General features: G+C 49.7%; 1 protein-coding gene and 2 pseudogenes across 1 annotated transcript; 1 reads left to right on the top strand and 2 right to left on the bottom strand.

The window, feature by feature from the left end:
* Positions 1–31,021: 31,021 nt before the first annotated feature.
* LOC149336580 (uncharacterized) lies at positions 31,022–57,653 on the top strand. The gene is made up of 3 exons (XM_089554178.1): positions 31,022–32,963; positions 44,055–44,118; positions 57,575–57,653. Exons 1-3 carry the CDS (start codon positions 31,022–31,024, stop codon positions 57,651–57,653), a joined length of 2,085 nt encoding a protein of 694 aa, XP_089410304.1.
* Positions 57,654–61,534: 3,881 nt separating this feature from the next.
* LOC149336579 (uncharacterized) lies at positions 61,535–64,037 on the bottom strand (annotated as a pseudogene).
* A 666-nt stretch (positions 64,038–64,703) lies between these two features.
* Positions 64,704–66,534, bottom strand: LOC149336578 (uncharacterized; annotated as a pseudogene).
* Between the last annotated feature and the right edge of the window lie 4,930 nt (positions 66,535–71,464).

Genomic DNA, 71,464 nt, shown 5'->3' with positions numbered 1-71,464 from the left:
ATATCCTGTAACTAATCCGGTTCTTTGCTAGCTGGGGCCACCTTATCCGCGCAAGCTATCTTATCTCAGCCGCCAACGTGATGCTCTGCCACCCCCTGCTACGTTTGCCTTCTCTAAGAATCCAGTCCGTTACACTTAACGACAATCGCTTATCCTTTTTTCGCGTTGCGGATTCAACCTATGATAATTACTTCTTGATTTCGACTAGGATGTCATCACCTGGCATTTGTTCCCTGGCCGAATTTGCTCTCTTTCAATCTGTTAACGTTAGACATGTAATTTTCTATTTATAGCTTGCTGCGCTGTTCTCAATTTTGGCTGAACCCTTCTAGTTAGCTTCCACGTTTCTTGCTCCCCATGTGACCAGCGATGGAATAAGACTGCGGTAGACATTTCTTTTCAGGGCTACATATGAACTGTAATCCATATCCTTAGAGTACCTTAGAAATGTGTTTTCTGCCATTCTAATTCTAGGTATTTCAGACTCGTGGTTCAGATCTGCGGTCGCTACCTGTCAAGTTTTTGCATTATTTTTGGCACTTCCTCGATATATACTGTAAACTTATTTCCTTCCGAGACTGTTGAACATTGCTTTAGTTTTCCGCATATTAATTTTTATATCCATTGTTCTGTTTTTCCTTCCTAGGTCACTTATACGTTCTAATTCGTTCCCTGGGTTACTCAGCCCACAGATTACCAAGGTATTCTTCATCAAAGTTCTCTTATTTACAGGCGTTTCCAATCAAGATTTCCGAACAGCTCCTGTAAACAAGCGACGGAAAGCACAGGGTAAATAGTGTCTCCCTGCCTACCACCTTTCCTTATTTAGGTTTTAATACTTTCTTTAAGGAGGACTATGGTGGTTGTGCAGCCGCAGTAAATTTTATTTTTTACGTTGGGCCCTTATTTACGTTTAGTATTTTAATATGTAACTTTTTCTTACGTTGGGCTCTTCTTCATCGTGATACCGCAATGCTTGAGGACTAATGATGTTTCGACTAAGTAAGGCATTTTATCGTAACCTGCGAAGACTATATATATATTCATTTTTCTATCATTTTGTTGGTAGCGGGAACATTCTCTCTTGTTGAGAACCCTACACGAAAGCCTGCTTAGTCCTTTGGTTGATTGAAGTCTAAGGTTGTACTGGTTCTATTAGCGATTGCCTTCGCAATCACCTCGCAGGACACGGACAGTGAGCTATTCAGTTTGTAATTTTTCCTGTCCTTGACGTCCTCTTTCTCATGGGCTTAAGGCAGTGTTAGCGTTCTTCCGAGATTTCGGTACGGTCGAAGTCATCAGGCATTCGGTATACAGGGTGGCAGTTTTTCTAGCACAATCTCCCCACAGTTGTGTTAGTGAGGCGCTAATCAGACCTAATGGGCAATATTACAACTTTGTTATGCCTAATTTGATATCATCTGTATAGAAACTAATAAAATTCCCACGAACACTCTAAGGTTTGAAAATCATCATATTGTGCTATTTTTCAGCTCTTAAGTCTGAAAAATCATTCACTTACTTGAAATACGTGCAGGTACCTTTGCAGGTCACCGGGTAACGGAAATTACAGCATGATAAAAAGAGAACTCGTGTAACGACTTCACTTTTACCTATATGTTTCAATCACGCCTTAATCGTTTGCTTGAATTTGTGGTGCTATAATCCTTATTCAGAGAATTTCGCTATACAATAGAAGGCATTCTTGCTGTTTGATGTACTAAATTAAGAAATTTGAAACTGGACCTGCGCCGGAAGCTTCTTTTCAATATAGCCTCTTTAACCCGGAAGTCATAAGCCAGCATTTTTGCAATCTTCGCTGTCGATTTTTTTTTGAGAGTTTAATGTCCTGAAGCTATTCGCCAATGGCGAATTGAAGTGGGGAGACTCGACAGCCGGCTCATGAAAACAGGTTTATCCCACGGTTCCTTCTTCCTTTTAATACTCTAATTTTAGAAACCTCACAGTTAAGAGGTAATAGGTTAGCAATAGGAGCGGCACAGTGAAGCGAAAAAAAATTCAGGGGGCACTCTGACGATCTAAAATGCGCGAGGCGAAAGCCTTTCCGCATCCGGCTGCTGCAAGGCATCTGGCGAGAGAGGAGTGAGGCGGCGCCACCTTAGCGCATGACTAACTAATCATGATTGGTTAATGACTAACTAGTCATTGCTGGTTAATTAGTAACTACTCATGATAAATTAGTTGATGACTGGTTAACGCCCAGTTAGTTACGACTAATTAATTGATGACTAACTAGCCACCATTCGTTAATGACTCACCAGTCATGACTGGTTAATGACTAGTTTGTTATGACTAATTAGTTGATGACTTACTAGTCATGGTTAGTTAATGACTAACCAGTCACGACTAATTAGTTGACGACTCGTTAATGACTGGTTAGTCATGACTTGTGACTAGTTATGACTCACTTCAGATGTAACGCACGGACGGACAGAGTGATGGCCGCGACTATGAGCCATTAAATGTTTTCCCCTTAATATACGGCATCGTCCAGCGGCGCAGTGCTGTGCACACTTGGCACCTGGCATTGTTGGTGGACGGAAGAGCCAACTGTCACCTGCCATGACATGCCATGACTGGCAGGTGGGTAAACGTACAAAGAGGAGCACCCTCTTCACTTGTTCGGGATAGCCCGGAAGGTTGCTGACACCAGAACAAAAAGTCTCTAACATTGATAAGACGTAATAACGATATCGAATGACACTACAAATAAAAGTGTGTAAAAATGACGCAGCAAAATTGATAGTGACCGAGCATGACTCAGCAGGGAGGGCAGCAAACCTTTAATGAGCAAAGAAATACGTGACAAAGTATATAAGAAATTTTCACGCTAGGCACGCGAAGTTTGAGGTTGCTTTGCCACATAAAGACCTCAAGAAAGGTGGAGCACGCTTAACAGGAGCTGCAAAACAGGAATTATTTGTTAATCGGACACAGCTGAAGAAGCATTGCAAGCGGTTTTTGAGGCGAAAGTCTTTAATGCCTCATACTGACGTGACCAAGGAAGGTTAGCAAATCTGTCCGCATTTCAGCGTCACTACCTACAGAGAAAAACCTGTGCCGAGGCTGGGAATCGAACCAGGGCCTTTGGCATTGGAAGTGGGGACGCTACCACTCCGCCACGGCGGCTCAGGGTTTGAGCATGAATAAAGGCGCATCTAGTGAATGGATGGACGGGTTTCACAAATAAAATGAAAAATGAAAGTAAGAAAAGAAACAAAAATGAAAAAGAATAAAACAAACACAGAAATAAGAAAAGGAACAAAAATAAAAATTGGAAAAATTAAAAAAGACGTGAAAAAAACATTGCGCCAGGAAACGCTTCCGCCTTGCAGCATTTTAGAGAACCAAAGTGCCCCCTGAATTTTCATTTTTTGCTAGAGGCTAGAAACAGATATTAAAATCACGTAGCCGAAAGAAAGGTAAATTGAATACAAAAATGCGGCAGAAATACCGACATAATGAACGATGACACCATCTAAAACGCATCACGCATGGGCTCGTCCGAATCCGACTGCACTATAATGCTCGTCTTTCCTAGCGTTTTGAAAGAAATGCGTCAATTCTGGTGCCCGTTTTTGATTTGAAGTAGCAGAATGCTCACTGCTCTCCCCGTAGTCACCCTCGCGAGGATTATGTAGTAATAGGGTCACTATAAGTCACCTTCCTAGTTAATTGTTTTGCCTAAATCAGCCCCCGCTGCTACCCACGAATTAACCCAAAATCTTCTAGTGCTCCACCAACATATTAATTCTGACTTTTGAGGAAATATAAGATTTGGCGCCTACACATTTAACTAAATATGCGTCATAAGGCATTGCTGCATGTTTCTAAATGCATAGAAACACGCAGAGCGCAGCATGAAGGAGTGGTCATCGACAGGAAGCTATTCCACCTACGGTAGGGAAAATGTTTTTGTGGTTGCGCATATGAACACCCCGAGCTGAGAAATGTCATTTTTTATTTGTACTCATCAACCGATCGTGTTATCAGCTCTCAAGAGGTAGACAAAAGTGCAAAGAATTTTTCCATTAATTTTATTATTGTGCGCGCATAAAGTCTGCAAGAGCAAGTACTAAAAGTGCTTAGATGTGAGAGAGGCGCGAAATTCCACTTGAGAAAACTCTTAACACACCATGGGCAAAATAATAGAGGTTTCAAGGCCTATACTGTAGCTGCTGTTTGATGTCCATATTTTCGTTATTCCTGTCGTGAAGCTGCTGAAATTTGACACCTCACTGCACCGGAAAAACAAGCAAGGTTACACAATGTTGAGTTCTGAAAAAAAAAAAATAGTGATACTGTATAGTGAAAATATTCAGCATACATAATATCATAACCATAAAAACGACACCGGGTTCAAACTTGGTTATAAAGATTTTAAAACGCTTTTTATAACCATTGTATTCTGTTCACACTTGCCTTGTTGCTACCATAGCTGGCACCACGTTTTAAGTTTGAATTCCATTATTTAGTGAGAAAGTTCACTTTATTTATTCACTCAGGGATATGTCGTTCTGTAACATGAAGTGGCACCTCTCCGTCTTTTTTCGTTTAAAGAAGTTCAATCACTGGATTTCCAATATCCCTCTTTCAATTTGAGAGTTATAAATCCATGAAATAATTATTTCTTGCTCCAAAAGTTACGGCTGCGAAAGTGTGCTAAAATTCAGAAATAAGCACGGCGTGGTTACAACCATGAACGGTGCGTTGCTTTGGTTCAAGATTTTTCTTCTTAGTCCGCAGCGTAGAATAACCAGCCACGATAAGTCTGACACATTAACTGGAAAAACATGCAGAGAAGAAACGGAAGAACGAAAGCGATTACTTCAATCGCGCTGTGTCTCCCATCAAGGCGGTTTTGTTTTCATCTTTCGTGCCTGAAACTCTATGCCAGAGATGGGGAAATTTCTCGCACTCATCGGTGTTCATACTCCTGCACGGCGTGTGGAGGTCGGGAATTTAGAATTTAAAACTCACGCGCGAAGAGTAAAAACAATGTGAGTGCTGCTGCAATTCGCAGCAAGCTATTTGCACCAAAAGTTTAATTGTCATCAAACTGACTGCTCTATAGTAAAGAAAAAAATGTCTCAACATGTTTGACTACTACCTTCAGCCCCATTTTGCTCGAAACGCAGCAGCTCAAAACAATCCAGAATTCTAAACAGAAAGAAATAAAATAGGAGTAAAGCTGTCCTCCAGTGCACAACCTTTTATAGAAAGGTTTGCGCTAGAGAACAGCCTACTGTCTTTTTACTCTTGTATATGCGTATTCCTGTTTGGGCGCGCGCGTCAGAACAACCACCACGCAGTCAGGTAAAGTAGGAAAAGAAGAAAAACAAACGAAAAAATCCATACTTAGAGTACAATCTAAAATTTTTTTGTTGCTGTTGTATCTCTTCGATAAAATCGTTGATGGAAAGCATGCTTCGGAAGTGAGAACTTCGATAACTCAAGCGCCGATTCTAAACAAGGCGACATCCTTTGACCGAGTGAGAAGAATAATTAAATTAATAAAAAAAAACTCGTCGATGAACAACAGAAAAGGGGCGTACTCGGAATGCTTCAAAATGCGCCTCTTTCCGCGCTTCTCACTTTCATCCCTCGAACCGCTCTATTTCGGAATAAAAAGTGAAAGGCGCCTGCTTTAGAGCATTCCCAGCATCAGTAAATTGCGCTTAGCGCCCCCGAGCGGTATATACCGGCACACGACGTGACGGGCGACACCAGTATTTATTAGCTGGGACGTGGTGCCGCTCTCCCCGAAGCTGCGCTTAAATATTTAATCCGACATTCTCCGTGCATCATGCGCGGTGTTCCGTGGCGCCTTGCTTACAAGCCGGGGGAGGAGCGCGAATCAGCAGTTAATCCTGCTACGAGTGGTGAAAAGGAAAAATTATCATCAGTGCGTCGAGCATAACCTGACGTCAAAAGGAGGTTGGCTCATGCGATTAGGCGGTTCGCATTTGCTTCATAAATTCTAGAGCAAGCGCTCAAATGTGAGTCTGGTTTTTCTTTCCTCGCTTACCAGCATCAGAGGGTCAAGGCTGCTTTTTCTTCGCCGAGTAATATGATGCATGAATTCCAAAAGCGAAAAACACTAAGTATCCCACTAACTCAAATGATACTCTTGTTGGGCGAGTTGGTTCATCTTTGAATGGGTAGTTGGTGATCTATGAACTTGCGCCAAGAAGACGGGAAACAACAAAGAAACACACGACATGTACAGTCTGTGTCAAAAGTAACCAGGCTGCATGGGTTGCTTCTCATTTGTATATTAGAGCCCTCCTGGCTTCCCTAAAGATCAAGAAGTTCTTCAAAGGTGAGAACAGGGGTACTCCTTACCATACAGAGATTTAAAGCTTGAGGGCTGGCATAATAGCTTTACTATACGACTGAGAAGCAAACCATGCAGCCTGGCTATTTTTGACAAAGACTGTACATTAACCCGCCTCTAAACCTTCTACGTTTGTGAACGCGGCTCACTTACACGGCAGCTGTACTTGAGACGAAGCCGGAGTTTCACAAAAGGGCCAAGTTTCGAGCATATGCGCTGAGAACGATTTCTCCAATCTTAGGGAAACCTGTGAGAAATGAGGCAAACCTATGATTAAAAAAAGAAACCAGCAGCCCCGGTAGTCAGCGCACAGCAAAGAAGGAGACAGCTAACGAGAAAGCGGAAAAAAATTGTAGAGCTAAGCTTGCCGGCTTAGTGCATCAGTCGTGCATAGCTGTTATAGCTTTGTTTTAATCATTTCACTAAATCCCACGCCCAGTTCTCAGTCCTCCCCACCAACCCTCTTTCTCCCTTGAACGGGGAGAAAGTTATTTCCCTCTCTTCGCTCTGCCACCTGTCAACAGTGGCTGGTAGAGGCCATTGAATGGGCTTCAATGCAATTAAATGGCATTATAATACATTAAGATACATTAATATATAATGTTGAACTAAATTGTTTCACTAAGTGATTAGGTGTTACGTCCACTGCTGTAGATCTTTATAGAAGTACTTCTGGCTGGGCGTGCCGGTTCTTGGGTGAGCTGGTCCGTGGTCCATGGTTCAGTCTAGCTAAACCTCGTGAAGTCCAATGCAGCCACGTTCGTAGCAATTCCCACTCCACAATCTTTGCAAGTGTAAGCGGGATTTCGCAGTTTCGAAATTCTCCCATACAACGAAAAACGACCGAAGCGAACAGCGCACAATCCAGGGTGTCTCAGCTGCTGTGGCATTCAGGTCCATAGCCCGAAGGTGCAGGGTGGAGTCCCTGCTTTGGCAGCCACATTTGGATGCAAGTGAAACGAACATAAAAGCCAGCGTATTGATACCCAGAAATTCTGGACAAACTTTTGAACCGAAAGAATTTATGAACGCAATTTTTTCGTACATTATAAGGTTTCACTAAAACAATCAATACATCGGCAGATCTCTCTCAGCAAGCCTGCATTTTTTTTTACTATTAACGTATTTGCTATCGTCAAAAGCGTTCCCCCATTGGTTTTCTATGGCAGTTTTAACTGCTTGATGAGGGCAATTGAAACACTACAAAAGAATGATTTTGCTAGATATCAGAACAAATCAAAACAAATTTTTTACACCATTTTAATTCTCAAAATTTTTGTTTGGGAATGTCAGACCTATGTGCGATGTCACAGGATGTTAAAGAAGCCCACGAGTGGTAAAAAAATAATCCCGAGCACGTTACTACGCCGTCCTCCATAAGCCACCTAGGGCTCCTTGAAGTTCACTGCTTCCAGTAACGAATAACACTGTAAAACGTTTAAAACTTCCTTCAAGCTTTGTCGCTGTTAAATGCCGAAACGTAGCCATAAATATATGGCGCCCTAAACACATGTCCTGACCATAGGCACCTGATACAGGGTTCGTCAAAAGTTCCCAGGCCACAGGTTCTGCTTTCGAGCGGCGTATACTGCCACTTACGATAGCATCAAAGACATCAAGGTTCTCAGAGGTGAGAATAGTACTTCTACTATCTTCTACAGAGATTTTTGGCTCCAGGGGTGTCGTAGCTGCCCAACTATAGCGCTCTAAAGGAGACCCTGTGGCCTGGGAACTTTTGGACGACCCTGTACATTAAAATGCTCAAATGCAAGCTAAAGTGTTCCAAAGCACGTCAGCGATTCCTATCAACGGCACACTCGCAATGCATATAGCTTATAAGCCTCTGGTTATCAAGAAAAAATAACTTGTTTTTCGCCTTCGGGAAAGCAAATATAAGCGTAACTTAATGCGATAACAACTGCCTTCTACTTCAGAAAATGGTATTCGTAAGTGAAGATAACATACGCAAATAACCCCGGTAAAAAAATTATATAAATTAAAAGGATTCAGTTGGCTACCTTGAAAATCTCGCTGGCACCTCAACTAATGATAAACGCAAACTAGGTTATATGTCAACGCAATAGGTGCCGTTTCGGATCGTCGCTACTTGTTCATTCTTTCCTTTTGTTTTGTTTCTATTCTGCTGGAGGATTCTTCCCGCGGCATGCCCAAGAACGGCTCCCGCCGCAATCAGGAAAATGGGTGACCGCAATTTATCTTATATACATGTACAGAAGCGAGCGCCCCTTCCATATACCGCCGACATGAGCACCATCGGTCTTTGGCCAGGGCACCGAGGAGGTGAAATAGCTTCACATTGTGACTCAAGCGCTAAGTCGAGTAACAGTGTGTTTATCGGTAGCATCTGCGGTAGCTGCAGCACCCTGACAAGAGGACAAAAAAGACTAGCATTCGCCAGCTTTTGTACTTTCCGTTAAAAAAAAAAAGTATTTTCTAAGTAACCATTCGTACTTTCATGTAGAGCACACGCTCGAACTGAGGGGTGTCTGCACATCTCACGGAGACTAAAAGAATATCTGTGAGTTCTCGGGCTGCACTGTGGTTGGAGCCCTCAACGCTGCGATTTTCTTTAACACAATGAGCTCGCATTCTTTTCCTTGGTACGAAAGAAAAGAAGCACCTCAGGTACATTTATTTATTAATTTTGCTATCAGTAAATGGTGAGCGCTTCGCAGGAAAAACAGCTTGTTAAATGCGAGGCAGAGGCAATATTTCATGTTACAAGCAGTAGCTAGATATCTAATATTATAATAAGGTGAGCACTTTCCGCCTATTTGCTGCAGACGCTTCACTAGAGGTAACGCGGACTTATTAATAGACCGCGCCTAGAGTTTTTCGCCGTAGATAAAATCTTGGCTCAAAATCCGCGCTTTTCTCGCAAGATGCCGTAGTGTCAAAATGCTCTAAAGATAGCATGCCATTCAGTTTATGTTATCTCTACCTTAAAAGAGGTTTTATTGACTGCGTTACAACTATGTGCCTGTGTCTCAGCAGAAAGACATTGTCCTTGAATCAACTTTGTATGAAAATAAAGTTTGCTCGAGCTGAAATCGACGCTTGAAATCCGACGCAGTCTCTGTGACGTCACTGCAGCTTGAATTACAGGAGTAGATATTTTGCGTGTTTAGTTTCTTGAGCTCAGGAAAAAGAGCAAAAATTACGATAAAAGCTTTTCATAGTTGCGTCACAATTAATGCGTGAGTGGCGATAAAAAATATTGTCACAGCTTCGATAGAAATTTTAAAACAAACGGGAGAGCAACGCATCAATGAAAACGCAAATGAAAAAGAATGATTGGCCATTCGTTTTATCAGCACATCGGCAGTGCAGCGATTGATCAATTACTTCTCGTTCTATGTTACGCGTCCAGAGGAACTGAATGGTCGATAATTGCCCCGGGAACGACTTGGCCGGCAATTAGCTTAATGATATTGCCAGTGGCGCTAAAGGAAAGAGATCTCGCTTCCCTAAAAGCAGTCTGTATACTAACAATGACCCTCACATCTAACTGCTAATTGCGTTTTACGTCCACTGCGGCAATAAGCGAAAGAGGCAATAAAGGTACCGTCAGTCAATAGGTTACCTGTATTCAATGCTGCAGGCGTAAGAACGGCTAATTGCGAGTAAAACAAGAAAAGAAAAGGCAAGCGATTCCAGTTTCGATCTGGCGCTTTTTCATTTCGTATTTATTAGCTGGTGAAAAATGTGTGCTTTCGTCTAAGCATGTTTTCGTGGCTCCAATCACTGCTGGCCCCTGCGGGCTCTGTCATGATTCGTATACGACTGGGAGCTTCTCGCCGGAGACATGTCTTATTGCAGACACTGCGAATTTCTTTTGGAGATTTATCCGCATTGGCCCTGAGTTTGTGTGGGCTAGAGAGCGTTAGTGTCCATGAAGTGATTAAAAGTCAGTGGAAAATTGAGTGTCAGTAGCGCTGTTAAGTGTCACTCCACAATCTTTTGCTTTTGTTTAAACTCTGTCGCGTCGCCATTGTCGCCTCTGTTGCGTTGTACTCTGTCTCAGTTTTGCTCAGTTTAGGTTACTTTGAGAGAAGTTAGCTACTTTATGGCGTTCGGTTCGCAGGGGCTCGTAAGTGGAAGAAAATGAAACATGGCGCTTGGCAAGTAATGGTATTGGCTTCATTATAATTTGCAAGCGGCATCGAAGACTTGGCTTTGCAGACGTAGTTAGGTCACTCTTAATTGCACCTGGGCGATTACATCGCACCTCTCCGGGTTGACAGATATAAAAAATACATAAACTTCGTATGATATATGCTCAAATAAATTATGGCCTCTACGAGATTCCCCAAGAGGAATTCTAAATAATAGTACATTATTCTTAACTCTGTGCAGCACCGACTCCATTTAGCTCGCAATTAATTACGTACGGTACGTCCCGCTATTGATGAGGAAGTACAAAGCTTTTCGAATTTAATTACAGGACAGTTCTTTTATCTGTGGTTAGGAATGTGCAAATAGTATTACTCAGCATAACACACACATACACAAAAAAAAATGTATCTTGCAGCTGAATATACATTTCTAACTTTACATATACATTTTTACTTTCATCGCCATTAAAAAAACAGCATGAAATTCAAGGTTCGACGAAATCTCGACTCGCCGGGTAGTAAGTTTATTTCAACAAAAAAAAAAGTGAACGCCGATTAAGAACACCTATGCGCCCTCTTTTCAAGCAAATTTAATCTCGACCCACAACCTGTTTCTTCTCACTGGGAACAAGGCCTATATACGGGAACCAAAACTTCGTTTTTTGTTTGTTGTTTTTCTTTCGGTTTGGGACAATTTTTGTTTTATTACGCGTTCAAAGCAGAGGGACCAACGCTTCCATAGGGATGCCGGAACGTGTTTCTTTCTTTAAAACAAAAAACGTTGTTCGGCGTTGCCTTATTCTGTTTAATGACAAAACAACATATTGTAATCTTAAAAAGCTCCTTTGACAAAAGCTGATCTGTTTTTGTTTTGCTTTACATTGTAGCTCCAAAAGATTTTTTTCTCACTTGTAGCCAATAACAGCAAAAGTGAGGTAAAGAAGGATCTCTGATTGCGTTCTTAGATGGCGTAACATCAGGACTCTTGCAATGTCATAAAGAAAGAACGCATGACACTACGCTTACGAGTAAAAGCTCTAACAATGTGCGATGTTGAAGGTTAAGCAAACAAGATTCACAGAATCTAATGTCATTTATGGGCATTGGTGCCCCAAATTATCGTCTTGCTTCAGCGCTTCCAATATCGGAGATAACTTTTTGTCAGAGCAGTTCTCTTCTACTGCTAGAATTCTAAAAATACGCGCAGTAAAAATATAGGGTGCGCGAACGAGGCAAGCCGAAAGTCCTAAACCGAAAGTCACGTAATACTTGTTTAGAGCGAAAGCTCTACCTTACTACCAAAGCTACAAAATTGTTTCATCGCTGAAGCCTGACCTGAAGAAAGAAAGAAGCAAAGAAAGATAGAAAGAAAGGGAGAAATAAAGGAAGAAATAGAGAAAAAAAGAAAGTAAGGAAGAAGGAAAGGAAGAAAGAAAGAAAGAAGGAAGGAAAAAAGGAAGGAAGAGGAAGGAAGGAAGGAAGGAAGGAAGGGAGGAAGGAAGGAAGGAAGGAAGGAAGGAAGGAAGGAAGGAAGGAAGGAAGGAAGGAAGGAAGGAAGGAAGGAAGGAAGGAAGGAAGGAAGGAAGGAAGGAAGGAAGGAAGGAAGGAAGGAAGGAAGGAAGGAAGGAAGGAAGGAAGGAAGGAAACTTCTGGCGGTTGAGCCTCGCTAAACACAATTTTTTGCGGGCAACACCACCACCACGTCCCTGAAAGCGTGATTGAGGTGTCCAGTGGCCCAGGGAGCCAATTATGCGCGTCTTTTTCACCGCCATTGCCAAATTACCCAATGTACGCCGGCGTCCTACGTTCCAGTGCTACGTGGTATCAACGCCAACCGGTATTTCTCAACTTCCGTGTTTCTGCCGGAGCGTTGCCCACGTAAAATTCTCTGTCCCGGCCACTAAATAGCTCAAAGCGTGATAAGAAGTTTGATAGTAGCATTAGTTGAAGAAGACGGCGATGTGCGATGCACAGCACGTGAATGTGTTCCAGTTTAATCAGCCATCAATGGGCGTGTTGCCCATGTCGTTCCGAACCTCACCCTGCTTACCACAACCTGTTACGAACGCTACCAAATACACCAGTACCTGAGCCATGAGCCCATCCTTGGCACAATGCGTTTCGGACGTTTAAAATTCCCATGGAACAGACGTTCTTGCGTATCAAGGTAATATGACGTTTCCGTGACGCTGTTGCGCTGCCGGATTCCTCGCCTTAATCTATATTTATGCCGTTTTGGGTTCACGCGTGGAATCTATGTGCTTCATGCGCAGACGCTGAAGTGATAGATCATTTCATCCTCTACTGCCGGCGGTTTGCAGGGCAGAGAATTCAGTTTTTGTAAAATCCTCTCGCTCAATTAGAGCTGCCGTTTACTGTTCCCGTCCTTCTCTCCTTGGGGGCAACCGCCGTTTGGCGGCTGCACCATGAGGAAAAGATACGTGAGACGTCGAGACAGACGCTGTGCTAAGTGCAAACTTTCACTAGCTCTCATCTGCTATAAACTTTGTCTGTAAGCGATGTAAACCGATAGCACTTCGACGGTACCAGGAGCGGGCAGAAAAAGACAAAGAAATTTGTTGATGGCGGAGTTTCGGGAAAAGGGCTTTCAGTGAAAGTATCTCTGTTACAGCGAACAGCGAACACCCGATACATCTGCGCTGTGTGCACGAAACATACCAGAAAAATAGGATCTGACAATCCCTGAACTTCCGCGGTGCCTAATAGGTCTGTCCAGACTGCGCAACATGGAAAGAAACGAAAAAATTGTTATATCACAGAATGGAACGCGCCACATCAAAAATAAACGTGTTTGGCAGCACTGCCTGAACAATATTTCGTCTTGGATGTCCTCAGTTCTGCCGCCACCATTCCCAGCCCTCTCTGAGCCATCGTTATCTTTCTTGAAAACACATTATCTGCGCATCGCCGGAAGAAATGACAACTTTTTCAACCGGCGAGGCCAGTGTACAAGTTACAGGTTTATTTCGACAAAACCGAACGCAGGGTTGGTACTGCACGGCTGTTGCTAGGGGAGCTACGCCCTGTTTAATGAACTATACGCGCTTGTTAAACTGTACTCGAGTGTTCCCACACTCATGTAAAAGCTCGCACCGCTCGTGTCGGTCATCCGGGAGCTCCACTGTCGTACTTGCAATCTGCAAAATGCAATGTGATAGAAAGGAACGCTTCCTGGATATCTAGAGACGTAAAAGCTACCCTAAAACACATGCGCAGGAATGGGAAAATTTGTAAACGTCCTGTTTTGCGTTATCAAGAAAAGAACTGACTTAGTTGAGAGCCCGGTGCTACGACGCCCATAAATGTGATTTTTATTTTAATTTTCGCTAAGCTTTTCGGGTTATTTGGGCATTTTCACAGCCTTTTATCATGTGACTCATGTGCACATCTGTGTCCCATACAAAGCTTAGTGGAACTTAGTGCTTCCGGCCTGTGCTGTTTTCGTCTTTCTCGGCGTGCCTCTTATTTTTTGCAATGCAGTGAACGTTCATGACCTCCTCTCTCAATGCAGATCACATTGTCAATTTCTTTGTCCCCCACGGGTGATAAGATGATGGGAGAGGACCGGGCGCAGCGTATCACCTCTTCTGCCGGCTCGGGCGTAGCAAGAGTCAGAGGTTGCCCTTAAGCCTGGGATAGCGCGAAGAGTCACTCTAAACAAGAATGACCCTTTAAGGGGGTAAGAAGGGAGTTAAACGCTTAGAGCACTTCCTAATATAGGCAGTGTCTGCTGCCCAAGCAGTAAGGCTGATTTTCTTCGATAAAAATACGGAATACTGACGGTTGGCAACGCAAGCGGATTTCATCTTGAAAACATGCTAAGCTCAAGCAAGTGTTTTAGCTGAGGTTTTAGTCTCAGGTATTTGTTAACTTAAAGGCCGAGTTTAGAAACCTCCTTCCATTGCTAACTGCATAAGTTTGCTATGCTTTGCAGAGGAAAACGTGTTTGCGTTGCAAACAGTGAACACTCCGTATATTTAGTGGTCAGAATATACATTAATATTAGGGTAGCGTACCCTGCCCATAAAAGAGAGTGCCCTAGAGGATTGCATAAACCCTTTTTACTTCTATGCAGGGTAATTCGTGTTTAGAGTTTAGATCATTGAAGCTAATCGATTTCGACGCCATGCGTGTTTGACAAATGACTTACTAGTAAGACATGGTGGGCCTAAAAACTTTCATATGGCAGGAAAAAGTACTGCCACGGCCAGCGCTTGGCATGGTTCTGTCGGAACAAAGGCTGAAATCCGTAAGAGCAGCCGTAATTTGGCTGTGCGTCTGAGATACTTATTCTAGTACAATGCATTTTCTGGGGATTCTCAAGGGCCGAGTCGATTTTATTTAATGGAGTAATTTCTCATTAGCGTAAATCTAAGCGCAGTAAAGGCAACTGCAGCATCATTGGCAATTACAGAGGTCATGAAAGAAAACAGCGAATTTTCTGAGAAAGTTGGTCGCAGTCCTTCGTATCCGTACGGCTGTGAACATTCACGAAGACTCGATGGGCTGGCTGTTAATGAATAAGTACTTATTTAATTGTAACCTATATCCTGAATGCATCACAGTACAATTAAAAAGTCCTAAGGCCACGCGGTTGCCTTTTCAACTTTTCTGGGCCGTTGAAACCTCCCAAACACTGCATGTGTGCCATTAGGCGCGTCAAAACCCATCAATGTGCTGCGGTCGCTCGATATCGATCGATGGAGCGGTCATGCCTGTGGCTTCAAAACTTTTGACTAAGGCTGCTGCAACCGCTTGCAGTGGAGAGCCTCTTAGACTGCAGAGCTGGCGTATGTCGTCCTTTCAGGATCCGAGCCGACAAAGACTCTGGGTGCGCACTAGTGCGCCCTGTGATCATGCATTTCTCCGCGGGCTGAAAATCTTTTGGATTTGGATATGTGGCTTTCCCTTTGTATCGGGCGGTCCTTACGGAGAAAACTCCGAAAGTGTCCTAGCCTCATGAAGAATAAGGTTGCCAGCAACCAGAGGCCACAGTGCTTCTCTTTCCTGGCAACCTGGCAAACACGGCCGCGGGCCGGCTAGCGCCGGATATTACTTCCAAAATTCTGCCCTGCTTTAACCACGACATATGTCTGTGAGTCTACGCGCTGTATTTGGCGTCGTAGTATGTCGTAACTAAAAAGTACAGTTTTCCTGCTGGCTTAGAAGAAGTGTTTCTAGGTGAGTCAAAACCTTCAGAGGGCATGTAGGACGTGCTGAGTAATATGACTCATACGAAGCAACGTACAAAATACATACGCCAACAAACAAACTCCTCGCCAACGTGAGAATAGCACCGAAATTGAAGAGTTTGCATAAGCGCTACTACCGGGATTCGCTCTACGGCTGACGTAGTAGGACAAATGGGCCTTACCTTGACTACTGCCATGGTTACCTAAGCTGCACTCAGGCACTATTTTTTCCAGAAGGTTGAAACACTAGGTGACAAAGAAGGTGTGCACATTTGCAAAAACTAACCAAGCAACGGGATTTGCTTCTAAGTCGCATAGTGGAGCTCTTATCGCAGCCCCGAGGACGACACTAAAGGAGAGAACGTGAGCTCTTCTTACCTTACGCAGGTTCACGGCTAAAGGGCTTCGATAAGTGCTACGCGGCGCGGCTAATAAAGGAACCCCGTTGACTGGTTACTTTTTGCGAAGACAGTAGAACTCCCATCCATGTCAGCCGTTTCTTACTTCTTTCCCTTTCCATCTCTCGCCCCACAACAACAACAGAAGAAAAAACACTGCAATAGTTCTCCGAACCCTGCCAGATCAGTGAAACGGAGACAATTATCGGCTCCGTGTGCCCACACTATACCGGCGCCTTGTATTTTTACCGATGGTTTGCACCACTCGTGCAAGAACTAATACACACATCAGTTCTATATAGTCATCCCCCCTCCACGTGTCTATAGGCTCCCATCATCATATCCAATTTCTCCAGACAATCTACTGCGCACGTGACAGTACCCAAAATTATGTCAATGCCCGTCACTTTCTACGTTTTACAAGGTGCCACCGACATTCCGAATTTATACAGATTTACCGCCCACGGGAAGGCACCCGTAATCACATTAACTTCAGGTACTCCCCAATGATTAAACCGTATACCAGCCGGAAGCGCCAAGCTCAAAAAATCCCTAGAGGCACGCCACTATGTTCTCACTCGCTATATAAGCAGAGCCGGCAAGCGTGGTGGTGCTTTCAATTTACCACAAACAGTACATTTGCCACGAAAGCAATCGGCAAGCGTACGCGCCGCCTTTTGTCTCTAGATTCTCTTTAGCGCATGGATGGAGCGGGACTCGAGGCGCCCACAGCTCCTACATACCGTGGTGCACAGTCGCCTGGGACGCACAAGCGAGCGCTATGTGGCGGAGGCAGCTGGCAAGGGCAATCGATGTTAATGCAATACAGGGTCGGCCCATGAGACGCGGCAGAGGTGCTACCAAGCGAGGGATGGCGCAGTAGCTGGGTCTCCCTCACCGGAAGATGTTCTTTAAGTAAGGATTTATCTTGCGGCTTGTACTTTCGTCGTTGTCTTTTTGGGGGTTCCTATTGCGTCAATCCGTGTTGCGGTGAAGCAGAAGAAAAAAGGAGGTTCGTTTCCGGCAAGCTTCTCAGAATCTCCGTCGGGATACTCCTGGTCTGGCCTAGTTAAATGGTCCCGGAGAAACGGGCTCTGCTGCGAATCGATTTGCAAACAGGGGCGCTATGTTGAGCGACGATACGCGAGAAAGTTATAACTCGTATGGATTGCATACTCCATCAATCGGCTGTTTCTTTCAAGGTGCCTGTATCGTGTGTTTTATGCATTTTTTTCTTTTGTTTTGTATCTAAGTTAAGAGAACACTCCTACCTCTGCATCTTAGAGGGTATTTTCGGACGTGCTAGGGGATGCATTACGGGTTAGTTGGAGTTTCGTTATACGTTCCTCGTTCATTTATCTTTGTCGCGCAGGCGTTAACTGACATGTGAACGTGCTTTTCAGTTGCTTTTTTTTAGTTTTTGTGCAAACGATACGTAACGGTACATTCTGTTCATTTTGTTGCTATCCGAGAACATTTCATTCAAATGTAGTATACGGCTCTTGTAGATTGACATTGGAGCCTTCACGTAACTGATCGATTACAAACGGCTTTTCCTTCACCAACACATTCACAAAGAAAACGGCGCGAAATACGGGGACAACAGAGAAACACACACGACAGGACCAGCGCCGCTTTCTTTGTGAATCATGAACCAACTAGCCCCAACTAGAGTTTTTCTTGATCTTGAATATATTAATTCACCCGTTCGGAATTGAAATATGAGTAGGGCAGAAAACTGTGAAACAGCGATCATTTTTGGCAACTCCTGTATAGCTTCCAAACAGGTCACTTAGAGAAATTTTTCGGGAGTTTTCAGACTTGTAAATAAACTCAGTAGAGGCTAATCAGGTGCAGTACAGGAGAACTCCGGAAACTCAATCTGGCACCAGCTAGGAAAGGACAGAATTCACAAAACTTCACGCGTAAGCACTTCCAGTGATGCCAGGCTCCTTTCATAGCTGCTCTGCCGGGCATGAAATTTCAACCAAAGTTTTGTGCAGGGGAAAATCCAGCCACTACAAAAGGCAGCAGCGTCAGTTTAGGGCAGCAAGCTCCTGCGCCGTGGTGGAGGGCTCCGGAATATTTTTGGCCGCCTGGGAGTATTTAACGCGCACTGAAATCGCATAACACATGAGCGCCTTACGCATGTCGCCTCTATCGAAATTCGGCCACCGCGGTTGGGTTCCACTCTTTGTTTTTGTTTAAGCGTGAAAGGTGAAGCGCGAATGAAATAAAAAGAAGAAATTGGTAGGGATTCGAAAATATACTGGTAGTGATAACAAGATGAATCCCAGCTTTTTGCGACAGACTCAAACAATCTCTTTCCACTGTTCACTTCAAGTTTCCTTCTTGTGATACGAGCATACTTCTCTTCATGCCACCTTTAAAAGCAGAGATGGGCGCCAGCGACATCTTCTTTACATGCGTCGTAAACTTCTCTTGTGCGCATAAAGTAAAAAGAAAAACCTCAGAATCAAATAAGGTGCCAAAACTGGCAGTCATACGTTATCTTTCTTTACGCGCAGGACCGCATCTAGTGGCGCATAATCGTTTCGACCTGGCGACGAGGAAATGAATAGCGCTGAAGTAGAATGCGTCACCCCGTCTAAGATTCGGCTATCTGGCTGCGGGCGACAGCAATCCCTGCAAGAAGAAAAGAGTGGCATGCTAAGCCAGCAGCGCCCTTTTCATAGAAGAAACAAATATTTTTTGCGAGGAAAACCTCCCGGAAAAACGACGGGAGAGGCTGCGATGCTACGGAAACCCCCTGAATTCACTACCCAGCGCGCTGTCGTTGTAAACACCTGCAATTCTGGATAAACCGCGAACGTAAACCGACGAGATTGTTCGGTGCATCGTTTTAGCTCCGGTGGCTGTGTGACCCGATTTATTTGCACTCAGGATTTCCAAAACAATGCAGCACTATAGAAGGCGCAAACGAATTCACGGAACTTGTCAAGCACCAAGAAAGGTTCACTATTATTCAACCGGTGATCCATAGCCGATCAAAACACAATTCAGAAATTAATCTTGAGCACAGCAGTCAATACATAGGCCTAGTAGACAAAGCCTAGGCTTAGCCTCCTATGCCTATGCCTAGTAACGGGGCATAGGGTGACCAATAAAAAAACACTAAACAAAGGTGTCTGCGACTGAAACTGGTTTGTTGGTGATCGAAGCATGCGCAGGTGGGTGATAGACGTAGCGGTTTTAACAATCGCAATTGATTGGCGGCAGTCAAACGAGCGAACACGGCGGGTAACGATACAGTGTGCAATTGGATCTTTTCACTCACGAACCTCTGTTGTGTGGGAACAGGGGACGTATTTTGAGCAGGTTTTCTTTTTCGCAACTGGTTTTAAAGTGATAGCATCAGGATTGGCATGAATGCAAAAACTGTCTGGCGTCGGCGGCGGAATCCATTTGAAACCTTCGCTTGCCAACCGTGACAGGTGGCAGGTAGTATAGAATTCTCATAGCGAGAGATTATAGCGCAGGGTATGACAGGACACAACAAAAAACGAACAACCCGGGCACGAAGTTCCAACAAATTTTATTTTACACATGCTACATATTTATACACCCAAGACACGTCATCACTTGTGCTAACAGTAACGTTGCTTCAGAAACGAGAGTTCTTTATCACATAAAAAGGTGGAGATAGTGCTTACACATGTCTCTCCCGAAGCATTCATTGTTTCAGCTTGAACTATTAATCGCATGGTCCTGTCACTACTTTTTGCTTGAGCGCCAGTTTTTCCAAAAAGTAGTTTGCACGTTTTAGATTCGCATGAACGAATGTGGTCAACACGTGATCTCTCTTTCCCGTTCTTGACGTCGCGTGCGTGTTCCATCAATCGCTGATTGAGGCATCTCCTCGTCTTGCCGATGTAATGGCCCCCGCATGGTAACGATATCTTATATGCGACACCTTCAATGTATGTCAAATACGGCTTCTGGTGACAAGTCGTGCATCCACGTGTTCTGTTGTTGCTGATTTCCTCAATCTTGCTCAGTGAGGCAAGTTTCTTTGGGGCCGAAAATATGACAGTGGCGTTTGCCCGCTGTCCAATTCTTTTCAGATTATGAGAAATGTTGTACAGATATGGCAATAGAATGAAGCGCTTCCTTTCACCGAGCATCGGGGCCTGTTGACATTGATCTTCATGCAGGTTTCTTAGAAGCTTCTCGGCAACTGACACCTGGACATCGGAGGGGTACCCAGCATCAGTGTGCCTTTTGGTCTGCTCCTTAAAACGTTCATGTATCCTGTGTGTACATAATTTTCTCAGGGAGTTCTGAAGAAACATATTAATAATGGCTCTTTTTAAGAGTTTGGAGTGTGCAGAATGATATGGTAATACATTCTTGCTGCTACGAGGCTGGTAGGCCTCGCAAATGTGATTAGGATAAAAGGTGAAGTTGAGGTCTAAAAACCTGATAAATTCTAGTGTATTACCATACCATAAGGATAATAGAATTGACTCGCGATTGGGAGAAAAATGCACTCGCATTTTTTCCGCACTTGTCCAATATATCGCCTTTTAAAATTTTTTGTTATTCTTATGCTAGTGCTAGGGCTAATATTGAGAAAAATTTCTTTCATACTCGGGTCGGAGCCATAGGCTGTTGCCTTAATAAAGAACCCCTCATAACGAGCCCCTCATTGGCTTCATAACCAGCCCCTCGTTTCCCTTCCCTTTACTGCTTAATAGCTAACGAGGGCCTTGCTTCTGTCAGTCTTGATGCCGTAGCTAGCATAACAGGGTTCTCGCACAGCTCCCGCCCTCACCTTTCGAACAAGTTCCTATGTGGCACTCGCGGCTCTACAGGACACACCAAATCTGCCGCCATGGACGATGGTGGCGCTGGTGAACACTCTCAAGGTTCGGTTACACTGCACATAAATAATTCAGAAAGCAGGAGATTGGACAGCCGTCGCCGTAGCTCTGTTGGTAGAGCACCGGACGCGAAATTAGGAAGTTGTGGGTTCGGATTTCACCGGCAGTATGTGACTGTTTTTCTTGTGCTTTCTAATCGGTTATCTTAAAGTAATAATGACTACCCACTTTATTTCCGACTAAATGAACACAAAAAAGAACATCGCTATGTTCATTAGTTTCTGTGACTGTTGGCGTTCGTTATCTAGTTCTTCATCCGGTGGCTCTTACTTCTTTATGTCTAGCCACTAGTTTCATTGAATTTCTGATATGTGGTCAATACATTTGTCCAGTTTTGCGCGTCCGTGCGTTGGGATGCCCAGGGTGGGAGTGCTCGGTGTGAGGCGTGTGCGCCTTTGTTTTACTCTCTGGATTGATGGGCTGGTGTCCATATGGATTTTGCATCCTTTTCGGCTTCCTTTATATCCTTCAGGATCCTAGTGGCTGCCTGCCCTAACCTGTCCCTGATGAATTCGCTTCACCCTTCTTGCAAATCTGTGATCGCGTCCGTTTTTTTTTTCTGTGTGGCTATTTCGAGCGCAGTGGTTGCCTGCTCCTTTTGGGTTGTCAAAACCACGAGCAATAGCGCATATTGAAGTCGCCAAGGAAAGGTCGTTGTTCTAAACTCTATTCTGGCTGGGCCGTCCAATGCAACGTAAACGTTTCGGAGAATGGTTTTGTCGTCTCAGGAGTTCACCGTGTCCCCACGGCCGAAAATATCCATCCTTCCTTTTACTTCCTCTTGGGGTTGGCCATAGAATATCGGTGGCTCACGACGCTGGCGAAACACAAAGGTCACTGCTTGTGCAGCAGGGCCTTTCTTAGAGGGGCAAGCAGAGCTGAGCTGCAGGACAGCACCTCCGCAAGATGTCCACTTTCCTGGCGGCAGTCCGGCGAGCAGAAAGACATCGAAAAGACTTTCAAAAGAAACGCTTTACGGGGCTGACTCACGCACACAAAGAAATGACTCGGCGGTGGCGTAGCAACAAGCGTGCTCGGCAGCTGTCGAACAGCATGCCTGCCACTCTCGGCCCTGCTCAACTTAAAGCTGGCATGGAACCGTCAAGATAAGGCGCCAAAGCAACTTCAAGAACCTGGAACAAGTGGAGCAGTTGCGCGTGGCAGTGATCAATCGAGATAAGTCTGGTCGCATCTCGGTTTACAAAAAAAATAAGGTAAATCCGCGTGCCAGCGCCTTTCAGCGAGAACGCACAAACAGTACAAAGATTCGGGGAAGCATTTTGATGCGTTCTTTCTGGCAGTCTATTTAGCAGCAGAGTTTTAGAGCGAAAGCACACATTCACGAGGTCTAACCGACACACCGAGATTAGTGTGAAGGTTGACGGTTATGATGACCTTGGCCCAACAGAAAATAAATAAATGAAGTAATTAGTCGCACTACTGAGATTCGAACCCACTCCGGCACGGAAAGATCAGCTTCGTTGGCATCTGCACGAGAGCACTACGCTATCGCTGCAGCCGATCACGGCTCGTGTTAATTTGATGTTCTTCTTGACCTCATAAAATGGCACACACCCACAAGGGGGATTGGCCATAATCAGGCGTGACTAGCTGTATTGCGAACTACGTGCGGCAAACATGGGATTATCTAAAAAAAAAAACTCGCGCTGTGCATTGGCTATTGTCCTATTCATGAATTTCTATCTGCGGCGCGAACAGATCGGATCAGCTTAACCTCGATCAGCGCTTAACCTGAGCCTAAAAAATCGGCAGTAGTTTAGCTCTGGTTAAACCTGGAGGATTGCGAAAGCAACGAGGAGAGAGGCGATGGAGAGCGCGCGGCAGCGGCAGCGGCCCCGGCACGCTAGCCATGCGCCGCTACTGCGCACGCGCAACTGGTAAGCGCGGCGGCGGCACCTCTGAGTCTTCCTCGCAGCGGCAGCAGCGGCGCGCCAGCTGTTGCCGTGTGACGTCACCGCTTTCCGCGCATGCGCAGTATGGTCTTTCCTCGGCTCCGGGATATGGCTTGGCGAATCGCGTAGTGTTGCTTTCGCAACAATATCGTCGCCGGACGTGCTCACTCCCCAGCAAAGAAAAACCTTGCGCCAACCAGGCTAAGCACATGCTTTCGCTCGTCTTCTCGATTTAACTACTTTAAAACCCTTCCACTATTTAATTTTCTGTGTCCCGAAAACTTGCGTACAAATACTTATTTCGATGATTTTCCTTTCTGATTTTTTACCGTTCAACATAAACTAGGTTGCGAGAGTATGATGTACATGAACGGGTGCGAAACAGGCTACCTTGCACTCGCAAGACTTCCTTCTCCCAGCTACATACGGGAACACTGCCCACGATGAGTCGGATTCAAAAAAAAGTATTTTTGCTTCTCTGAACAGCCACCTCTGTGGTGAAAATAACTGGGCTTTGCTTCATCAATTTTAAAGACACAATTATGTTCTGGGGTGTCTTCGAAGGAACCTTGAAAAAGCAAATTGATTTGACTTCTGGTGCCATACAATATTTTAACGGTGTGCAGTATGCTGTTGTTGTTATTGTTAGTGGTTATGGTGTAAATATACAGGCGGGATTAGCCTTAAAGTAGCATGTCGGCAATCGCACCGACAGGCTACATTTCGAGAGCCTTCAGAGTACACGATGCAAGAGACATCGTCCAAGAGAGCGTTCAATCTCCTCAAGTTTTTCAGGAGTGTCGCACGCTCGGCACAAAGACGCGAGCAGGCTAAAACGAAGTGGTTCACGTCACCGACAACGTCACAGTGTACGCACATAGGTGAAATGGCGCGCTCAATCTTGTGCATCCATATTGGCGTATAAGCCCAGTCCGTGCGCAGTAGCTGCAGGAGATTAGCTCTGCCGTGCAACAGGCCTCGCATAACGCAAGAGAGCCGCAGCGGTGGCCGAAATGCGGAAAAATGATGCAGCACTGGCTGGCCTCGTCTTTTCGCACAGGCACTAAAGATCGATAAGGCCGGGCTTCCTGAGCAAGAAGGCCTGCTGTCGTGTTACTAGCGCCTCCAACGTGAGACGGTAGCCGCCGAAAACAAGCGGTAAGTACTTTGAACTGCAGCTTCGAGAGATAGGATTACAGACCAGAGGCTAAAGTTATCATCGGGGGTGTTTTGTTGCAGGCGCTCTAGTGCAGACTTGGAGCTATATAGAAGGACCACTCTCCCAGGTTTGCAGAAATACAGACATTTAAGCGACCTACGGGCAATGATTAAGCTGAAGTGGATGACACTGCGCTTTGCAGGCGCCCAGCACAAGATACGTGAATGTCTGATGTCTGGCTCCGGAAATTTCGAAGATCTGGGGTTCAGTACCCGCTATGGTGGCTCAGTGATTAAGGCGCTTGCCTACAGAGCCGGAGTGCCCGAATGAATGAATGAATGAATGAATGAATGAATGAATGAATGAATGAATGAATGAATGAATGAATGAAAAACTTTATTGTATAAGGGTTCTTTCTCGCAGCGTAGGTGGAGCCCACAGTCCAAGGCCCCAGCGGCCTTAGCAGTCTTGCGAGCCCTGTCGATCAGCTTCAGCTGCTGTTCAGGCTTCGAGCTTCGTAACGCGGAGGGTTGCGAAGTAAGGATACCTTGCGGCTGGCAAACGCCTTCGTAACTAGTTCGAATTCTCTATTCGACTCCTTATCTCCACCTACGGAAACAAGAGGAGGACGCCCTTGAGGTCATCCTTAGCAAAATTGTTTAACGTGCCCTTGACCTCCCCATCACTACTTCAAACAGCCGGCTTATGGCTCTTGGGGTGGTGAATACTTTCCGGGAGCTCCGGGAGGCGCACCTCACAAACCAGTACACGCGCTTGTCGCTAACGGAGTCGGGTCGCCGCCTTCTTGCTCGACTCCATATCCAACACACCCCTCCAATGGAAGACAGGTTTCGCATCCCGGAACTGTGGAGACGTGCCCTCCACGTGCGGCCTCTTCCAGCAAACATGTCACATGAAGACCATAATGGTCGGCGCCTGGCACGAGCGGAAGCGCTAGCCCGATATTATCGCAACAAAACAGGTGTATACTACGTGGACGCCTCCGGCCCTCACCACGGGGGATGGTACACGGCCGCGGTAGTTCACAACAGCAACACAGTTAACGGCCTAACTTTCAGAGCCCGCAGTACAACACAAGCAGAAGAGGTCGCGATTGCTCTCGCGGCCTCACATTCCAAATCAAAATACATAATCACCGACTCGCGAGGTGCCTGTCGGAACGTCGAACAAGGCTGCACTCCCTTCCTAGCCTATCGAATATACCAAAATTGCATACGGGATACGGACCCCGCACACCGTTACCTCATATGGGCCCCTGCTCATCAGGGGTTGGCAGGAAACGAGGCAGCAGACGCAGCCGCCCGCGCGCTCTCTCACCGGGCTGTTTTCTCCTCCCCATCCGATCAGGAACCCGATTTTAATCCGGTATATACATTCAAAGATATTACAACATATTATCAAAATTGTCATCGCCTTTACCCTAGCCCATGTAAAGGCCTGAAGAAGGTGGATGAGCGGCTCCTTCTCCTCCTCACCAATAGATTGATATGCCCGGCAGCGCTAAAACATTTTGACCCCTCCTTTAGCGGCAGCTGCCCACACTGTAGTGCAGTGTCTTCTGACACCTATCACATCGTGTGGGCCTGCCCCTCCAAACCCGCTTTTCCCCCCATCCCCAACCCAACGCGGGAGGACTGGGAGGCGACCCTGCTCGGCTGCCGCGACTTACAGGCCCAACAAGCCTTAGTCGGGCGCGCCCGGGCGGCGGCAACCGCCACTGGGGTCCCATACTAGGGACCTCCACCTAGTGTTTGTAAGGATCGGTCCCTTACGGGTTGATCCAAACATACCTCCTGTTCATTCGTAAAAATTCAGGGGGCACTTTGGCTGTCTAAAGTGCGTAGAGGCGAAAGCGTTTTCCGCACCACTTTGACTGCTTCAGTGGAACTGGTGGCGTCACATATAATTGAGTACTAATTACTGTTATGACAAATCACTAATTAATGGTTAATTACTGATTAATGCCTGAATACTAATTAAGTGCTAATTAATGACGCTTAAGCTTCACCTTTAGGTGTGGAACGCGACAGCGTGTTGTAGAGCTGGCAGGGAGTCCACGGAACGTCACCACCTGTTCGGCGCGATGCCTTGCCCTTTGAACGCAACGCTTTTTGAGGAAAGGAAATGGCGCAGAAATTGTGTCATCTCGGTGGACACCTGAACAGCACCGTAGAGGAAGGGAGGAAGTGGGAGTGAAAGAAGACAAAGAGGGCCCGTAATGAAGGAAATGAAAATTGTATTTGAGGAAAGAACTGTCTCACATATCTCGGTGGACACCCGTCAAAATTCAAGGGGGCACTTTTTTTACCTGAAGTGTGGTCACTGATGTGTGGTTAAGATGTTAATTCGCCTCTAAGAGTGGAACGCGACAGCGTCTTGCAACGCTGCCAGGCAGTCCATAGAACGCCATCGCGCATTCGGTTCTACGCCTCGCTCGTCGGTAAATTGGTTTTTTAGGAAAGGGAATGTATCTCTCTCATATCTCGGTGGACACCTAAACCTCGCCGGAAGGGAAGGGAGCAGGATGAGAGTGAGCGAAGACCGTATTCACTAGACGCGCCTTAGTTCATTCCAAACCATCGAGCTGGCATGGCGGAGTGGATAGCATGCTCGTCTCGCACGCCGAAGACCGGGGTTCGATTCCCGAGCTCGACCAATTTCCTACTCCTTTTTATTTGTTTATGTGGCCTGACTATAAAGGTTAATTAGGCTAATTGGTTAAGTAAGCAATTAACTAAGCTCAGTCCCACTTACTTGGAGCATCACTATACGATCCCTTCAATTGGTTGCATGGTTACTAGGCAAAGTACAATTGGCCCCGTTTGAAATTCGCGCACTGTGACGTCACGGCGGTTTCGACCAATTGAAAAGCGTGACATTTTCTGTCGATAACTACTGCTTACAACGATGAGGCATTACAGGCTTTCGCCTTAATAAATGTTTTCACCACCACCACCTCCGGTGTTGGTGTGTTGTTTATCGGCGCTGCCTGCCTTTTCTGACAGGCCCATGTAACGTGGTAAAGCGTTGGGTGTTCACCGCATAGCGGTTATTTGTTGTCATATGTGGAAGGATAGATTTTGCTGAGAAAACTCAGATTGGGGTATGTATTAGTCTGCAGTTGTCTCCAGGCAACCGACAGCTCTCTACTAAGGTTTTTGTGAGGAGGAGGGTAGGTCCTCCGGAGGGCTCGTTGGTGTTGTAAGATGGCTCCATACTGTCTAGTGACTGCGTCCAGTTCCCCTTCGGTGCGCGCCTCCCGGTTGGCGTATGCTAGGGCATTGGCGTCCGCACATTGGTTCCCTTTGACAGCCTCATGGCCTGGTGTCCATGTGATGAAGCATCTCGTAAAAGTGATTGTCCTCGCCTTGAGTATGTGAATGCCTGCAGTGGATATGCGTCCACTTCTGTATCTTCTGCACGCCTCTTGCGAGTCTGTAATAATGTGTGCATGGGGCTCGTCACTCGACCTCTTTCTCTCTTTCTTCTTTCACTCCCACCTTCCTCCCTTCCCTTACGGCGCGGTTCAGGTGTCCACCGAGATATGTGAGACAGATACTGCGCCATTTCCTTTGCTAAAAAAAATCTCTGCCTCTGCCTGCCTCGTCACTCTGCTGGGTGATGGCGAGTGCAATTGCTGCTTCCTCAGCCTCGAGGATGTTGTTGGTTTTTACCGAAGCGCAGTTGATTTCCCTGAGCTGGTGATCCACCACGCTGGCTACCGAGCCGTATCGGTGTCTGTATTTTGTTGCGTGAACGTATAATACGTCTTTTGCCCTGCCGAAGCTTCTTTCGTGGAATTCAGATCTTGCCTTCCTTCTCGCCTTATGTATATCGGGATGCATGTTTTTTGGAATCTGACTGATCTCAATGATCCTCCTGATTTCATTTGGGACGCTCGGTGTGCTATTGATTTCTTTCAAAGCGTCCCTCATGCCCAGCTACCGCAGCGTGTTTCTGCCTGTTGCGGACAGCATCAGTCTTGTTTTCTGCGCGAGAAGGTGGGCCTCGATATGTTGTTGTACTGTGTTGTTTATGCCCAGTTTAAGGAATTTCTCCGTCGAAGTGTTGACCGGCAGTCCGAGAGCGCATTTGTATGCTTTTCTAAGAATTGCCTCTAACTGCTCCTTTTCTTGCTCGAGCGGTGTTTGGTAGGGTACGCCGTATCAGATCCTACTGACCACGAGGGCCTGTACTAGCCGACATGTGTCTTCTTCCTTCATACCTCTTCTTCTGTTATAAATTCTTGCAGTCATCCTGGTGATCGGTGCTGTGGTATTTGCTAGCTGTCTGGTCCTGTGATCAATACGACGGTTGCTTTGGATCCACATGCCGGGGATCCCAACTTTCGATACTTCCGGAACCTTCGTTTGCCCTATGTAGATATCTATGGAGTTTTGCAGATCATACCCTTGTCAGTGACCGAGTTGCTAGCCGACCGCGGCGGCCGCGTTTCGATGGAGGGGGAACGCAAAAGGCGCTCCTGTGCTTGGCGATGTCAGAGCACGTTAAAGATCCACAGGTGGTCGAAAATGATGATGATGTCCTCAGGCTTAATGGCACATACCCACGGCGAGGGATTGGCCAGGGTCGAAAAATATTCCGGAGACCTCTACTATGGAACCCCTTTCTCTTCCTTCCTTCCCTTACGGCGCGGTTCAGGTGCCCACCAAGATATGTGAGACAGATATAGCGAATTCCTTTCCTCAAAAACCAGTTTACCAATTTGATCCACAGTGCGATATGAAAGCTATGCAGCCTTTGGCAAACAGTTTACAAAGACGGCAATTGTCGGCGGCACAGATGGGACATTTATGGGTGAAACTGCGTTTTTTTTTCCTTTAATTAAAAACCCGTGCGAATAGTGGAGTTCGAGTTTCCCACACATGCTGAATATATTTTTTACGTGTTATGATGCAGTAGCAGAAGTACCTTTCCGAAACACCTAATGCGCTACAAGCCGTCCTGTGTCATAATGTAAAAGTTGAGCAGTGAGAACGACTTGGCTGGGTGGTCGCAGCAGTGCGAACTTTTTGGAAATATTGGCTGGGTTGGGGTTCACTGAAGGAGAGTGGTCGCTGCAGCGCCAGAATGTAAAATTCAGGGGGCACTTTGCCTCTTTAAAGTGCTGCAAGGCGAAAGCGTTTTCTGGCTGGGTTGGGGTTTACTGAAGGAGAGTGGTCGCTGCAGCACCAAAATGTAAAATTCAGAGGGCACTTTGCCTCTCTAAAGTGCTGCAAGGCGAAAGCGTTTCCTGGCGCTCTGTTTGTTTTTAGTTACGTTTTTATTTTTTATTTTCGCCGCCGCGGTGGCTCAGTGGCTATGGTGCTCGGCTGCTGACCCGAAAGACGCGGGTTCGATCTCGGCCGCGGCGGCTAGAATTTCTTTGGAGGAGAAATTCTAGAGGCCCGTGTACTGTGCGATGTCAGTGCACGTTAAAGAGCCCCGGGTGGTCGAAATTTCCGGAGCCCTTCACTACGGCGTCTCTCATAGCCTGAGTTGCTTTGGGACGTTAAACCCTATAAACCAAACCACCTATTTTTTATTTTCCTCCTTTTCTTGTTTTTATTGTTTTTTATTTTTATTTTCATATCCTACTTTATTTTGTTTTCATTTTAGGTTATTTTCTTATTTTTATTTTCCTTTTCGTGACTTTATTCCTTTTATTTTACTTATGAAACCTATGCATTCACTAGATGCGCCTTTATTCATGCTGAAACCTTGAGCCTTCGTGGCGGAGTGGTAGCGTCTCCTCTTCAAATGCCAAAGGCCCTGGTTCGACTCCCACCCTCGGCGCAGTTTCTTTTTAAGCAGTGACGCCGAAAGGCGAACAAATCTGCCGACGCGTCCGTCGGCACGGCTGCCGACGCGTCTGTCGACACTCCTGCCGACGCGTCTGCTAACGACAGTATGAGGCATTAAAGGCTGTCATGCCGGGAAACCCGCCCGGATTCCAATTCTGCCGGCCGCTAACTTTCTCCTACGTGCGTCCCTTTTGACAAGCCCTGGTGCTGCGCCGCAAGGCACGCGCCCTAACGCTCCCTTGACAAGCCACGATGTTGCGCCGTACGGCAGCGGAGTCCTAAGGAGAAGCATCTGCAAGCAACACGCCTGGACCTGTCGCAAGAGGCCAGACAGCGAGGCGCCAGTTTTCCTTCTCCCGGGACGCCACCGCGCGCGGCAAAATTTGAAGCGGTTGGCCCGCGCGATCGCTGATTGGTCCTTTCGGACTGCCGTCGAGTGCTGCCTTTGGATTGGCCAGTTCTGAGGGGCCACCGTTCCTCAGGCTATATAAGCCCCAACGCTGCAGCTTGGAAGTGTGTGACGGAGTGACCGAGTGACCGACCCACCGTGAGTCGAGTGCTGCTCACGAGTGGAGTCGGATGGTGTGACGGGCTGGTGTCTCGCTGATCGTCGCTGTGCGAGAACAGTCGCGTTGTGTAGCTCTCGGCCCCCGTGCCGATGCTGAAGTATATTATGTCCTGTACATAGTGTATAAAGCGTTTTCTTAGTCTCACCGACGCCTGACTCGGAGTCTTCGCTACCGCTAAGAGAGTTGACAACGCTCAGTCACGAAACGGGTGGCGAGCGCAGCGGGACCACCTCTATGGCACAACATGGATGGCAGCTATGGGATCGACCGACATCAGCTACCTCGGCGCGGTGAGTGCCTGAAGTTTTCCTCAAACGCCAGACTTTCTCTAACACAGGTTATAGTATAGCTTAGAGAAAGAATTGGTGTAGCATTGTGTTATCCTTGCGTGTTTCAAGCCTAGGAACAGTGTTTTGAAAACCAAGGGATGCTGAAGGGGTAAACAAGGCAGTGTGAGAAATGCTTGCGCGTGTCTAACTAGTAGCGATATAGTAGTGTACGGCAAGTAGTTTCTAAAAGGGCAAACAACAAGAGCCAGTGTGAACGATGGAGAGTTACAAGGTTAAAGAACTTCTCCAAATTTGTGAGGAGTTGGGCATTGATTTGGGCTCAACAAAAAGAAAGAATGCGGTCCTTGAGGTCATGAGGACTTCGGACGTGACGGCTGAGGAAGCCGAAGAGGCCTGGGCTGATATCAATGAAAGGCGTGAACTTGAGAGAGAAAAGGAACGTCGCGAGGAGGAAATGAAAGAAAAGGAGATGCGAGAGCGCCAGGCGCTTAGAGAGCACGAGGTTGAAATGAAAGAGCTGGAGCTCCGAAAAACCTCTCCAGCGCCTAGTCTTGCTTCGACGACGGTTCCCTCTAACGCTCAAAAAATACGCGACCAACTGCCGCCCTTTGCAGTCGGCGAGGATATGGCTAAATACCTCGTTAAATTTGAGCATGTGTGCGAACGGAATGACATTGAGCGATCCCTCTGGGCACATAATCTGTTAGCCTTGCTTCCCGGGGAGGCATCAGACGTGATAACGTGCTTATGGAAAGAGGCCTTTGAGAGCTACAGTGATGTGAAGGAAGCGGTATTGCGAAAGTACAAACTGTCTCCCGAAGCTTTCCGGCAGAGGTTCCGGTATGCACAGAAGGGCAGGGAGTCACATGTTGACTTCGCGTTTCGTCTAAAAGCCGACCTGGTTGAATGGCTGAAAGGCAAAGAGGTTTACGACGGCCGCGATAAAGTCGTCGAATGCATCGCGTTAGAACAATTCTACCGTTGCATTGATGAGGATGTCAAACTCTGGCTGCAAGATAGGCTAAAGGAGGTTAAGCTAGACAATGCAGCAGAATTAGCCGGAGAGTATTACCTCCGCCGCAGCTTGCACAGCAGGGCAGTGGGTATAGAAAAAGCAGATAAGAGGGACGTGTTTTCAAGGAAGCCCGACGAACGGAAGCAAATCACGCGTCGCGAGTTTCGGAAAGACGAGTCCCTTACCAAAGAAAAGGTAAAGGAAGGGCAGAATGCATCTCAGAATGCTAACGATGGTCCCAAGCAGCGAAACGATGCGACGCGTTCTTTTGAAAAACGGAAGCCGTTAATCTGCTGCAACTGCAAAAAGGAAGGGCACATCGCGGCGAACTGCCAAGAGAAAGTTGCTTTTGCAACGATACGGGTAACAAACAAAAACATGCGACTGTTGGAGCCCTACATGCAGGAAATTAAAGTAAACGGCAAGAAGTGCAGAGCACTTCGGGACTCGGCAGCAACTATGGACGTCGTCCACCCGTCTTTCGTCTCCTCTATTGACTTTACAGGAGAATACGCTTGGATACGGCAAGTGGCCGAGGATGAGAGTGTCTGCTTACCGATCGCAGCGGTCATCACTGAAGGAGAGTTTGTAAAACTTAACACAGAAGCCGCTGTGTCTGCCGCCCTTCCGGAGCACTTTCCCTACCTGTTCTCAAATAGCTCGGAGCAGATGCTGAAGGATCAGGGCAAAACATTCTTTGCCGACGTGGCGTACATGGCCCTCACGCGATCCAAAGCGCGCCAACTGTCGAGGGAACTGGACTTTGAGTCGGCGAACGAACAGCCGTGCGGCACGCGGAGCGATCAGGGTAACTTGAGTGGCGGGCAGACACGGGAGATGCAGAGCTCGGAGACTGGCTTGGGAGAGCGTGGTTTGGACGAGACTGAGAGTGATACGTGCACTGCTAGCCGCGATCTAGACACGACGCCGCAGTTAGGCGACGCGGGCTCCATACTCGCTCCGGTTTCCGCCAGCTGGCAGGAGCTGGCCGCAGTTGAAAAGGAAACGCTCATTCGCGAGCAGCAGCAAGATTGCTCAATAGCCGATCTGATGAAGAGCGTCAAACTGGGAGTGGAGAAAAAGAGGGTTTCATTTTACGAGAGATCTGGCTTATTGTATCGCTGCTACACCGATAAGCAGGGTCGCAAATATGAGCAGAATTTGATCCCTCGAAAATATCGCTGTCAGTTACTGGAACTCGCGCACGAAAATGCGTGGGCAGGGCATCTTGGCTTAAAAAAGACCAAGGCTAGATTGGCTCAGGAGTTTTATTGGCCGTATTGTTGGAAGGATGTCGAACAATTCGTGCGATCTTGCGAAACCTGCCAGAGAGTGGACAAATCCACTGACAAGTGGAAGGCGCCGATGAAGTTAGGGCCAGTCATAACAGAACCTTTTCGGCGACTGGTAATTGATATTGTAGGGCCTCTGCCAGAATCAACGAACGGGTGTAGGTATGTTCTGACCGCCCTGTGTGTCGCGACCAAGTTCCCGGAGGCGGTACCGCTTAAGGAGCTAAATTCTTCCCAGGTCATGGACGCTCTGCTCTCAATGTTCGCACGCGTCGGGTTCCCTTCTGAGATCCAGTGCGACAATGGCAGCGTCTTCACCAGCTGCCTAACTTCTACCTTTTTGGAAAGATGCGGCATTAAAGTGGTGCACAGTTCTATCCATCACCCGCAATCTAATCCAGTAGAGCGAATGCATTCGGTGCTGAAGCGCATATTGAGAGCCCTGTGCTTTGAGCGTCACTGTGACTGGGAGGCCTGCATTCCCGCCGCTATGTTCGCCTTGAGGTCTGCTCCCCATGAGAGCACAGGCTTTAGCCCCGCGGAGCTCGTGTATGGCCGAAGCCTTAGAACTCCGCTGCGCATGTTGCGAGAGTCTTGGGAAGGCAGTGATGACGACCCAAATGTAGTCTCCTACGTCCTCAACCTTCTTCAGAGGCTCGGGAAAACAAAAGATATTGTAGAGAGGCACATGAAGGCGGCGCAAATCTTGTCAAAGGGATATTACGACAAGTCAGCAAAAAAACGCACCTTCGAAGTAGGTAGTCAAGTGATGTTGCTGCGTCCGTCGAAGAAAAACAAGCTCGAGGTTCACTGGGAAGGACCCGCGAAGGGTGTATCGAAGCTTTCCGATACCAACTACGAAGTGAAATTAGGGAGACGGCCCAACAAGATTTATCACAGCAACTTGATGAAGCCCTACATTCAGCGTCACGCTATTGTAAGCATGACGATAAATGCTGCCGATGAGGAAGGGGCGGAAATCCTGACGACAGCTGACATGAAAGATTGTGGTTTAGAGCTAATGTTGGAACAGCTGACTTTGGACGTGCGTCTAAGTACCACCCAAAAGGAGGATTTCAAGGGAATAGTTTCCGAGTTTAAGGAGGTTTTTTCGAACCGTCCCGGAAAGACCACGGTCTTAGAGCACGACATCGAGCTAACATCTGAGCAACCGATCCGCAGTAAACCGTATCGTTGTTCACCCGTGCAGAAAAAAATCATGGCTGAGGAGATTCAGCGCATGCGTGACTTGGGGGTTATAGTGCCGAGTGAGAGCGACTACACATCGCCCCTGATACTTGTCCAGGTTCCGGGAAAGGATCCGAGGCCATGCGTCGATTATCGGCGTCTGAACGCGATCACCCGAGATCAGACATATCCGATACCGAACCTAGAAGAAAGAGTGGAGACGGTGTCGAAGTCAAATTATATATCTACGCTAGACCTCGTGCGAGGCTATTGGCAAGTACCCCTTACGGAACGGGCTAGCCGTTGCGCCGCGTTCGTTTCCCCGTTCGGAACCTTCCGCCCACTCATGCTGAGCTTCGGACTTAAAAACGCGCTGTATTGTTTCTCTAGCCTGATGGACAGAGTGCTTCATGGTTTGGGCGAGTTTGCATTGCCATACCTCGACGATGTTGCCATCTTTTCGGAGACTTGGGAAGAACATCTCGAGCACTTGCGAGTCGTATTGTGCAGGTTGAAAGAGGCAGGCCTTACTGTGAAACCAGCTAAATGCCATCTAGGTTGCGGTGAAGTGACTTATTTGGGCCATGTGGTGGGGCGCGGCCGGCGTAGACCTTCCGACATCAAGGTAGCCGCTATTGTAAACTATCCCCGGCCAACCACTAAGACGGATATAAGGGCTTTTTTAGGTTTAGCTGGATATTACCAACACTATGTGAGAGACTACTCTGACCTTGCCAGCCCGCTAACAGACGCGCTTCGAAAATCGGAGCCCGTTAAGGTGACGTGGGACTCGAAGAAAGAAAATGCGTTCCAAATGTTGAAACAAGCCTTGAGCCATAAGCCGGTTCTAACGGCGCCAGACTTTTCGAAAGGTTTCATCATTCAATGTGACGCGAGTGATCGCGGAATGGGAGCGGTGCTATGCCAAGAAGATGCTAGTGGTCATGAACGACCAATTTTGTATTTGAGTCGCAAACTAAGCTGTAGGGAAGAGACATACAGCACCTCTGAGAAAGAGTGCGCCTGCTTTGTGTGGGCAGTTCAGAAGCTGGCTTGTTATGTCTCCGGTTCTAAGTTTGTTGTGGAAACGGACCATTGCCCTCTAACCTGGTTAAGTAACATGTCGTCTAAAAGCGGCCGTTTGCTGAGGTGGAGCATGACCCTCCAGCAGCACAATCTGGTTGTCCGCTATAAGAAGGGAAGGTTGAACGCGAGCGCCGATGCTCTAAGTCGTGCATTCTAGGCCTCGCTTCTTTCAGTGAGCTCCTCGTTACTTACCTTCTCTCGCTTTGCAACAAACTATCATGTTCGAAGGAAGAAAGGGGCAAAAATGAATGACCTCATTTGCTTCCTCATTAGTGTGTTTTCGGTCCAAATGATTTCAAGTGGACCAATCTGATTTTCATTATTATTGCTGATTATTAAGTGCTCCTGCTATTTTGATGTGTTGATACTTTGCAAAATGGTTGTTTGAACCTTGTGTACCAGATCGTACACATGCCTCTTGTTGCAGCGGGAATAAATGGGGACAGCAATTTAGTTAGGTTCATTTGGATTATGGCTTCGTCTGGTGTTTGATGGGAGACAGAGGGCACTTGCTTGTGTTGGGTGTTGCCTTTTGCCGGTAGGTTTTGTAATCTGCAGAAGCAAGGGGATCAGAACGAACTCAGCGAAGCTGGTCGGGGTGCCTTGGCGACAACGAGGTCAACAGAGCTCCTGGCCTGCGAGTGGGACCTGGTGCTCGTGAAGTTACCTGGACGTGAACTTGGAAGATGAGCCTGACGAAGATGCGCGCCTGGCATCCGAGCCACGTGGAAGCAGCTCGTCTTCCCGGCGCCTTATCTGATGGCGGGGATGCTGTCATGCCGGGAAACCCGCCCGGATTCCAATTCTGCCGGCCGCTAACTTTCTCCTACGAGCGTCCCTTTTGACAAGCCCTGGTGCTGCGCCGCAAGGCACGCGCCCTAACGCTCCCTTGACAAGCCACGATGCTGCGCCGTACGGCAGCGTAGTCCTAAGGAGAAGCATCTGCAAGCAACACGCCTGGACCTGTCGCAAGAGGCCAGACAGCGAGGCGCCAGTTTCCTTCTCCCCGGACGCCACCGCGCGCGGCAAAATTTGAAGCGGTTGGCCCGCGCGATCGCTGATTGGTCCTTTCGGACTGCCGTCGAGTGCTGCCTTTGGATTGGCCAGTTCTGAGGGGCCACCGTTCCTCAGGCTATATAAGCCCCAACGCTGCAGCTTGGAAGTGTGTGACGGAGTGACCGAGTGACCGACCCACCGTGAGTCGAGTGCTGCTCACGAGTGGAGTCGGATGGTGTGACGGGCTGGTGTCTCGCTGATCGTCGCTGTGCGAGAACAGTCGCGTTGTGTAGCTCTCGGTCCCCGTGCCGATGTTGAAGTATATTATGTCCTGTACATAGTGTATAAAGCGTTTTCTTAGTCTCACCGACGCCTGACTCGGAGTCTTCGCTACCGCTAAGAGAGTTGGCAACGCTCAGTCACGAAACGGGTGGCGAGCGCAGCGGGACCACCTCTATGGCACAACAAGGCCTTCGCCTTAAAAGTTGAGCACTGAGAACGATTTGGCTGCGTTGGCGGTTCACTGAAGGAGAGTGGTCGCTGCAGCGCCGGAATGTAAAAGTTGAGCAGTGAGAACGATTTGGCTGGGTTGGCGTTTCACTGAAGGAGAGTGGTCGCTGCAGCGCCGGAATATTAAAGTTGAGCAGTGAGAACGATTTGGCTCGGTTGGCGGTTCACTGAAGGAGAGTGGTAGCTGCAGCGCCGGAATGTATAAGTTGAGTAGTGAGAACGATTTGGCTGGGTTGGCGGTTCACTGAAGGAGAGTGGTCGCTGCAGCGCCGGAATGTAAAAGTTGAGTAGTGAGAACGATTTGGCTGGGTTGGCGGTTCACTGAAGGCGAGTGGTCACTGCAGCGCCGGAATATAAAAAATTCAGGGGGCACCTTGACTGCCTAAAGTGTGTAGAGGCGAAAGCGTTTTCCGCACCACTTTCGCTGCTTCAGTGGCACTGGTGGCACCCCATATAATTGAGTACTAATTACTAAGTGATTACAAATCGCTAATTAATGGTTAATTACTGATTAATTCTGAACACTAATTAACTGTTAATTAATTAAGCTTACGCTTCGCCTTTAGGAGTGGAACGCGACAGCTTGTTGTAGCGCTGCCAGGGAGTCCACGGAACGCCACCACTCCTTCGGCGCGATGCCTTGCCCTTTGAACGCAACGCTTATTGAGGAAACGAAATGGCGCAGTAATTCTCTGCCATCTCGGTGGACACCTGAACCGCACCGCAGATGAAGGGAGGAAGTGGGAGTAAAACAAGACAAGGAAGGCCCGTAATGAAGAAAATGAAAATTTTATTTCAGGAAAGGAAATTATGCAGTAACTGTCTCACATACCTCGGTGGACACAAGTCAAAATTCAGGGAGGGCACTTTTTTGACCTCAGTGTGGGCACTGATGTGTGGTTAAGACGTTAAGCGTCGCCTCTAAGAGCGGAACGCGACAGCATCTTGCAACGCTGCCAGGGAGTCCATAGAACGCCATCGCCCATTCGGTTCTACGCCTCGCTCGTCGGTAAATTGTTTTTGAGGAAAGGAAATGTACCTGCCTCTCATATCTCGGTGGACACCTAAACCTCGCCGGAAGGGAAGGGAGGGGATGAGAGTGAGCGAAGATACCGTATTCACTAGACGCGCCTTTGTTCATTCCAAACCATCGAGCTGGCATAGCGGACAATAAAGACAAAAAAAAGCTGGCATAGCGGAGTGGATAGCATGACCGTCTCGCACGCCGAAGACCGGGGTTCGATCCCCGAGCTCGGCCAATTTTCAACTCGGTTTTATTTATTTTTATGGCCTGACTAGAAAAGTTAATTAGGCTAATAAGGTAGTTAAGCAATTAATGAAGCTCAGTCTCACTTACTTTGAGCATCACTATACGATTCCTTCAATTGGTTACAACGTTACTGTTGAGTGATTTTGAAACATTTTATTCGCCGGAAAGAGCTTGGGAAGGGGTCGCGTTAAGTGGCCGAGAGTACATAGCCCTCGACGACATTTTCAGCCCACTCGCCAAAGTACAATTGGCCCTGTTTGAAATTCGCGCACTGTGACGTTATGACCGTTTCGACCAATTGAAAAGCGTGACATTTCTCTCGACAACTGCTGCTTACAACGACGAGACATTAAAGGCTTCCGCCTTAAAAGTTGAGTAGTGAGAACGATTTGGCTGGGTTGGCGGTTCACTGAAGGAGAGTGGTCGCTGCAGCGCCGGAATATAAAAGTTGAGCAGTGAGAACCATTTGGCTGGGTTGGCGGTTCACTGAAGGAGAGTGCTCGCTGCAGCGCCGGAATGTAAAAGTTGAGTAGTGAGAACGATTTGGCTGGGTGGCGGCTCACTGAAGGAGAGTGGTCGCTGCAGCGCCGGAATGTAAAAGTTGAGTAGTGAGAACGATTTGGCTGGGTGGCGGCTCACTGAAGGAGAGTGGTCGCTGCAGCGCCGGAATATAAAAGTTGAGCAGTGAGAACGCTTTGGCTGGATTGGCGTTTCACTGAAGGAGAGTGGTCGCTGCAGCGCCGGAATACAACAGTTAAGCAGTGAGAACGATTTGGCTGGGTTGGCGGTTCACTGAAGGAGAGTGGTCGCTGCAGCGCCGGAATGTAAAAGTTGAGCAGTGAGAACCATTTGGCTGGGTTGGCGGTTCACTGAAGGAGAGTGCTCGCTGCAGCGCCGGAATGTAAAAGTTGAGTAGTGAGAACGATTTGGCTGGGTGGCGGCTCACTGAAGGAGAGTGGTCGCTGCAGCGCCGGAATATAAAAGTTGAGCAGTGAGAACGCTTTGGCTGGATTGGCGTTTCACTGAAGGAGAGTGGTCGCTGCAGCGCCGGAATGTAAAAGTTGAGTAGTGAGAACGATTTGGCTGGGTGGCGGCTCACTGAAGGAGAGTGGTCGCTGCAGCGCCGGAATATAAAAGTTGAGCAGTGAGAACGCTTTGGCTGGATTGGCGTTTCACTGAAGGAGAGTGGTCGCTGCAGCGCCGGAATACAACAGTTAAGCAGTGAGAACGATTTGGCTGGGTTGGCGGTTCACTGAAGGAGAGTGGTCGCTGCAGCGCCGGAATGTAAAAGTTGAGTAGTGAGAACGATTTGGCTGGGTGGCGGCTCACTGAAGGAGAGTGGTCGCTGCAGCGCCGGAATACAACAGTTAAGCAGTGAGAACGATTTGGCTGGGTTGGCGGTTCACTGAAGGAGAGTGGTCGCTGCAGCGCCGGAATGTAAAAGTTGAGCAGTGAGAACGATTTGGCTGGGTTGGCGGTTCACTGAAGGAGAGTGCTCGCTGCAGCGCCGGAATGTAAAAGTTGAGTAGTGAGAACGATTTGGCTGGGTGGTGTTTCACTGAAGGAGAGTGGTCGCTGCAGCGCCGGAATACAACAGTTAAGCAGTGAGAACGATTTGGCTGGGTTGGCGGTTCACTGAAGGAGAGTGGTCGCTGCAGCGCCGGAATGTAAAAGTTGAGCAGTGAGAACCATTTGGCTGTGTTGGCGGTTCACTGAAGGAGAGTGGTCGCGGCAGCGCCAGAATGTAAAAGTTGAGCAGTGAGAACGATTTGGCTGGGTTGTCGGTTCGCATTAGGCCGCTCCCGCGGAATATGCACCCGTCCCACCATGAGCAGCGCCGCAGAGCCCGTGCGAAGGCACTTCATCGAGTGTACGGCCCCGAGCAGGACGCCGTATGGGTGGACGCTGCCTGCACGGGTGATGAAGCGACAGCAGCTGTGGTGGACTCCTCTTTATCCGCCCTCCCCAGAGGCTGCAGAGGAAGCCGCCATTGCACTAGCTATCACTCGCACGGAAGCCCGGTATATATAAAGTGACTCCAAAACAACGATTTTAAATTTTGCTCGAGGCCGAGTTCATGTCCCTGCTTTTGGCATACTGGACTCGCCCGATGCACCCCCGTCCCGCCATGTGGAGCTTATATGGGTGCCTGCGCACTCCGGGAATCCCGGAAACGAGGCTGCCAACCTTTTGGCCCGAGGTTCTTTAAACCGGGCTCAGGTGGCCTCGGATCGAGGATTCACGAAGGAGCGCATGCACACATTCAGTGAGCTGACCCAGGCATACAGAGCCTCACGCCAGCTCTACCCCCCGCCCCACCCCTCCCTAGATAACAAACACGCAACACTCTGGCGCAGACTACAGACACACTCTCTCCCCTCACCCCTTACCCTAGCCCACTATCATCCATCCTTTCCCAATCCCGCATGTGCCCTATGCCCAGAACCCTTCGCTTCTTCCCTCCACATCCTTTCCCTCTGCCCGGCGGACCCTCCCCCGTGGGACCTAGAGAACCTCAAGACCTGGGAGGACTGGGAGACCCTGCTGCGCTCGGAGGACCCGGCCGTGCAGACTATTGCTTTGTAAATAAAGTTTTTTCTCTCTCTCTCTCTCTCTCGGTTCGCTGAAGGAGATTGGTCGCTGCAGCGCCGGAATGTAAAAGTTGAACAGTGAGATCGATTTGGCTGGTTTGGCGGTTCAGTACCGAGGGTGGTGTCGCTGCAGCGAAAGTTTGATCATCGTTCATGCGTTGCGCAACTTCTTTCGCTGCGATGCAAAGCCCATTTGACAAGAAAAAAATTGCCGACGGTTACATTACTTCGTAATTCGGAGTTTGAGCTCTGATAAAGTGTTCAACTTTTCGATAGATTGAGGCAAAGAACTCGAGCAAGACGTATGTACAATTACAGACAACTTATTTGACACGCATATTACTTCTTCAAGGAACACTCCACTAACAGTTCTTGATTGTCATGAAGGAAGCTTTGTAGTCAGAGAAATATATGCTCGATTTGCTGCACCTATGCCTGGTTCTCAAAGACGATGTAAAATTAGTAAATTGGTTTTTGAGGAAAAGAAATACTGCAGTATCTGTATCACATATTTCGGCGGACACCTGAACCGCGCTGTAAGGGAAGGGAGGAAGGTAGAAGTGAAAGAAGAAAGCGAGAAAGAGGTGCCGTAGTGGAGGCCTCTGGAATAATTTCGACCACCTACCTGGGCAGCATCATCATCATCATAGAAGCTTTATTTTAAGCAGAAGAGTTTGGGGCTCACAGACCCCTGGGCCCCCTCACTGCCCCACTGCACTCAAACGTTCATGTTCCTGCGGACCATGGCGTCGGCAGCCCGGCTGGTTGCGATGGCCTGTTTGGCCGGGTCCGCGAAGCGCAGCAGGGTCTCCCATGCCTCCCAAGTGGTGAGGTGATCCAGGCCCCGCGTGGTAGGGTCCACCAGGCAGAGGAAGAGGATGTGGGAAAGGGTAGCGGAGGGATGCTGGCAGAGGGTACAGGAAGGGCTAGTGGAGTGATATCGGGTTTGCAGTTAGGGGGACGGGAGGGTGCGCGTCTCGAGGCGTCGCCAGAGCGTCTAGTGGTAGTTGTCTAGGTGGGGATAGGGTGGGCGGTAGAGCAAGCGCGCGGCCCGAAAGGACTGCGTCAGATTGCTGAAGGAGTGCTTGCGATCCCGCGTGAATCGCAGATCGGAGGCCGACGGCGCCCGGTTTAAAGAACCTCGGGCTAACGTATTGGCGGCCTCGTTACCGGGATTCCTGGAGTGCGCAGGCACCCGTATCAGCTCCACATGGCGGGGCTGGTAGGCGGCAGGCGAGCTCAGTATGCTAAACGCAGGGACGTGAACCAGCCCGCGCGCGAAATTTAGTGTCGCGGTTTTGGAGTCCGATATTATGTAGCGTGCTTCCGTGTGTGCAAGCGCGTAGGCGACGGCTGCTTCCTCGGCTGCCTCCGAGGAAGTGACCGAGGGGAAGGGGACAGTAGAAAGAGGCTGTAGGGAGGAGTTGGCGACGGCCACCGCCGCCACCTCACCCGTGTATGCGGCGTCCACCCATACGGCATCCGATTCGGAGCCGTAGTATTGGTGGAGCGGTTTTGCTCGGGCTCGGCGGCGCGACTCATGATGCTGGGCGTGCATGTTGCGAGGGAGAGGTTTGATGAGAGTTCTCGGTGGAGGGTAAGAGGGATAGGGAGGAGGGTAGGGTCATTCGCTGGGATGCGAATGTCTAGAGACTCCAGGATATGGCGACCAGTGGAGGTTTGGGTGAGTCGCAAGTATTGCGCTTGGCGATGGGCTTCCACAAGCTCCCCAACTGTGTTGTGGAGGCCCAGGTGTAGAAGGCGTTCTGTGGAAGTGCTAACTGGCAGGTGTAGGGCCGTCTTGAATGCTGTGCGTAACATGACATCCAAGGCGGCCGTGTCCTGTCTGGTGAGTCGAAGATAGGGAATTGTGTATAAGAAACACCTGAGGACTAAGGCATGAATGAGACGACGTAGGTCGTGATCCTTCATGTCTCTGTGGTAAACATGAAACTCTGCGGATGAGGTGCGATAGCGCGCCTGTCACCTGGTTGAGCTTCTTGAGGGTTACGGTGTTTTTGCCATTGTTCTGGATGTGGAGTCTCAGAACCCAGAGAGTATTCACCTCCGGGATGGGAGAGCCATTCAGTTCAATGACAATGGGTGCAGTGGGGTACCTGCGGGTGGTTGGGCGGAGAATAAGGAGCTCTGACTTCCGATTCCCTGGTCGTGGTCTTGTGTGAGTGTGGTGGCGTTTTGTAAGGTGCCTTCTATGTCGCCATCACTACCGTAGGTTGTCCAGAGTGTGATGTCGTCCGCATAGAGGGCGTGTTTGAGATTAGGTATGGTAGACAGTATCCGGTCGAGGGGGATGAGGGTGGCATTGAATAGGAAAGGAGAGAGGACGGACCCCTGTGAGGTGCCGACGCTCCTAATGGTGTAGGGTGGGGTTGCAAGGGGGCCAAAATGAACCTCAGCAGAGCGGTCCGTGAGAAAAGCCTTAATGTAGGTGTGCATTCATGCACCTATATTCGGGGGGAGAGGGCAGTCATAATCGCCTGATGTTCAACGTGATCAAAGGCATGGAGAGATCCAAAGCCAGGACTGCCTTTGTGTGGCCCGGAATATCCGGATCGAAGATATCGTGGGTGAGCTGCAGCATGACGTACTGAGCGGAGAGATAGGGGCGAAAGCCCACCATGCTGTGCGGGTAATGGTCGTTGTCCGCGATGTGAAGTGTCAACCTCGCTAGCGCCACGTGCTCGAAAAGTTTTCCGAGACACGAAGTGAGCGAGATTGGGCGTATATTTTCTAATGTAAGGGGCTTGCTCGGTTTTGGTATGAATATTACCTTGGTGTGTCGCCAGGATGGGGGGAGGGTGCCCTCTGCCCAGCATTTGTTGAAGTCGCCTGTAATCCGGGTGATTGATTGGTCATCCAGGTTGCGCAGCATAGAATTGGAAATTTTGTCAAGACCCGGCGCAGAATTCGTCCGGAGAGTCAGGAGGGCCGCTCTGATTTCCGCCTCAGATATATCGGAGTCCAGTTCCGGGTTAGGCTGGCCTGTGTAAGGGGGCATAGAGTCAGGTGTGCCGGGTGAGGTGTATGTCCGTTGAAGGGTGTCTAGGAGTGCGTCAGAGTTCCTGTTGTGTGCGTATAAGAGGCGCGTGACGTTGTGGAATCTTTAACAGGCACTGATATCGCACAGCACACGGGCGCCTCTTGCGTTTCGCCTCCATAGAAACGCGGCCTGTGCAAGTATTTTGCGAGGTTGAGGCACTCCATCGAGCGTACGGCTCCGGACGCCGTATGGGTGGACGCTGCCTTCACGGGTGATGAAGCGACAACAGCTGTGGTGGACTCCTCTTCATCCACCCCCCTCACACTGCCTCTCCCTCCAGACACGTCCCTAGAGGCTGCAGAGGAAGCCACCATTGCACTTGCGATCACTCGCACGGAAGCCCGGTATACTTTAAGTGACTCTAAAACTGCGAATCTAAATTTTGCTCGAGGCCGAGTTCATGTCCCTGCTTTTGACATACTGGACTCGCTCGATGCACCCCCGCCCCGCCAAGTGGAGCTGATATGGGTGCCTGCGCACTCCGGGAATCCCGGAAATGAGACCGCCAACCTTTTAGCTCGAGGTTCTTTAAATTGGGCTCAGGTGGCCTCGGATTAGAGATTCATGAAGGAGCGCATGCACTCATTCAGTGAGCCTCACGCCAGCTCTACCGCCCGCCCCACCCCAACCTAGATAACAAACACGCAACACTCTGGCGCAGACACACTCTCCCCTCACCCCTTAACCTAGTGCACTATCATCCCTCCTTCCTCACTCCAGCATGCGTCCTATGCCAAGAACCCTTCGCCTCTTCCCTCCACATCATTTCCCTCTGCGCGGCGGACGCTTCCCCGCGGGACCTAGAGAAGCTGTAGACCTGGGGGGAATGGGAGACCCTGCTGTGCTCGGAGGACCCGGCCGTGCATACCTTCGCCACCGGCCGTGCTGCCAATGTTATGGACCTTAGGAACATAAACACTTGAGTGCAGTGGGGTCTTGTGGGGACCCTGGGGCGTGCCCGGAATTCCTGTTGAAATAAAGTTTCTCTCTCACACACAGCCGTGGAAGGCGTTACGAGCGAGAGAAACGGGATGATCTCCCGCATGAGTGGTTAGAAATTCCCGTTTTTCTATATCTACATTAAAATACCCACCTGCCCTGCCACCCTGGCAGGTGGCAGTTAACCCATTAGGGACCAAGAAAAATCTATCGGAGGGATTTTCTTCATTTTTAGCACATAATGCTCTCATATAAAGAAAAAGAGATTGCTGAAATTTCGTCACGATTGCTTTATTCCTTCCATAGGTTACACAGGTGTACTTTTTATAGTACACTGGGTCTTCCCCATAGCACATGTGGCTACTTCACTGATTTCCTACTGGTGGCGTGAATTTTGTTATTATGTCCGCGATTTTTACGCAGGGTGATATAACACTTCTTGCAGGCCCTCATGAATATTTTCAGGCTATACTGGCACCGCAGTTATCCTACTTTGCACGGAAGGCTTTCTCCTTTTCAAAGAAGCATCAGATACGATTGAGCCAGAGTGCCTGCGAACCGCTGGTTACTGCATGTCAAGGTGTAGATAATAACGAGTAACGTTCTTACCAAAGCAAAAATAGTCAGCAGGCTCATCTCCAGCAATTTCGCAGATTGTTCAGGCTTTCACAATTGCAAAGTTGAGCTTTGGTGTCAACAACCACTATCACTTTTTGTCCCTGATGCTGATATACTGGCAGTAGATGGCTTGATGCGAAAGGTCAACACCTGCCATACCACTGTTGTCAAAGGAAAGGAGTTTTGGCTTTAAAAAAATCTGTTTTTCTTGTGCTATACGCAACCACCACTCTACAAAACACTTAGGCTCACTGCTGTTTTAGTTACAACCCATAGTTACTATACTGTTGATCGTAGACTTCAATAAAACCTATACTACTGAAGCAAGAATCGATGTTTCATGGCTGCTTCTATTTCATCGCTTTCTTTGGCCCGAGTGGACACTTCCTAAACCCGTTTTGGCGAACGGTTCCTCTAGCCCTAAATTCCTCCCAGTGGAGCGTTACAAGAATGTCTTGAAAAGTAAAAAAATTACAAAAAAAAACGATGAAATGGCAACTAAGCGTTGAAATCATCTCAGGTGACGACAGGACAACACGCGCTTCCAAAAGTTTCATTTCTGAACTCAAGTACTTTCCGCAGACTGTGTGAATGGCATAACAGTAACTGTCTGCTCTGCAGAACCTTCAGTTCTTATAACCAAACTTTATAACAACCAATTAACATCATACCATCATCATACTCAAGACCGCTAGCGGCAAGTATAGCAGCCTCCGAGGCCTTGCTGAGCAGACAGAGTGATTTTTTCCGAAAAATTGGAAGGAACCATAAGATCTATGAAGTGGAATAAATAGGCGCCGTTCTGCACACAAGAAGACCCAGTGTACTATAGAAAGTACAGCAGTGTATAAATCATCACAGATCAAAAAACGCCAAAGGTGCTGGACATTCAAAGCATCCGTTGTTTACTTTCGTCTTTCGTGCTGCTCTATACTTGAAACTAGCGTAATATGTACACAAATGCGGCCGTGAGAAAATTATAAGCAAGCAACTACCGGTGCAGTTCGTGGGAAACAAACATCCTGAAGTTTCACCTCGGAAAGCTGACATACTGAACAGAGGAAGTGCGCCAAATTAGTTAAGGGTGGTTGGCCAATCCCCTGTTGACAAAAGCATGCCCTACTTGAAAAGAAAATTCCAGTCTTTGGTGGTGAAATTATAAAAAAATTAACTGTACTTTTAAAAGTACGCTGGGCGCTAATGGGTTAATGACTGATCGCGACAGCTCGCTCACTGTTGTGAGCGCTAACGCACGCAGCCCACATCTCTCTCTCATCACCCAACAAAGCACGATTCCGGCGTCCAGTAACAAAGGCAGTACCCCCCATCCCCAATCACTCATTCTTCCTGGGAAGCGGCATTACGGGGCGCTCAGCCCGCTGGTCAGAAATGGCTGGTGGATCGGGCTTTACGTGAAGCACAAGCCTGTGGACTCCTGGACCAGTAGGGGACCGCCCTGCAAGATTTTATTGCGAAAGCAATACTACGCTCACTAACGTCCTTTCGCGTAGCGGCAGCCGGTCGCCACGTATGACCTTTTGAATGACCTCTGACGTAGCAACCGTCGCGGTGGACACCTGAACCGCACCGCATAAGAAGGTAGGCAGTGGGAGTGAAAGAAGAAAGACGAAGAGGAGCCGTAGTGAAGAAAATGAAAATTCTATTTGAGGAGAGCAAATTACGCAGTAACTGTCTCGCATCTCTCGACGTACGCCCGTCATCCGTTCTCAGAGGAAGGGAGGAAGTGGAGGTGAAAGAAGGAACACAAAGAGGGCTCGTAATGAAGGAAATGAATTAGAGGAAAGGAAATTACGCGGGAGGTTGCGCTGCTGTGTGGAGGAGAGGCCACAGTAGGCACGATTACAGCGCAAGGACGGACACCGTGAGCATGGACAGACACCTCGAGCATGAACGGACGCCGCGAGCACGGACGGACACCGCAAGCATGAACGGACACCGCGAGCATGAGCCATTAAAGGCTTTCGCCTTTAAATGAACTAGAGGAAAGGAAATTACGTACAGGTGCTAGTGACGTTATAGCGCGACTTCATACCAGGAGCGAGAGACGGGCTACCAACTCGGCTCGTCGGGTAACGACGGCCGCTTGTCACGGTGCTCCACGCTCCTCCCGCTAGAGGCGCTAGTGACAGTATGGCGTGACGTCATACCAGGAGCCCGTCATACCAGACGGGCTACCAACTCGGCTCGTCGGGTAACGGCGTCCACTTGCCAGGGCCAGCGCCTCCTCTGCCAGCGCGTGCCGCGCTCTTCCCACTAGAGGCGCTGCATATGCAGTATAAAACACTTGCTTTCGCCCAAAAGCAATTCTTTTTTCTCTTTCCTCTGATCTTTTAACTCTCATCTATCTGCACGTGGCAGCGGTGGTGGCTTGATTAGAGCCAGTAGCAGGCCCGTGCAATTTCCTCTTCATCCTTCTCTCAGTCACAACAACAACACAACAAAAGCAATTCTCGCTTCGGCGAGAGCGGGTATCTGTTCTCGCTTCGGCGAGCGCGGCTTCGGCCGCTTATCTGTTTATTGAGCAGCGTCCGCTCCGGCGGGCGCAGTTGTTGCTGCGACGCGCGCCTTTTCTTTCCTTTTTCTTTTTCCTCTGCTCTTTTAACTCTCATCTATCTGCACGTGGCAGCGGTGGTGGCTTGGCTCGAGCCAGTAGCAGGCCCGTGCAATTTCCTTTTCATCCTTCTCTGTCACAACAACAACAACAACAACAGAGTGGAGTCGAGTATCTGTTCTCGCTTCGGCGAGCGTGGCTTCGGCCGCTTATCTGTTTTTTGAGCAGCGTCCGCTCCGGCGGACGCAGTTGTTGCTGCGACGCGCGTCTTTCCTTTCCTCTCTCTCCTTCCTCTGATCTTTTAACTCTCCTCTATCTGCACGTGGCAGCGGTGGTGGCTTGGCTCGAGCCAGTAGCAGGCCCGTGCAATTTTCTTTTCATCCTTCTCTCAGTCACAACAACAACAACAATAGAGTGGAGTATCTGTTCTCGCATCGGCGAGCGCGGCTTCGGCCGCTTCTTTGAAGGCGAAAGCCTTTAATGTCTCATCGTTGTAAGCAGCAGTTGTCGACAGAAATGTCACGCTTTTCAGTTGGTCGAAGCGGTCGTGACGTCACAGTGCGCCAATTTCAAACGGGGCCAATTGTACTTTGGCTAGTAATCATGCAACCAATTGAGGGCACCATATAGTGATGCTCCAAGTAAATGGGACTGAGCTTAGTTAATTGCTTAATTACTCAATTAGCTTAAGTAACTTCTATTCAGGCCATATAAATAAATAAAACCAAGTAGGAAATTGGTCGAGCTCGGGAATCGAACCCCGGTCTTCGAAGTGCGAGGCGAGCATGCTATCCACTCCGCCATGCCAGCTCGATGATTTGGAATGAGCAAAGGCGCGTCTAGTGATTACGGTGTCTTCGCTCACTGCCATCCTCCTCCCTTCCCTTCCGGCGAGGTTTAGGTGTCCACCGAGATATGGCAGACAGATACATTTCCTTTCCTCAAAAACCAATTTACCGACGAGCGAGGCGTAGAGCCGAATGGGCGATGGCGTTCTATGGACTCCCTGGCAGCTTGCAAGACGCTGTCGCGTTCCGCTCTTAGAGGCGAAGCTTAACATCTTAACCACACATCAGTGACCGCACTTTAGGTAAAAAAAAGGGCACCCCACCCTGAATTTTCACGGGTTTCCACCGGGATATGTGAGACAGTTACTGCGTAATTTCCTTTCCTCAAATACAATTTTCATTTTCTTCATTACGGGCCATCTTTGTCTTTCTTCTTTCACTCCCACTTCCTCCTTTCCTCTACGGTGCGGTTCAGGTGTCCACCGAGATGACAGAGAATTATGCGCCATTTCCTTTCCTCAAAAAGCGTTGCGTTCAAACGGCAAGGCATCGCGCCGAACGGGTGGTGCCGTTCCGTGGACTCTCTGGCAGAGCTACAACACGCTGTCGCGTTGCACTCCTAAAGGCGAAGCTTGAGCGCCATTAATTAGCAGTTAATTAGTATTCAGGCACTAATAAGTAATTAATCATTAATTAGTGATTTGTTATCACTTAGTAATTAGTACTCAATTACATGTGACGCCACCAGTGCCACAGAAGCAGGCAAAGTGGTGCAGCGAACGCTTTCGCCTCTAAGCACTTTAGACATTCAAAGTGCCCCCTGAATTTTTTGAGCAGCGTCCGCTCCGGCGGACGCAGTTGTTGCTGCGACGCGCGTCTTTTCTTTCCCTTTTCTCTTTCCTCTGATCTTTTAACTCTCCTCTATCTGCACGTGGCAGCGGTGGTGGCTTGGCTCGAGCCAGTAGCAGGCCCATGCAATTTCCTATTCATCCTTCTCTCAGTCACAACAACAACACAACAAGGTATAGCGAAAGGAGGTGATGACGAAGCGCGGCTATGGCCGCTTATCTGTTTTTATGCGAATAATACTACTTTAGCTACCACTTCAGCCCTTCACCGTGGTTATGCGCCTCCAAATCACGTGATACATGACGTCACACCACGTGACACGATGGCGTCACGACAGTGGAGAAACGGGGGCCCACCTCGCTCCGTCGCTGTGGTTGTGCGCCTCCAACCCTACTGAAAAAAGTTCTATGATGCAATAACCTCATAGATCATTAATCATAGAATATCCTACAATCTGTATGACATATCATACAATCTGTATGATACATCATACAGTTCGTATGATATATCATACAGATTGTATGATATATCATACAGATTGTATGATATTCTATGATTAATGATCTATGAGGTTATTGCATCATAGAACTTTTTTTCGGCAGGGAAATCACGTGATAAATGACGTCACACCACGTGACACGATGACGTCACGACAGTGGAGAAACGGGGGCCCACCTCGCGCCGTCGCTGTGGTTGTGCGCCTCAAAATTACGCGACACGATTATGCCACACCACGTGACACGATGACGTCACGACAGTGAAGAAACGGGGGCCCACCTCGCGCCATCGCTGTGGTTGTGCGCCTCCAAATTACGCGACACGATGATACCACACCACGTGACATGATGACGCCACGACAGATCGCCGTCACGCGCTGGGAGAGGGAGAACGATGCCATCGCACAGACGCCGGAATGTCCTCGAGCGGCATTCCCGCGCATTTCGAACGCGCGTTCACACTCGGTGTAGGTGAAACGCTCGCTCCACCGGGCAGCCTGTTCGCCAAATGCAGCCGGTACAGCCAGCGATGACAGCGCTGCCCACCGGCAGGTAGCAGCCACCATTAAGGCTGGTTATAAACATTCATTCAGAACGACGTCTTGACATCGCCGCTATGGCGCAGTGGATTAGAGGCACGTGTTGCGTATGAAAGGTCGGCCGTTCGACTCCGCTCCCTGTACTGTAATTTTGTTTTTTTTTTATTTCATTTTTATATTTTTTTCTCTTTTCCGTCGCAAATCGTGATGCTTAGTGGCATATGACGCCGTTTAAGATTTTCAAAAGATTTTCTGCATAATTTTTTACAGATTCACCGTGGTTTCAATCCTTGTGGCTGTACAGGCTGCAGTTGGCGAATACGCCACCGGGCAGGCGGACGCGGCTTCCGTGGCAATCCAGGCGCTCACGCAACGCGCGTCTCGGGGTTAGTCGGCGTTCCGCTGTAGCCATGCCGTTGTCTTCCCCCACTACGAAGGCTTATAGTGGTTGTATTAAAATGACCTAGTATTCATCCAAGGAAAGCCATGTATTACCAAGCCTAGCCATCAATATGCTTCGCATCTGATTGGGGCTTAACCTTAGCTAAGCCTCAGCCATTTTTTTCAGCCAGCGTCCGCTTTGGCGGACGCGTTTGTTGCTGCGACGAGCGTGTTTTCTTTTTTTTTCTCTCTCCTCTAAAATTTTTAACTCTCTTCTGTCTGCACGTGGGAGCGGCGGTGGCTCGGCTGGCGCCAGTTGGCAGGCCCGTGCACTTCACACTTCATCCTTCTCTCAGTCGCAACAACAACAAGGTATACCGGCTTATCTGTTTGTTCAGCCAGCGTCCGCTTCGGCGGACGCGGTGGTTACGACACGCGTCTTTTCTCTATATCACTATTTCCTCTTATCTTTTCACTCCCTTCTGTCTGCACGTGGCAGCGGTGGTGACTCGGCTTGAGCCAGTCGGCAGGCCTGTGCACTTTCCTTTGTGTAGTAAAGTGTTTTCCATCCATCCATCCCAGGAAGCCAGTTATGCGCACTTCCTTTCCTTAAAATGGTCAGAGTGTAAAACGTTGTCAACGCCAACGCCAATGAACACAATTAACGCCGATGGCCTATGGCTTCAGTGCGGCGTTTCTGGCACAACGTTTTCAATGCCTGCTGCCCACATCTCTCTCTCATCACCCCAGGTACCTATAAGCGCGATTCAGGTGTCCACTGACCCAGGGAGCCAGTTATGCACAGTTCCTTTCCTTAAAATCATCGCAGTGTAAAACATTGTCAACGCCAACGCCAATGAACACAACGAACGCCGCCGGCCTATGGCTTCAGCACCGCGTTTCTGGCAGAATGTTGCCAATACCAACGCATGCAGCGCACATCTGTCACTACCGCCGCGGTGGCTCAGTGGTTATGGTGCTCGCCTGCTGATCGGAAAGACGCGGGTTCGATCCCTGCCGCGGCGGTTGAATTTCTTTGGAGGAGAAATTCGAGGCCCGTGTACTGTGCGATGTCAGTGCACGTTAAAGAACCCCAGGTGGTCGAATTTTCCGAAGCCCTCCACTACGGCGTCTCTCATAGCCTTAGTCGCTTTGGGACGTTAAACCCCGTAAACCACCAACCAGCTATATAGCTTAAAGCACGTTTGAGGTGTCCACTGCTTCAATAGGGCAGTTATGCGCCTTACCTCTGGTTCAGGTGTCCACGGAGATGTGTGAGACAGATACTGGGGTTTCCTTTCCTGAAAAACCAATTTACCAACTTCATTTACCCTCTGCTTTCCAAGCTCCCGTACTGGTTTCGCAGCCTAAAGCACGAAAGGTGTCCACGAAGAAACGCAGAAACGGGCGACAAAGAGCTGCGCTCTTTTAAAAAAATGCTGACGGTTACGTTAGTTCCTAATGCGAAACATGAGTTAGGCTCATCAGCAGTTCCAGCTTTTCGATAGGTAGAAGAAAAGAATACAAGGAAGACATGTATGCAGAATTATGGGCAGCTTATTTTTCACACTTAATCCTTCCTCAAGAAATACTCTGCTAATTTCTTGATTGTTATGAGAGAGAGAAAAAATTGGTGCAGTTTAACGCAGTCCAACCCAGAACACGTGCGAAAGCAGGCGTTAATTCTTCAACTGGAGGGGGCCGTTATGCTCCGCCTTAAGAGCACGACGCGATATGAGCAGAGGGTGAATGCACATGTATGCATAATTATTCATTCTCTATTTAACATTCATAGAATGCGTTGAGTCCTCATACCCCTCCCTACCAGCGCATTGGCGCAGCAGTTAGGAGATGTTCCACTGCGTTGGCAGGTGGCTGTTTCCATCGCAGGCATCCGTACGCTTTGTGCGACCCGTGTTGCTCTTCCCGAGAAACCTCTCGCGCAGCTGGCGCGACGCTCTTCCGAACTTATCCGAGCTCACCCGAGTAACTAGGGTAAGTGGTTGCCAATGATGAAAAATGAATGAAAAACTTTATTGTATTACGGTTCTTTCTCGCAGCGTAGGTGGAGCCCACAGTCCAGGGCCCCAGCGGCCTTTGCAGTCTTGCGAGCCCTGTCGATCAGCTTGAGCTCCTTTTCAGGCTTCCAGCTGGACAGCGCAGCCTCCCACTGCGCCGGTGTCTGTGTGTTGTTTATCGGCGCTGCCTGCATTTCCTGACAGGCCCATGTAACGTGGTAAAGCGTTGGATGCTCACCGCATAGCGGACATTTGTTGTTATATGTGGAAGGATACATTTTGCTGAGTAAACTCAGATTTGGTATGTATTAGTCTGCAGTTGTCTCCAAGTAACCCTAGCAGTTGCCATGTAAGCCAAGTAAGCCTAGCTTGCTTGGCTGTCGCCTTAGAGTTAAACTGTTCAGAAACAGCAAAGCAACTAGATTCAGATATAGACTCTTCGTCATTGTCTTCCATGGCGAGACTCCTAGACAAGCGGCACGACCGGCTCCTCCTGGCCGCAGTGGAGAGAGCAAGCTGACGTCACGCGTCTACATAGCAAACGGAGAGAATGACGTCATACCATCTGTTAGGCGCGGCGGCGGCTCCTCGAGGAGCAGGGAGGTCCACGGACCGTGCGACGAGCAGTTAGACCTGGCGTAGTATTGCTTTCGCAATAAAAATTGGCAGCGGCGTAGCTCTGCAATGCCAGGATAGACATAGCGAGAGGTGAGGGCGAGGTGTCGACGCCGGAACCATAGGGAAGGCGCATAACTGCCCTCTTGGAACAGTGGAGACCTCAACCCTGCTTTGAGTAGGTGGTGGTGGTGACAACGTTTTAATAAACTAAAGGAGAGTTTGCAGGCCAAACTCTGGCCCTTTACATAGGTGGAGTCCTTAGTCCGGGACCACGCTGGAGGAGGCCGTTACTCGCGCCCGTTGGACTAGAGCCCTTTGAGACTCCAGCCCCGAGCAGTTGAGCAGGGCTGCCTCCCATTCCTCGAGTAGTGACAGGTGTGCGCAGCATGCGTTGGCATTGACAAAGTTGTGCCAGAAACGCGGCGCTGAAGCCATGGGCCGTCGGCTTTCGTTGTGTTTACGGGCGTTGGCGTTGACCACGTTTTACACTTCAATCATTTTAAGGAAACGAAATGCGCATAGTAGCTCCCTGGGTCAGTGGATGCCTGAATCGTGCTTATACGTGCTTGGGGTGATGAGAGAGAGGCGGGAGCTGCAGGCATTGACAAGGTTGCGCCCAACCCGGCTAGCAAAATTCCGTGACACGGGATACGTGTCCGGACTTAACCTTCACTCGCAACATACGACACGCAGACTGGCTCAACACCGAGGAGACCCTCGGTAGCGACCACTGCATCATTAACACTACACTACGCACACGCCCCCTCAAGCGTCCAAGAACACAAGCCCATATCCCAGATTGGACGAAATTCAGGCAAAATTTTAACTCACTTGATAATACACCCATTTCCGCGCAAGGCTACACAGCATGGTCCCAACAGCTGCTGGCACACCTTTCCTCGCATGAAACACACATCCAGCTCTCAGAGGCGGTCACGGACGTGGATAACCACCTTCTACACCTCTGGGAAGCCCGTCGCAGCCTCGTCCGCCGTTGGCGACGGCAGAAACACAATAGAAAGCTTAAAGCTCGAATTGCCGAGCTTACCCAGAAAGCGGCAGAGTACGCGGCCCAACTCGCCGACTCCAACTGGGTAGATAGATGCAACACGGCCGCGCGACAAATGTCCAGCCGAAACACGTGGCGTCTCTTTCGAGCCCTAATCGACCCAACCCAAACACGATCCGAAACACAAAAACATTTGCAGCGAGCACTGCACGCTTTTCCTGGCAACACGACTCAACTGGCACAGAAACTTCGGGACCAGTATCTGTGTACAGCCCAAGACCCCCGTGGATCTGCGTACTCTTATGCAGGCAGAGAGAACACGGAGCTGGATCAACCTTTCCAGCTCCATGATCTGCGGGCGGCTCTCGCCAAAATGAAACGGGGCACTGCGCCAGGACGGGATAAGGTCACCGTCAAGCTTTTGACGAACCTGCCCGACTTGGCATACCAGTCCCTCCTGGAATACGTAAATGCGATTTGGCGCGGGGACACCCCCCTGCCAATCGAATGGAAAACGGCTTTGGTCACATTTATTCCTAAAGCTGGCAAACCAATTGACACAGATAACCTCCGCCCCATCTCTCTCACCTCATGCGTGGGCAAACTAATGGAGACGATGGTGCGGGATCGGTTATCTACATATCTTGAACACAAACAAGTCTTTGCGAGCACCATGTTCGGATTTCGCCCACACAGATCCGCACAGGATGTCCTCCTGCAACTCAATCGGGAAGTCCTTGACCCCCTCGAATGCCCCCATAATGACCGGGTAGTACTCGCCTTGGATCTTAAAGGGGCATTTGACAATGTAACACATGAGATCATACTCACTAACCTAAGTCACACCGACTGCGGCCTCAACACATTCCAATACATAAGCCAATTTTTAATGGATCGTCAATCCTACATTCGAATTCAAGATAGAGACCATGGTCCTTACCTACTCGGCACGCGGGGAACCCCTCAAGGCGCGGTACTTTCCCCGCTGCTCTTCAATCTGGCCATGATGCACCTGCCGGCCCAGCTGAGTGGTGTCGCCGGCGTGCAGAACGCCCTGTACGCTGATGACATCACTCTGTGGGCCACGCAGGGCAGCACAGGAGACATTGAAACCAGCCTGCAAACAGCGGCGACGATAGTAGACCGCTACGCCCGCCGCTGCGGTCTTCAATGTTCCCCTCAAAAATCGGAATTTGTGCACCTCCGCCCCTCACAGAAGTGCACAACTAAAATATCTCTCTCTCTTGAGAGTGGTCCCATACGCGAAAGTGATGAGATACGGGTACTCGGACTCTACATCCACAAACACAGGCGGCCAGACACTACATTGGCCAAACTCCGTAAGGTGGGGGACCAGGTGGGCCGCATGGTCCGCCGGGTTTCCAACAAACGCGGAGGGTTACGAAGTAAGGATGCCTTGCGGCTGGCAAACGCCTTCGTAACTAGTCGAATTCTCTATTCGACTCCTTATCTCCACCTACGGAAACAAGAGGAGGACGCCCTTGAGGTCATCCTTCGCAAAATTGTTAAACGCGCCCTTGACCTCCCTATCACTACTTCAAACAGCCGGCTTATGGCTCTTGGGGTGGTGAATACTTTCCGGGAGCTCCTGGAGGCGCACCTTACAAACCAGTACACGCGCTTGTCGCTAACGGAGTCGGGTCGCCGCCTTCTTGCTCGACTCCATATCCAACACACCCCTCCAATGGAAGACAGGTTTCGCATCCCGGAACTGTGGAGACGTGCCCTCCACGTGCGGCCTCTTCCAGCAAACATGTCACATGAAGACCATAATGGTCGGCGCCTGGCACGAGCGGAAGAGCTAGCCCGATATTATGGCAACAAAACAGGTGTATACTACGTGGACGCTTCCGGCCCTCACCACGGGGGATGGTACACGGCCGCGGTAGTTCACAACAGCAACACAGTTAACGGCCTAACTTTTAGAGCTCGCAGTGCAACACAAGCAGAAGAGGTCGCGATTGCTCTCGCGGCCTCACATTCCAATTCAAAATACATAATCACCGACTCGCGAGGGGCCTGTCGGAACGTCGAACAAGGCTGCACTCCCTTCCTAGCCTATCGAATATATCAAAATTGCATACGGGATACGGACCCCGCACACCGTTACCTCATATGGGCCCCTGCTCATCAGGGGTTGGCAGGAAACGAGGCAGCAGACGCAGCCGCCCGCGCGCTCTCTCACCGGGCTGTTTTCTCCTCCCCATCCGATCAGGAACCCGATTTTAATCCGGTCTATACATTAAAAGATATTACAACATATTATCAAAATTGTCATCGCCTTTACCCTAGCCCATGTAAAGGCCTGAAGAAGGCGGATGAGCGGCTCCTTCTCCGCCTTCTCACCAATACTTTGCTGTGCCCGGCAGCGCTAAAACATTTTGACCCCTCCTTTAGCGGCAGCTGCCCACACTGTAGTGCAGTGTCTTCTGACACTTATCACATGGTGTGGGCCTGCCCCTCCAACCCCGCTATTCCCCCCATCCCCAACCCAACCCGGGAGGACTGGGAGGCGACCCTGCTCGGCTGCCACGACTTACAGGCCCAACAAGCCTTAGTCGGGCGCGCCCGGGCGGCGGCAACCGCCACTGGGGTCCCATACTAGGGACCTCCACCTAGTGTTTGTAAGGATCGGTCCCTTACGGGCTGATCCAAACATACCTCCAGTTCATTCGAAATAAATGTTTTCACCACCACCACCACCGCCAGAAACGCGGCGCTGAAGCCATAGGCCATCGGCACTCATTGTGTTCATTGGCGAAGGCGTTGCCTACGTTTTGCATTCCGATCATTTGTAGGAAAGGAGGGCGCGTGCGCGCCGCGAGCCACGCCAGCTGTGCGTAGTTACGTCACTTGCTCCACGCGCATGCGCAGCTTGGTTCTCCAGGAGCCACGCGAAACTGCTCAACCTCCTGCCAGTGCAGCTCACGCTACAAGATTTTATTGTGCAGAGGAATTCGGGCCTCCGAGGCCCCTGGGCCCCTGCACGACCCCACCACACTCAAACGGTCATGCCCAAGAGGTCCCTGACGCTGGCAACGCGGCTGGCGATGATCTTTTGTCTTGCCTGGTCCACGGAGTGTAGCGAGGTCTCCCAATCCTCCCCTGTTTGGAGTGGCACCGGCCCGCCGGGTCGAGGCGAAGCCGCACAGGCCAGGAGGATATGGGTAAGGTTTTCCGTCTGTGCAGTGCCCAGAGGGCAGCAAGGTGGGATGGGTCGGTAGTGAGAGAGTAGAGAGGAAGTAGGCATGGTCCGCGTTTGCAGACGGCGCCAAAGTTGTTGCTCCCTGGTAGTGAGGGAGGAGTCGGGGGGTGGCTATATTTGCCTTTCTGCACGAACATTCGCAATGAGAAGGAGGTACACGCACACTCCTGTGGGAACCCTCCCTCCCCTCCCCTGAAGTCCGCGTGTGCCAGGTTTCTTGACTCTCGGGGAAAAAAATTTGGCAGAGGCTTAGCTTGGTTAAGCCCGGTAAGTTGCGAAAGCAATAGCCCTGGCTGCGCCTGGTTTGCCTGGTGATGTGTGTTGGTAGTGCTCCTAGTAAAGCTTGTATATGAAAGTTTTGCCCATTTGTTTTACATGGCATTATACTCACCACACGAGGGCCCCCACGTGCTGGAAGATTTATGCGTGCCTCGGTCACCAAAACGAGCGGCTGACGCTAACGGATGATTGTCTAGAAGCTTCCCTCTTCTTTCACTCCCACTTCCTTCCTGTACGGTGCGGTTCGGGGGTCCACCGAGATGACAGAGAATTTCCTTTCCTCCAAAAGCGTTGCGTTCAAAGGGCAAGGCATCGCGCCGTACGGGTGGTGGCGTTCCTCCCTTCCTGTGGTTCGGGTGTCCACCTAGATGACAAAGAATTACTGTGCCATGCCTTGCCCTTTGAACGAACCGCTTTTTGAGGAAAGAAAATGGTGCAGTAATTCTGTGTCATCTTGGTGGACACCCGAACCGACCGCTAAGCGCACCGCGCGCGGCAGGAGCGGTAGTTAGACTGCGCTTGGTAGCTGCGGCCTCGCTGCGCGATGGCGCAAGTTGGAGCCCAGTCTTGCAGCTGTGACGTCAGACCGCTAAGCGCCCCGCGCGTGGCAAGAGGAGGAGTTCGGCCGCGCTTGGTAGCTGCGGCCTCGCTACGCGACGGCGCGAGTGAGCCCCGCTCTTGCAGCTGTGACGTCAGACCGCTAAGCGCGCCGCGCGTGGCAGGAGCAGGAGTTAGACCGCGGTTGGTAGCTACCGGCCTCGCTACGCGACGGGCTGAAAGTTCAAGCAGTATTGCCCTCGCAATAAAGGAATCGGAGGCCTCATTGCCAAAGTTTCCATGGTGCCCGGGCAACCAGATGAGCTCAGTGCTGCAGGGGTAGGGGGTTCTGGGTCAGTATTTGGTAGGTGGCCGGATAGATTCTGCCCCTAGCATAATTTAGCAGTACAGTTTTTGAATAACTGAGTATATAGGTAGCACTGGTGGCGGTGGTGGTGTAAAACATTTATTATGCTATATACAAGAGAGGTATTGCTTGGACCGTGCCTGAAGGGCCCGGCCCTCAAAATCACTAGGAGGGATCCCTAATCCGGGACCCCTGTGGCCTCCGCGGCGGCCAGGGCTCTTGTCACTACGGCTCGTTGGTCCAGGAGAGTTGAGCAGTCGAGCAGGGCAGCCTCCCAGTCCTCTCGGGTGGGGTGGGAAAGCAGGATTGGCAGGGCATGCCCACACCATGTAACACATGTCCGCAAACACTTCCCCACAGTGTGGACACCCGCCCGCAAAGGCTGAATTGAAATGCTTAAGCACTGCCGGGCACAGTACCGTGTTCGTGTAGAGGCGAAAAAGTCAACGCTCCCCTGCCTTCTTGAGGCCTGGAGCTGCCAAGTCCAAGCGCTACAGCTATTTCTTCTACTTCCTCTGGGTTAGTTCCCTGAGATTCTTTTATAATCGGAGGGGTATGCGTAGTGTACGTGACCGCTGTGGCTCCATGCCGGCCGCATGCAGCATCTACCCATACGGTGTTCTGTTAATTGCCGTATCGTTCATGAAGGGCCGCTGCCCTGGCTTCCTATCGCTCGCTGTTTCGGTCGGGGTGCATGTTACGACGGAGTGGTCGAATGCATAGCATTTGACCAATTTCTGTGGGAGTAGCTTTTAGGGAGTTATGACTAACGGGGATGCGAATTTGGAGTTTAGAGATTATATGCCTGCTGGTAGGGGTGCTGGCTAGGCGCAGATAATGGGCTTGTAAATGCGCTTCGGTTAATTCTTCTATGGTGTTTGTAGAGTGCTAGCATACGCCATGTGTGTTTATCCCCCCCTCCACCTTCCTTTCTTCGCGGCTAAGGGAGGTGAGCTTCGCCGTTGAGCGGGCCCCAAGGAGGTCTGTGGATGCGCGCGGTCTCATTAGGAGCGCCCATCTTTCTGTCCCCCGTGTCGCCCCTGCAGACTCCGGAGAGCCCCCGGTAGGGGGGCTGCGAGGAGGGCGCAAAGCGGGAGGTGGCAGTTCGCGTTCAAGCCGGGCAGCAGCCAGAGAGGGAGCGGCCGGCTCTCCTAAGCCTCCCATTGTCTCCTTTCGGGGAAGGACGCGTGTTTCTCGCCGGGACCGCTTTGCGCCAGTGCAGAAAGAGCCATAAAAATGTCAACGCCACCGTTGCATCGTATGCCGACAGCTCACCACGGCTTGACAAACACCAGTTGCGGCCCAATTTAGATTCGAACGCTTCGTTCGGAGGTTCGACAGCTTTTCTTTTGAAAAGAGAACACCGCTGGGGCCGGGCGCGTCCGGATGAATGGGAGCTGTGGGCGACGGTGCAGCTGGCTGGCGTCCGGTATGGCCCCGAGGCTCGAAAACTCGGTCGGAAGAAATGGGCGCGCGCAGAAGACGCCACCGGACAGAACGGACGCAGCCACCTGCTTATTGGGGAAAGTGACGGCCAGTTGAGTTATGACGCCGCTCGGAGCCCGGAGGACGGCTGCTGGGTCGGCAGTCCATTGTGATCCGACTCTTATCGGAAAGTCGTTCTGCGCCCTCGGGTTTTGTTCGCGACGGTCGCAGCTGGGGGTTGGGGTCGATAATTGCCCCGGTTCCGGGAATCGTCAAGGTCGCGGGTACTTGTGAGACAGACTTACCCGCGGAAGTGTTTCGACATGTTGTTGTTATGTGTTTTGCTTTGTCTTTCATAGGGGAGAGAGTTTCTGTAATACAGTTGAAGTGTGGGGCGGGGCACGTAACCCAGGGGGCCAATCCGTATCTGTGTGCATTCTCGGAAATCACTATATTTTAAGTGAAAATGATGCCCTTTTTACAATATTTACATTTGAGGGAGCGTTATGTGCCTTAAGGAAGTTGGAGGGCGGGCCACACGTCTAATAACCAATCGTGTTAAGGGTCTGACACGATTGGATGGTGATGAATATGGGCCGGGCCTATGTGTCTTTAAAACTGGGTCCCGTAGCCCGGAAAAGGGGTTCTGGGCTACGAAGACAGATGTAACGCATCTTCGGCTATGCCGAGTAGGGGCCTCCCCTAAATGTTAGCCAGCTCCATGTTGTTGTTGTGCTCACTGCTGAACTTGTATATGTATATGTAAATACCTGTACATAAAGCTTCAATTTATATCCCCTGCAAGTTCTCTATTGTTGCCAAGTATTGTCTCGCTAAATCTTCGGCCTTCAAGACATCAAAAGCCGTCTCCGACAGGGCACCCCCGGTGCAAAGGAAGAAAGGAAGAGAAAAGAACCTTTTCGCTTTGGTGCAGGCGAAACTTTATTGTGTTATTCACACCTAACTCCGCCAGGCGTTCGTTGATGGTGGTCTTGGGAAGGCAGAGCGCTGCCGAAGTAGCTTGTCTGATTATGGAGTTTACTGTTTGGGATTCGGTTACATTGGGTTTGAGGTATGGAGTAGAATACAGTACTCTACTCACAATATATGCTTGTGCCACCCGCAGAGTATCCGGTTTCCTTTATCCCTAAGCTTTACCTGCGACTCAACGTATTAGCTGCGTAGTGGCTGTTAGCGTGCTCTTTAACCGTTTGATGGTTTCAGTATTTTTCCCATCTTGTTACCCGCCGCGGTTGCTCAGTGGTAATGCGCTCTTCTCCTGAGCGGGGGTGCCCGGGTTCGAACCCGACTGCGGAGGCCGCGTTTCGATGGAAGGGAGACGCAAGAGGCGCCCGTGTGCTGTGCGATGTCAGTGGACGTTAAAGATCCCCAGGTGGTCGAAATTACTCCGGAGACCTCCACTACGGCACTTCTTTCTCTCTTTTTTCACTCCCAACTTCCTTCCTTCCCTTACGGCGCGGCTCAGGTGTCCGCCGAGATATGCGAGACAGATACTGCTCCATTTCCTTCCGTCAAAATCCAATTCAATTCAATTCGCACCTTGTTGGAGGTAAAGACTCAGGATGCGAATGGTTCGCACCTGTGGTACCTCTCTACCCTGTACGCACATTCTGATGGGAGTGTGGTACGTTCTGCCCTGTGGTGGTGGTGAAATTTTTTATTTGGTGAATTAGAGTTCGGGAGCCACAGAGTGGCCCCGCTACATGGTTGGCGTCCCTAGTCCGGGACACCGCATGACGAGGCCCCGTCTCTCGCCCGTTCCACCAGAGCGCTTTGGGACTCAAGCGAGGAGAAGTTGAGGACGGCAGTCTCCCATGGCTCTCGGAAAGGGGTAGGGGAATGGGGGAAGTGGGGATTTTGAGTATATGCCCAAACCATGTGGAAGATATCGCAGGTATCCCCACAGTGCGGCCATCGCCCATCCGTGTTAGGATCGTAATGTTTTATGATCGCAGGTGCAGGACAGAGTAGAGTACCTGTCTTCAGGCGCCTTAAAGTTCGCTCCTCCGTCTTATTCAGCCGCTTTGCAGGGGCCGGGAAAAGGCGGTGGTTGTCACTATAATGCGTTATTTCCCTGAATCGCAGCAGCGGCTTTTGAGTCTCCGAGCCAGAAGAGCTGCGATGAGGAGCCCGGTGAGTAAGCGCTCGGGCGGCCGCGTCAGCGGCCTCATTACCTCGTAAGCCCGGGTGGCTCGGAGCCCAAATGATTCTTTTCGGTATCGGATCAGTGGCAGTCCGTCTTAGAATACAAGCAGCTAAGGGGGATATATCCCCTGCCAAGTAATGATCATATGCTTTTCGGGAGTCCGTGATGATGATTCTCGAATTGGCGTGGCCGGCAGCAAGCGCTATAATTACTTCCTCGGCTCGCATTGAATTCGGGGCTCGAAAGGAGAGCCCATCAACGTGAATTTCGTGGTTAACGACAGGGGCCGTGTAAACTTACGTGGGCGATGGCCCTGCTACGTCTACATAATATACACCTGGTCGAGCCATGTTGTCTCTCAAGAGCACGAGCCCGCGCTTATCGCCTGTTTTAGTGCATGTCGGTGTCCATGTTACGGGGGAGTGGGGAGACCCAGAGCATATGGCGCCACAGTACTGGGATACGCTCCGAACCCTCTGGAGTGCAGTCGCGTTGGATGTGTAAGCGGTTTAGCAGGCCGCGCCCAGGGGCCGTCTGCATGAGCCGCGTGTATTGGTTCACGACGTCGGCCTCCCGCCACTCCTGGAGGGAGTTTAGCACCCGCAATGCCTTGAGTTTGGTATTACAGGTAGCCACCGGGAGATCCAGGGCTCACTTAGTTGCCTTGCAGATGACGGCGTCTATTCGCGCCTCGTCTTGCTTAGTAGTGCGGAGGTATGGCACGGCGTAGAGGATCCGGCTAGTGACTAAGGCATAGATGAGCCGAAGCGCCTCCCTGCCCCGCACACCGCCCCGCTTGTTAAAAACGCCACGAATCATGCGCCCTAGCTGTTCGCCTATTTTATTGACTTTCACAATGGGGGAGTACGGTCTGAGTCTGTGGTGAATGAAAAGGCCCAGGATATGGAGCTCCTCCACCTCTCTAATAGGACCTCCTGACAGAGAGATGTGTATTGCTGTCCTATCCTTTGGGTTCGCTCTGACATGCGGAAGCTCTGATTTCGCTGGAGCACATTCGAGCCCACAGTCAATAGCATACGCATCGACTATAGAAGCGGCCTGCTGAAGGCGGTCCTCCATGTCCCCAAGTCTCCCCTCAGTTGTCGAAATTGCAATGTCATCTTCATATAACGCGTGTTGAATGCCTTCCACCCTGGCCAGTTGGCTTGGGAGGCGCATCATAGCTATCTTGAACAGGAGTGGTGATAACACCGCTGCCTGAGAGGTACCCCGTGTTCCCATCATATAAGGGCCGTATTCCTCGTGCTCAACCCGAAGAAAGCCATGGCGATTAGTCAAGAAATGTCTTACATAGGCGTAGGCCCTAGCCCCACAGTCGGTAGAACTCAAGTTGACCAAGATGCTTCCGTGTTTAACATTGTCGAAAGCCCCTTTCAGATCAAGGGCGAGGATGGCTTTGTCATTGTGTTGCATAGTTGTGGCTCGTATTACATCCCTGTGCAGCTGGAGGAAAACGTCCTGTGCAGACACGTGGGGGCGACACCCGAACAAGGTGACTGCAAAGAAGCCATTACTCTCCATTTATGGAGAGAGGCGATCCCGTACCATCGCCTCCATAAGCTTGGCTGCACATGAGGTCAGTGATATTTCATTTAATTTCATTTATTGAACCCTCAAGGCCAAAAGCATTAAAGAGGGGAGTGGTTACCAAGCTAAGAAATACATAAACAGATGCAATGCATGATACAAAACAAAGTATAATCATACTCGTGTTATACAATGTTAGATAGTGCAGAACGAAAATGCTGGTTATCACTTATGTCGATGATATTTGCGGGAAGGCGGTTCCATTTGCGTGATGTATGTACTAGGCAAGAAAGACTGGAATGCAGTTACAGTGTTACATGTTTCAATGCCAACTTTGTGACGATGATCAATGCGGTTTGACACGTATCTGGGGGACGAAATGAGGGCATCATGTAGCATGAGGGCATAATGTGAGGTGGAGCTGGAGGTGTGACCGCTTTTTCCAAGATCTGAAACCCTTGCAATTCCATTGGATGATCTGTAATTTTTCAAGGTTTTTAGCATTCCTGTTTGATCTCGTAGCCATGTTGTATTTATTTTCGGGCGAGCGGACTAGCTCTGGCCGGGAGCCGGCAAAACCCCAGTGAGGAGCCGCACGGACCCACCGGCTGCCGGGCCTGAACCGTGTTTCTCCGCTGCCTGGCGGGAGGCTGTCACGTTTGAGAAGAGGAGATTTGCAGCTAATGTAGTTCTTAATTTGGGTGCTGACCCAGGGCTGCACGGCTTTAAGGACGGAGTCAGTGACCTGGGCCATAAGGTCGGGAAGGTCTTGCGTTAAAGCCGCCTTGAACATGTCCTGGAAGGAATCGCAGACTGCTGACATGATTTGATTCGGGAGGGCCGCCAGTTGCTCCTCCAGTTGCTCGGTTTGGCGCTGCAGTGCCTCTAGGCCGCCGACGAGACTAGCAGTAGAAACTGATCCAACTACCGTGTGCCCGGTCTGCCGCGAGACGCTAGTGAGGCAAGATGTTACGGATGATCCGTCATCCTCGTCATCTGGCTCAGCTTCCTGAATTATCTCTGATAACCCGGCCTGTTTGGCCTCTAATTCTTGAATGTTGCGCGCAAGAATTTGGTTCTGGCACCTGAGCTCCTGTACCTGCTGCTGTAGGGCGGTTTTGGTAGGGGAGGGACGCGTAGGGGCCCCGGAGACGGCCCTACTCCAACTGCTCCCCTGTGGTTAGACGGGTGCCAAGTGCGGGAAACCGGGGGCACCGCCTGGGTTCCGGACTTGACAGGCTTCGATGACCCGGCTTGGGCCTTGGGTTCCTTAGCGGCTGGCGCTTTCTTGGCCTTGGGCGGAGGAGCCTGCTTGGGCCCGTCTTTGTCTTTGTCTTGGATCCGGATGCGAGCTTGGTTTGATGGCTTTCCGGAACCGCCCGGCACAATCAGGAGCTCCGGTTGGGTGGCCGCCTCCGCAGATGAAGCAGCTCGGAACACAGTCATGTTGCGCCGGGCCGTCAGGAGTGGCACCAGGAACCTGGACCCCGCAGCGTTTGCAGCGCCCCGGCTGCGGTCGCGGGCACGCAGCGGCCCGATGGTCCACTGTGCCACAGCGGTGGCATACAGGCACTGTCTCCTTGTACAGGCGAACAGGGAGCCGTTTGGAGGTGCTCAACATCGTCCGTGGCACCTTGGTCCCCGCGAAGGTGATCACCGCAACCGGGGTTCCTCCCACCTTGCGCACAGACACCACATTTGGTTCCGCACTGAGTTTTCGTTTAACGCTTTCGGACGTTTCGTCTGGCGAAGCAGTCACGACACCTCGACAGAACGCACCGGTGAGCTTGGAGTGTCCCCGGAACGGTAGCTCGCGTTCCCCTACCGGCAGCACAATATCCCGGAGTAGCTTCTTCGTGGCGTCGACTGATTTCAGTGCACATACTAGGACGTTTTGGTCCCAAACGGGCCACACCACAACTCCCGCATTTGCGTCGTCACCGAGGATGCTGCGGATTGCAGCGCCGGCTTGTCCAGGACCAAAAGGTGCCTTGAGGTCGACCGTGTTTCGCGGTTTCAGCACCACGACGATGTCGTCTTTTTCGATGCGCGGCGTGTTCTGCGGCCGCCACCAGAGTTGCTTGGAGCGCTTCGAGGCTGCGTTCAGCACACTCCCACCCTGCGTATGCGCAGAGCTAGCCGGCGCCTGTTCCTGGGTGGCACCAGCACCGGCGTCCCTCGATGCCGTCGCCGCGTTCTTCTTTCCGCGCCAGATGCGGACCATACCTTGGAGGTAATCGACCTCGGTTGGTAGAGGATCATTGCCTTGAGTCGTACCCTCGGATTGATTGGTATCCATTGTTACGATCCGCAAGGACTGCGGGTCGTATCCCGTGACTTGATTTGGAGCCGCCAGAGCCGAGGGATCCCTGACCGGGGCCATCGAAGACCCAGGCGCCGTTAGACTTAGCACCACCGCGGCGTGACGGAAGCTTCCAATGACCGAAAAGTGGTCAAAAATTGGTATCACCTTAACAAACGTAGTGTAGACGGGTGCCGCTAAGGTTCCTGGAGACAATGATACCATGCTTGCAGGGAGAAAAGCTGATGTATAGCAATTGATTGCGATCTGTCACGGAGCCGACGCGGTATGCGACCGCTCCCGTCACCGACACTAGCCCCCCTCTGCCCTGTGGTGGGATCAAGAGAAGTTCCAATTTTTCTGGTGAGCAGGTGAGGCCTACCTTAATCACCTCTTCCTTGTGTTGCCGTTGGGGCTTTTGGTAGTGAGACTTCTATTTGGGCGTCGGATCCATAAGTAGTCCACAGGGTGATATCCGCGTACAAGGTATCGTCAAGAAGGGGAATGTGGTGCAGCGTCCACGCAAGCGGATTAAGTACTGCGTTAAAAAGGAAGGGTGGCAGCACCGAGCCTTGCAGGGTGCCTATGTTGGATAGTGCGTAGCGGCGTGTATAAAGGTTGTCTACGCACATGCTTGCCGTTCGGTTTTGCAGGAAAGCGCTTATGTAATTTTAAGTTCGCTGGCCAACCCCTAGGTCTATCATGGCTTTTAGGATGGCCTCGTGCTTGACATTATCGTGGGCCTTCTTGAGGTCAGTCGCCAATACTGCTTTGGTGTGTGTAGATATGAGGGGGTCCAGAATATCTGTCATAAGTTGAAGCATGGCATCTTGCGTGGATAGGCCAGATCTAAAACCAATCACTCAGTGGGTGCATTGACCGCTATCTTCCATGTCGATGTGTAGTCAAGCCATTATGACTTGCTCAAATAATTTGCCGTGGCTTGAGGTAACAGAGTTCGGGCGAATATTTTCTGAGGTGACTTGTTTGCCGATCATTTTAAGGAAAGGAAGTGCATCATGCAGCCGTTGGCAAACACTTTACAAAAGCGGCAACTTTCTGCGCATATGGTACATATATTCCTGGAACTGCGTTCTGATCTTCGATGTTTTTACCTGTGCGAATAGTGGAGTTAAAACTTCCTACACACGTTTAGAACAATTGTTCTTGTGTTATGATGCAGTAGTAGCAGTGGTTTTTCAAAACATTTATCGCGCTATAGACTGTCCTATGTCAGAACGTAAAAGATGAGCAGCGGGAACGGCTTGGCTGCGTTGGCATTACGACCTGAGAGCGGCCGTCATGAGTGTGTATGCGACGATTTGTTTGTTTGGAAAGTTCAATAAACTTCCCTTTTACTATTCTAAACCCACAGTGGTGCACAACCAATGACATTTGAACGTCCTTTATTTGTGGCGCTGCTAGAATATGAACGCAAAGCCCCAATTGAAAAACAAATGGCTGTGGTTTAGCTCTGGTGAAACCTAGTCGAGTAGCGATAGCTACAGGCCCCCAGCTGCGGTCAGGCTTCGCTTATAGTTGTTTCATCGTAAGAGGCTAAGCGAGCCCGTCTAGGGGCATCGATTTCACGCCGGCCAACCGTTCGGCACACTGCTTTTCAGTCTCTTCAGCGCTCTGTCTCCTCTTCACTTCATTTCTACGGCGAACCCTGGCCTCCTCCACTCTGGCCGGCTACTCACCATCCATACTGCGGCCGCAACTTTGGCTGCGGCGACGCGAGCTCTTCCCACTTATTACAGCTGCGGATGGATGGATGGATGGAAAAAACTTTATTGTTAATAAATTTCAAGTGTTCTTGACCCTTGCGGGTCACTGCGCGCCGTGGTCGATCCTTGGCCCAGGATGCCGCACTTGACTACTGCCATCGTGGCTCGGCGCACGAGAAATCGTTGCACTTCCTCGTCCTCGCTGGCCAGCAAGTACTCCCACTGCATCACACTCGGGTTGTTTATTCTTGGCTCTAAGTCTGCCTTGGGGCAGGTCCATGTGACATGCTCTAGTGTAGGTTTTCCCTGACACCACGGACATTCGTCTGCATATTGTGTAGGGAAAATCTTGTGTAGTTTGTGCAGGTGTGGGTAGGTACCTGTTTGTAGTCTGCGCCAGTCTACCGCCACCTCTTTGGTGAGCCTTTTGTGTGGGGCTGGGTAGCGTTTCCGCTGACCCCTGTAATGAGTATATCTGAATACGGGGGGGTAACTGGGTCAAAGGTGCCTGTGGTGCATAGTGTTGAGTCTGCTCGGTTGACGTACCCTCGAGCTAACTCGTCTGCTGTCACCTTGCCCCTCACCCCCTCATGCCCGGGAACCCACACTATACTATGTTTACTGCTTTTGTGTCTTCTCGTCGTGTGTAGAATATGATTGGCGAGGCTGTCGATCCTGCCTCTTGTGTAGTTTCTACATTCTTGTTTGTAGTCCGTCACTATAGTGAGGTTGTGTCCTGTTGCGTTGCCGTGCGATATTGCCAGAGCAATCTCGTCTTTATCAGCTGCTTCTGTGTTTGGGTTGTTTATCGTTGCGCTGGTTATTTCTTGCCCTCCTTCGTCTGTTACAACGGCGATCATTTTGCGTTGGTATCGGTACTATGCTGCGTCCGTGTAGACTCAGCAAAGAGCGCGGGGTGTGACGACATACAGAGTGCGCAGTGAGCGCCCAACGGCTCAAGAGACTACCAATGGCATGAGCGGTGGCCGCGCGGCGACCGCGACCAACCGATTTGCCGGAGAATTGAGGCCTGTAGTGTGACGCCAAAGTGCGGCCACGAAGAGGCGAAAACGTAGCATAATGTTGCTATCGCTACAAAAAAAATATTAGGGTTTACTTCGCGGCAGCACCCGAGCCCTACCGTGGGAAAGGAGTGAGGAAGGGCGAGAACTTATACCAGAGAGACAAAGAAAAAACTTTATTGTACAAGGAATTCGGGGCACGCCCCAGGGTCCCCGCACGACCCCACTGCACTCAAGTGTTTATGTTCCTAAAGTCCATAACACTGGCCGGGTCCTCCGAGCGCAGAAGGGTCTCCCAGTCCTCCCAGGTCTTGAGGTTCTCCAGGTCCCGCGCGGGAGGGTCCGCCGGGCAGAGGGAAAGGATGTGGAGGGAAGAAGCGAAGGGTGCTGGGCACAGGGCGCATGCCGGAGTGGGGAAGGAGGGATGATAGTGGGCTAGAGTAAGGGGACAGAGTGTGTCTGTAGTCTGCGCCAGAGTGTTGCGTGTTTGTTATTTAGAGAGGAGTGGGACGGGGGGTGGAGCTGGCGTAAGGCTCTCCATGCCCGCGTCAGCCCGCTGAATGCGTGCATGCGCTCCTTCGTGACACATTTGTTAACATTGCTTGGTCAGGACAGTGTGAGGCCTTAAAGGCTTTCGCCGTAATAAAGCTTTTCAGACAAAGAGAGGATCGTGTCAGTGCTCATCACTGCAGTCCTTTCCACGGCCTTCCAAGTCTGAATTCCCACGCAGCAGCCCGTGCGCTCATCTCGGGGGCGACATTTGCGAAGGCCTCCCGATTTGCCCTCCTATCGTCCCACCTCTTTCTGGAATGGTAGCGAGTGACTGCTTGGCTGCGCGGCCACGCATCACGTGATGCTCACGTAATGAAAGCGTACGGTTTGGGAAAACTGCGAAATGCTACATTCTTAACGCTTGAATGCAACGTGCGTCACCAAACGACTGAAAACTTGTCGTGAGGTAGAGATATCCCCCACAACTGCTGTAAACATTTCTTACTTGGCCTACACCTTAGGCTGCAGAATGGTGGAGGAGAGCGGAGGTTCAGAGCGCGAACAGTCGTGGTTGTTTACTACGCTACCCGCCGCGGTGAATCAGTGTTTAGTGCGCTTGGTTACTGACACGCCGGTTCGAACCCATACCACGGCGGCCGCATATTCGATGAAGAAGAAAAACAAAAGCCAGCCGTGTGCTCTGCGATGTCAGTACACGCTTAAGCTCCCCAGGTGGTATAATGTATTGCGGAGCGCTTCAGTAAGGTAACTCTTTCTATTTTCCTCTTTCCCACCAACATTCCACTTTTTCCTTACGGCGCGACTGAGGTGTTGGCCGAGAAGTCAGACAGTCACTGCGTCACTTCCTTGCCTGGAAAATCTCCTAATCTAGAATTGGTGCCGCCGCGGTGGCTCAGTGGCTATGGTGCTCGGCTGCTGTCCCAAAAGACGCGGGTTCGATCCCGGCCGCGGCGGCTGGAATTTCTTTGGAGGAGAAATTCTAGAGGCCCGTGTACTGTGCGATGTCAGTGCAGGTTAAAGAACCCCAGGTGGTCGAAATTTCCGGAGCCCTTCACTACGGCGTCTGTCATAGCCTCAGTCGCTTTGGGACGTTAAACCCCATAAACCAAATCAGAATTGGTAAAAATTGGTTTTGAGGAAATGAAATGATGCAATAACAATCTCATATATCGCGGTGGACACCCGAACCGTGCCGTAAACGAAGGGATGAAGCAACACCACCTAGTTCGTCTAGGTGGTGTTGGATGAAGTTGGGAAAGAAGAAAGGAGAGAGAGAGAGAGAGAGACATTTTATTTTCTTTCAACTGAAAGTGGAAGACAAGGCAAAAGGCATGGAGCCTGACAAGGCCTCGTCTCCCGTCTGAAATTAGCAGTGGGCAGCTTCAATACATATACAGGTTTTCCTCCTGTTGAAACGATATGCATAATGACAGAAGAAAAATAAAATACATATAAACACAGAATGAAGGCTATAGAATAAACAAACTTCTGCGGTGAAGCAACACAAAAAACTTAGGTTTCGCGACAACACATTTTAGTGAAGACATGAATTAGCGTTCGTGATGGATGACACTGACAGAAAACCGGGGAAAATTAACAAAAGAAAAAGGTGCCATAGTGGAGGTCTCCGGGAGTAATTTCGACCAAGTGGGGATCCTTAACGTGCACTGAGATCGCACAACACACGGGCGCCTTCTGCCTTTGACAGCCGCCGCGGTCGGGTACGAACCCGGGTACTCCTGCTCAGTA

The sequence above is a fragment of the Amblyomma mixtum genome, chromosome 7 (assembly GCF_055824585.1).
Source record: "Amblyomma mixtum isolate Tamu chromosome 7, ASM5582458v1, whole genome shotgun sequence".
In the NCBI taxonomy this organism is placed as follows: Eukaryota; Metazoa; Arthropoda; class Arachnida; order Ixodida; family Ixodidae; genus Amblyomma; species Amblyomma mixtum.
The sequence above is the reverse complement of the archived record's forward strand: the minus strand, read 5'-3'. Positions and strand labels throughout refer to the sequence as shown.

Excerpts from the sequence above, each read along its gene's own strand:
- LOC149336580 (XM_089554178.1), top strand. The coding sequence starts at position 31,022 with ATGGAGAGTTACAAGGTTAAAGAACTTCTCCAAATTTGTGAGGAGTTG. Across the intron at positions 32,964-44,054 it reads GATCCCTCGAAAATATCGCT|ACACGTCCCTAGAGGCTGCA; the intron begins GTCAGTTACTGG and ends CTCTCCCTCCAG. Across the intron at positions 44,119-57,574 it reads ATCACTCGCACGGAAGCCCG|AGGAATTCGGGCCTCCGAGG; the intron begins GTATACTTTAAG and ends TTTATTGTGCAG.